Raw genomic sequence first — 72,089 nt, 5'->3', positions numbered from 1 at the left:
TGTGTGTGTGTGTGTGTTTGTCTGCAATTTCCCCCCCATCCTCCTTCGATAGTAATTCAATCTATTGTACTACTCCACATGATTACAGTAGCGAAGATGGTCCGTTTGGTCCTTACAGCTGCTGCCAATACAGACAGACGGTGGCTTCCTTGCATTGTCCTGCCCTGCAAGGACAGCCCCTTTCCAATACAACACAAACACAGAATGTCACCTACTTCACGTAAGCACAAGAACGCGAGCATGCGCGGGCACACACACGCCAAACCTCTGCACGAGAATATAAAGCGTGTCTCTATGACAAAAGCAGGTGTCATTGGGCGACGACAATTGATTTGATGAGTTATAAACAATCCGACTGATTCTCAGCCGCATAGCCAAGATTTGCACTATATGTACAAAATTATGTGGACACCCCTTCAAATGAGTGGATTCGGCTATTTCAGCCACACCCGTTGCCGATGGGTGTATAAAACCGAGCACACAGTCACGCGATCTCCATAGACAAACATTGGCAGTAGAATGGCTTTACTGAAGAGCTCAGTGACGTCTTTCCAACAAGTCAGTTTGTCAAATTTCTGCCCTGCTTGAGCAGCCCCGGTCAACTGTAAGTGCTGTTATTGTGAAGTCGAAACGTCCTGGAGCAACAATGGCTCAGCCGCGAAGTGGTAGACCACACAAACTCACAGAATGGGACCGGCGAGTCCTGAAGCGCGTAGCGCGTAAAAATCGTCTGTCCTCGGTTGCAACATTCACTACAGAGTTCCAAACTGCCTCTGGAAGCAATGTCAGCACAAGTGATTAATGAAATGGGTTTCCATGGCCGAGCAGCCGCACACAAGCCTAAGATCTCCATGCGCAATGCCAAGCGTTGGCTGGAGTGCTGTAAAGATCGCTGCCATTGGACTCTGGAGCAGTGGAAACGCGTTCTCTGGAGTGATGAATCACGCTTCACCATCTGGCAGTCCGTGACCGTGACCGCGACCGTGTCAGCATACCTGTGCCCGGCCCGCCACAGGAGTCACTAGTGCGTGATGGGACAAGGACATCCCGGCCGGCCAAACCCTCCCCTAACCCAGACGACGCTGGGCCAATTGTGCGCATGGGTTTCCCGAGTCGCAGCCGGCTAAGACACAGCCCGGGATCAAACCCGAGTCTGTAGTGACGCCTCAAGCACGGCGATGACGTGCTTTAGCCCGCTGCGCTACTCGGGAGGCCCTAGAAATCATGTTTTGTGTAAAAACACAGCCAATTAGACAATTGTCTTTGGGTAAAACTAAAACATTGCACAGACATTCAAACATAATTGTAGTGCAAGAACAATCCTATTTTTGACCTGGAAATCTAGAAGGCACAAAAAATTGCCAAAGACTCTCTAGCCACCCTAGTCATAGACTGTTCTCTCTGCTACCACACGCCAAGCGGTGCCGGAGCGCCAAGTCTAGGTCCAAAAGGCTTCATAACAGCTTCTACCCCCAGGCCATAAGGCTCCTGAACAGCTTATCAAATGGCTACCCGGACTATTTGCATTGTCCCCACCACACCCCCCATTTTTACACTGCTGCTACTCTCTGTTTATTATCCATGCATAGTCACTTTACCTCTACCTACATTTACATATTACCTCAATGACCTTGACTAACCGGTGCCCCTGCACATTGACTCTGTACTGGTACCCCCTGTATACAGCCTCACTATTGTTATTTTACTGCTGCTCTTCAGTTTCTATTTTTCTCATTCTTTTATATTATTTATTTTTTTACTTCAGTTTATTTGAGTAAATACTCATCACTTTTTTTCTTAAAATTGCACGGTTGGTTTAGGGGATTGTCAGCAAGCATTTCACTGTAAGGTCTACCTACAGCTGTTGCATTCGGCGCATGTGACAAATAACATTTGATTTGATTTGAAATGTGTTCACATCACGGTCCTGGTTGTGCTCAGAGTGTCCAAGTCAATGTGTGTTTTTATACAGGCTTTGACACAACATTTGGCACTACTGACCGCACTCTCCCTCCTTTATCCTTTCATCTCACCTCTCTCGCCAGTCTCCATGGCGATGCCAGGAGACACAAGCCAGCTCCTTAAACGGGCAAGTGGATTGGCAGAGTGAAACACGAACCCATCTGGCCAAAGAGAGAGAGCGCTTGTGTTAACCTGGAGCACAACCCCTTCATTAGCTCAAATTATGATTGAACAGAGAGCAGAGGCAGGGTAAACAGCACTGTTTCTATGTGCAGAGCAAAGCTGACCGGGGCACCACTCTGAAAATGGACTAGGGAATAACCCTTGTGCTTCACTTTCATATGTCCTCCTCCCTTACTTGACCTTTGAAAGCAGCATGGGTTTGCAAATGAGTATCATTTATTTGTTCTGTATATTTGCTGCTCATGCTGTGCCATCACACCATGTTATTACCAGAATTGCATGTAATTGCCTGGTTGTTGTGCTGCAGTGAGAGCAGTGATCTCTATTAGAGGGCTTTTTAGACATGTGGTTAGGGGCAATTTCTACCTCCAGCCAGTTGACGGCTCATTTACATTTGAGTCATTTAGCAGACACTCTTATCCAGACCGATTTACAGTAGTGGGCGGATACATTTTCATCCATTTTTTCATACCGGTCCCCCATGGGGATCAAACCCACAACCCATGGCGCTGCAAGCGCCATGCTCTACCAGCTGAGCTTCATGGGACTAACCTTCAATAAGAGGAGGTTACAATGCCAAGTTTGGGCCGAGATACAGTACCTGAGGCACATTGTGCAGTTCATCACCTTCCATCCACATTCATGTTATCGCTGCCTAATGGCGTCTTAATGATGTCTACAGTTTTTAGCAGTTGTAATAGTACTGCTTGTTTGTAATCCCTGCGGGACTAACCTGTGTTTAAGTCAGGGGTGAGTCTGAGGTGAGGTTCATAGTGCGTCTGTCCTGCCCTTCTCTTGTGCCAAAACACTGCACATCTGTCATCGGCCCAAGAGTCAGACAAAAGCCTCTGCCACCACTCTACCGTGCCCATCTACAGTAGCTGCACCTGTTCCCCTTCTACCACCTGTCCTCAATGGCATGCAAGGGAGATTGAGTGTATAGAGTATTGAAGCAGGTCCATACCAATCATCCACCCCACCCCACCCCTCCTCCAGGGTGAAAGGCCATCAGCATGTGTGGGTTGACCACAGTGGAGGCTGTTAAGGAGACGACGGCTCATAAAATTGCTAGGAACAGAGCGAATGGAATGGCATCATACTTTTACCCCTTTTTCTCCCTAATTTTGTGGTATCCAATTGGTAGTTACAGTCTTGTGTCATCGCTGCAACTCCCGTACGGACTCGGGAGAGGCGAAGGTCGAGAGCCGTGTGTCCTCCGAAACACAACTCAACCAAGCCGCACTGCTTCTTGACACAATGCCCACTTAACCCAGAAGCCAGCCGCACCAATGTGTCGGAGGAAACGCCATGCACCTGGGACCGTGTCAGCGCCCAGCCTGCCACAGGAGTCACTAGAACACGATGAGACAGGGACATCCCTGCCGGGCCAAACCCTCCCCTAACGATGCTGGGCCAATTGTCCACTGCCCCATTGGTCTCCCGGTCACGACAAATCCTGGACTTGAACCCAGAAACTCTATTGGCACAGCCAGCACTGCGATGCAATGCCTTAGATTACTGCGCCAGTCAGGTGGCTGAAACCATGTGTTTTTATTTGTTTCATTTTTGTTTGATGTATTTGATACCATTTCACTAATTCAGCTCCAGCCATTACCATGATTCCATCCTCTCCAAATAAGGTGCCACCAACCTCCTGTGGTTGACCACTGTTGACCTCTAGTTTTAGGGTTAGTAAACATACAACATTAATTATGTTCATGACTCTCACGTAGAAAGAACAAGTCATGAGTGGTGTGGTAGGTAGGTATGAGCTGGTAGTGCATGTGTTCACGTGATCTAAAGCCACCTTCCCTGTGCCCTAAAGCCAACTGTCGCTCAAAAAGTGATGAACAGGTATCTTGCTCTCTTGGCTAAGCAATTGGCTTTGAGTAGTGTGTTGTTGTGCAGAAGGTTGCTGGTTCGATTTCTGCTCGGGGCAGAACGGAATGCACCCTGTTATATGTACACATGTACTCGCACACCCCTATCCACCCACCATCACTGTGCGTGTTCTAAAGCATAAGTCAAATTGGACTGCTGAGCTGAACATCAACTGTCAATAAAACTCAATGGCGAGCACTGCTGAGTTCTCTTTTGAGTATGCCCTCCTATCCGAGGCCTTTCTCTAATTCAATCTGATTCCTTCAAACTATTTTGGGAAAGAGGAGTGGGGTGCTGATTGATTGATTGTGCCTCAAACGTTTTTGAAGACGGTCATTGTGACCCAATAACCAGAAACCCCCTTAGTTCTCCTTTAGCTGTCCTTAGCTGTCGCCCAACCTGCAGGCTGAATGTTCCCAATGGCACTGCATGTCCTTATTCGTTCAAATCAACTGGGGCTTGTTGCTTTGAGTCCTTTCAGGACATTGATGGTCCTAAATGGCATCCTATTCCCTATGGGCCCTGGTCAAAAGTAGTGTACTACACAGGGAATAGGGTGCCACTTGAAAAACACCCTGTAAGGCTTCAACTAATGCAGGATTAAGTAGTCCTTCATTTTCCTGAATGTGTGCCTGCGTTTTAACTTCCAGTACAATGCCCGGTACTGTGGTACAGATAATGAATAAACAAGCTGAAGCGATAGCTACTCAACCCTTAGTTCTAGTATTATCAACATCCACTATCTATGATGTCTGTTTGAATCCAGTCTGTGCTCAGCCATCAATAATACACTGCTCAAAAAAATAAAGGGAACACTAAAATAACACATCCTAGATCTGGATGAATGAAATATTCTTATTAAATACTTTTTTCTTTACATAGTTGAATGTGCTGACAACAAAATCACACCAAAATTATCAATGGAAATCACATTTATCAACCCATGGAAGTCTGGATTTGGAGTCACACTCAAAATTAAAGTGGAAAACCACACCACAGGCTGATCCAACTTTGATGTAATGTCCTTAAAACAAGTCAAAATGAGGCTCAGTAGTGTGTGGCCTCCACGTGCCTGTATGACCTCCCTACAACGCCTGGACATGCTCCTGATGAGGTGGCAGATGGTCTCCTGAGGGATCTCCTCCCAGACCTGGACTAAAGCATCCGCCAACTCCTGGACAGTCTGTGGTGCAACGTGGCGTTGGTGGATGGAGCGAGACATGATGTCTCAGATGCGCTCAATTGGATTCAGGTCTGGGGAAAGGGCGGCCAGTCCATAGCATCAATGCCTTCCTCTTGCAGGAACTGCTGAAACACTCCACCCACATGAGGTCTAGAATTCATTGTCTTGAATTAGGAGGAACACAGGGCCAACCACACCAGCATATGGTCTCACAAGGGGTCTGAGGATCTCATCTCGGTACCTAATGGCAGTCAGGCTACCTCTGGCGAGCACATGGAGGGCTGTGCGACCCCCCAAAGAAATGCCACCCCACACCATGACTGACCCACCGCCAAACCAGTCATGCTGGAGGATGTTGCAGGCAGCAGAACGTTCTCCACGGCGTCTCCAGACTGTCACGTCTGTCACATGTGCTCAGTGTGAACCTGCTTTCATCTGTGAAGAGCACAGGGCGCCAGTGGCGAATTTGCCAATCTTGGTGTTCTCTGGCAAATGCCAAACGTCCTGCACGGTGTTGGGCTGTAAGCACAACCCCCACCTGTGGACGTCGGACCCTCATACCACCCTCATGGAGTCTGTTTCTGACCGTTTGAGCAGACACATGCACATTTGTGGCCTGCTGGAGGTCATTTTGCAGGGCTCTGGCAGTGCTCCTCCTGCTCCTCCTTGCACAAAGGCGGAGGTAGCGGTCCTGCTGCTGGGTTGTTGCCCTCCTACGGCCTCCTCCACGTCTCCTGATGTACTGGCCTGTCTCCTGGTAGCGCCTCCATGCTCTGGACACTACGCTGACAGACACAGCAAACCTTCTTGCCACATCTCGCATTGATGTGCCATCCTGGATGAGCTGCACTACCTGAGCCACATGTGTGGGTTGTAGACTCAGTCTCATGCTACCACTAGAGTGAAAGCACCGCCAGCATTCAAAAGTGACCAAAACATCAGCCAGGAAGCATAGGAACTGAGAAGTGGTCTGTGGTCACCACCTGTAGAACCACTCCTTTATTGGGGGTGTCTTGCTAATTGCCTATAATTTCCACCTGTTGTCTATTCCATTGGCACAACAGCATGTGAAATGTATTGTCAATCAGTGTTGCTTTCTACGTGGACAGTTTGATTTCACAGAAGTGTGATTGACTTGGAGTTCCTTTGTGTTGTATAAGTGTTCCCTTTATTTTTTTGAGCAGTGTATGTTATAATAACACCTTTTGGAATAACATATTTATTGATTTTTAAAATGTTACTTTTGCTGTACAATGCTTATGCATACTTATTCTCAGTCAGCACATGAGATAACAAAAAACAACAACACTGGAACTGAACAACAGTTGAGACAAAGGCTTGAGATACAGACCGTCAGCTGTTCTCTCAGCTGTTCACTCTTTCCGTGGATTAATCTCATACCCGAACCAATATTGTCTCATGTCAACTTTTGATATGTGACTTTGAGGAGGGCGATTTGCATTGACACTGCGCCCCGGTCCGGTACATATTTGGAACAGGAGACAACAACCGAAATGATAAATCAATGTTCAGATTCGTTCTCATTGGTCGGGTGGGAATATGGATTTAACCAGATTTGGGTTCTAGGCGCCTTGCTGGCTCGTGCCGTCTCTCTTTCCAAATGCATTGTGCGTTTTTTAGTCTGGGTTTGCAGACAGTCGGAAGGCTTAATGTGGGTGTGTTTCCACAAACCCAGTGTCAAAAGGAACAGACGATGTCCGTGTTCTGGGTACATAACAGGTAGTTGCTTCCAATGGGCGCACAGAGACTGCCAAGCAGATCTGCACAGAAGAACTAATCAGACCACTGAGAGAAGCACGAGATTGAACTTCACTCAACTTTATAGAGTTTTCCCTGTTGGTTAACACTGTCAACGTTTTTCTTTACTCTGGCAAATGTGATCGAAATCAAAGCAATATTAAACACATTTCAATGCAACATACCGAAACAAAGCAAACTATGCAAGAGATTTTGTTGTAGGCAGAACGCATCAGAGTACGATTCTATTGTGCACAACTCAGCCCATACTCTACACAGACCTGTGCGCTTAACCAATCAGAGCTGCAGTAGGCCTATATGAAAATAGACCATTGCCATATATGGATCTGCGGCCTTTATTTTGTACTGGACTGTGTTTATAGCTGTGGTCTTGAGTAGATGTGTGCACATTTTGTTCATATCCTTTGCTAGTTAGTGAGTTATTAGCCCAGTTATAGATAATTTGTAGTCAACAATAGGGGACTGATTGCTTCCTAGACATCTTTGAAAAGTAAGTCAGGTAAAGAGCTTTTTTTTTGTCTTAAAGGGGCAGTGTTGTATTTTGAGACATGCTTGAATAAGCTGAGTAGCCAATAGGCAGAGGTTAGCATAATTTGTCTGACTCTGTGATAATGGTATGGGAATAATTGCATCAAACAACACAAAGACATTTTCAGTCCCCTCCTTGTCTGAAGGACAAGTGGATAAACAGGTTAATGTCAAGTCCTGCATGTTTTTTTCAAAAGTCTCATGGAATGTAGGCCAACATTGAACACCACACATTGGCTGCTACTGTAGGCTAAGTGATAGAAAAGCTTTTTCCATGTTAAAATGTTATGGGATGCATTTTATCCATTGTTTTTGATGGTAGTCCACTCTGGTATGCCTACATTATGAGCAAATAGCCACAGGAACCTACTTGGCCACTGTTAAAACTTTAACTTAAAGCAGGTACACCCTCACTGTTCACAATAAACGTGTGCTGGAAGTTGCACAGAATTTTCATGTTCAAGTTTGCGGTCAGCAGACCTGATTTGTTTTTTGAGGGTTCCAAATTAAAACACTCGCTGGAGAGTAGTATGCTCAACCAATCAAATGTATTTTATAAAGCCCTTTTTTACATTAGCAGTTGTCACAAAGTGCTATACAGATACCCAGTCTAATACTGTCGACTCTATTGTAGTACAGAAATAGACTAGTGACTATCAACACTTGATTAACATTGTAGCGGTATTTTGGAGAGCGGTAAAGACAAGGATTTTGTTCGGGCGCCAGGCAGATATTAACCCTGCCTAAAGGAAAAGAGTAGGATAGAGAGAGTACCACTACCAGACCCACACACATCAGCAGAAGAGACTGCCTAGAGTGTAGCCTGCCAGATAAGATAAGACACACCATATAAAACACACGTCATAGCAAAGGTGTAACTCAACCAATAGGTTATTCCCTCAAATGCTGCACCGACAACGTATGACATTTCATTACCATCTAATGCAGATCATTTCAATTCCAGCCTTGCTGTGTCCCCAGAGTTGCACCTTTTTAGTTACATTTACATTTTAGTAGACACTTATCCAGAGCGATTTACAGAAGCAATTAGGGTTAAGTGCTTTGCTCAGGGGCACATTGACAGATTTTTCACCAAGTCGGCTCAGGGATTCAACCAGCTACTCTTCGGTTACTGTCCCAACAGCTAAGCTACCGCCCAGTAATATCACGCCCGATTCTACTACTCAATTCATCTTCAAGCCTTTGATTAATTGAATCATATGCGTTGGTGCTGGGCTGGAACACTATTATGCAATCATTGGAGCACTCAGTGTTTGAGAACCCCCCCCCCCCATTTGCCCAGCAAGATAGAGGAGTCCATGCCTAATAAGGAGATGAATATGAGGGTAAACCCCCAAGAATCTCACCTCCTTCACACCCTTCCAATCCATTTCAGGGACTCTCTGCTCTTCAAAGGGGCCTCTCACTGTTTTTGTTTTTGCCCTACAGTAGTCCCAAACACCTCTCTCTCTCTCTCTCTCTCTCTCTCTCTCTCTCTCTCTCTCTCTCTCTCTCTCTCTCTCTCTCTCTCTCTCTCTCTCTCTCTCTCTCTCTCTCAGAATGTGAGGTTGGGGGAGGAGGGCTGGGTTGCCAGGCGTTACATAAACACAGCAACATAGGTTACTTAACCGCCTCCCCCTTTAACGAGGAGGAAATGGCCGAAGCAGTGGTGCATGGGAAAGGTGTGGGGGTCTTCCCTAATGAGATCCATCTGCAGGCCTATTATCTGTGTACTCTGTGTATACATTGACCACATGTCCCCATTCAAGCCAGCACCGGCAGGACTATTGACTCATCTGCCCACATGAGGACGGCGGTTGGGTCTTTAATTTGAAGGAGCAGAAAGCCACAGACATAAAGTGCCGTGTGAAAGTATTCGGCCCCCTTGAACTTTGCGACCTTTTGCCACATTTCAGGCTTCAAACATAAAGATATAAAACTGTATTTTTTTGTGAAGAATCAACAACAAGTGGGACACAATCATGAAGTGGAACGACATTTATTGGATATTTCAAACTTTTTTAACAAATCAAAACCTGAAAAATTCAGCATGCAAAATTATTCAGCCCCCTTAAGTTAATACTTTGTAGCGCCACCTTTTGCTGCGATTACAGCTGTAAGTCGCTTGGGGTATGTCTCTATCAGTTTTGCACATCGAGAGACTGAAATTGTTTCCCATTCCTCCTTGCAAAACAGCTCGAGCTCAGTGAGGTTGGATGGAGAGCATTTGTGACCAGCAGTTTTCAGTTCTTTCCACAGATTCTCGATTGGATTCAGGTCTGGACTTTGACTTGGCCATTCTAACACCTGGATATGTTTATTTTTTAACCATTCCATTGTAGATTTTGCTTTATGTTTTGGATCATTGTCTTGTTGGAAGACAAATCTCCGTCCCAGTCTCAGGTCTTTTGCAGACTCCATCAGGTTTTCTTCCAGAATGGTCCTGTATTTGGCTCCATCCATCTTCCCATCAATTTTAACCATCTTCCCTGTCCCTGCTGAAGAAAAGCAGGCCCAAACCATGATGCTGCCACCACCATGTTTGACAGTGGGGATGGTGTGTTCAGGGTGATGAGCTGTGTTGCTTTTACGCCAAACATAACGTTTTGTATTGTTGCCAAAAAGTTCAATTTTGGTTTCATCTGACCAGAGCACCTTCTTCCACATGTTTGGTGTGTCTCCCAGGTGGCTTGTGGCAAACTTTAAATGACACTTTTTATGGATATCTTTAAGAAATGGCTTTCTTCTTGCCACTCTTCCATAAAGGCCAGATTTGTGCAATATACGACTGATTGTTGTCCTATGGACAGAGTCTCCCACCTCAGCTGTAGATCTCTGCAGTTCATCCAGAGTGATCATGGGCCTCTTGGCTGCATCTCTGATCAGTCTTCTCCTTGTATGAGCTGAAAGTTTAGAGGGACGGCCAGGTCTTGGTAGATTTGCAGTGGTCTGATACTCCTTCCATTTCAATATTATCGCTTGCACAGTGCTCCTTGGGATGTTTAAAGCTTGGGAAATCTTTTTGTATCCAAATCCGGCTTTAAACTTCTTCACAACAGTATCTCGGACCTGCCTGGTGTGTTCCTTGTTCTTCATGATACTCTCTGCGCTTTTAACGGACCTCTGAGACTATCCCAGTGCAGGTGCATTTATACGGAGACTTGATTACACACAGGTGGATTGTATTTATCATCATTAGTCATTTAGGTCAACATTGGATCATTCAGAGATCCTCACTGAACTTCTGGAGAGAGTTTGCTGCACTGAAAGTAAAGGGGCTGAATAATTTTGCACGCCCAATTTTTCAGTTTTTATTTGTTAAAAAAGTTTGAAATATCCAATAAATGTCGTTCCACTTCATGATTGTGTCCCACTTGTTGTTGATTCTTCACAAAAAATACAGTTTTATATCTTTATGTTTGAAGCCTGAAATGTGGCAAAAGGTCGCAAAGTTCAAGGGGGCCGAATACTTTCGCAAGGCACTGTACATTACTGTAGATTCTTCATAGTTTGGCCAATTTTTCTTGGAACTAGGAATTGTTGGGGCAAGATGAATCTAGAAGTTTTGTAACCATGAGGCCTGCTGTTTATTGGTGCAATCGAGCAGGCCTCAGTCATTGCCATGTGCATTCTGCACAATCACGCAATAAGCTTCTTCATTATTTATATTAAATCACATACCTGTATCAGCGGAGGCTGCTGAGAGGAGAGCGGCCCATAATAATGGCCAGAACGAAGCAATTGGAAGGGCATAACAAAACCTGTAAACCATGTGTTTCATGTACAGTATGAGACCATTCCCCTGATTCTTCTCCAGTCATCACCACGAGCCAGTTCTCCCAAATGAAGGTGCCACCAACCTCCAGTGATCTGTATCGCATGGATCAAAACAGTTTGAGAGACAACAGAAAAGACAGAATCGTTCAGTGCATTAGCAGATGGAGGTACACGTGGAATGCTACAGCTGGACTTATCAACAGGGATTTGGATATGATTCTCTCATAGAAGGTTTGAGTACATGACAATTTGGTCCGTATCCAAGGACAACAGATGGAAATACTTTCATTTAAAAAAGCATATTTCCTTGCACAAGATATTGTAGTTTTTTTTCTTCCCCAATCTAAAAACGGATTTGAATGACGACTTGCTCCCATTTTCATATGTTTATGACCCGGAATTGCAGAGAGTCATACACACTGGACAGCTGTCAACCCATCCAATATCAACCCAGTAAACTGCAGTGGATTCTGTTCTTCTGTGTTCCAGTGTGTTACTGTGTAAGTAGGTTAGTGTAACTATTAGTGATGTTAGTGGTAGTGTCCGTGTGAACACTGTGTATACTGGTGTTGCCCTACTTGCACTCATGGGAGTGTTACTGTGTTGGTGTGCTTGTGTTATTGTGGACACAGTGTTTAGTCTACTTTGTCCGTGTTTTAGTGTGTGGACAGTGTGGACACTACTGGTGTTGGCCTACTGGCATGATGGGCATTTAACCTGAATTATGCCATGTGAGCCCAGCTGCTGCAGAAATGAATCATAACACGTTGCAAGGCAGGCACGCTGTGGTGTTGACATGTTAGTCACCGTAGATAAGAAACTCCAATATAATAACACAATCATAGAACTATACTAGAGCTAATGCACTATATTGTCACTAGTCAAACAATTGATTATCGTTATCTCAATTGCGTCAATCTTAAAGGGGCAATGCAGTTAAAACTGGATTTTTCTTGTTTGAAAAAAAAAAATATTTCCACACTATGAGGTCAAAATAACACTCGGAAATTGTGAAAATGATGATAATGCCCTTTTGTGTAAGAGCTGTGAGGTAAACCGTGGGGTGTTGGGTTGAGCGTGCGGAGATGAACACAGAAACAGGGAGGTTCTAGTCAACAAACACAACTTTACTAGGCAATAAAATAAACAGAACAACGAAATCACGTAGGTTTGGCTTTGGTCCTTCTTCTCAGCTTCTGCTCTGTATCGGTCTCTCGGTTCTCCCCCTCGGTGTGCCACAGTGCTCCTTTTATGTGGCCTCTCTGGTTGGTTGGCAAGTTACCCTAATTACCTCTAATTGGAGCCATCCATGTTGGGGTGCCCAGCCCGTGTACTCCCAGCAGAGGGAGTACCCCCCTCCCCCCTTAGCCCTACAGGAGGGAGGCGTGTTCAGGGCTAAGTTTGCATCCCTCCTGGAGAGGGCGTTCGCATTGCCATGCTGGAGCCTGGATCTGTGGATGACAGAGAAAGAGAATAGCTGTAAGGACAGGAATCAGCAGGTGACACGTTCATTTGTGTCATTACCTCTTGCCATCCACACAAGGGGGGCATGGTCAGTGATCAGGGTGAACTTCCTCCCGAGGAGGTAATACTTGACAGTGTCCAGTGCCCACTTCACATCGAGGCACTCCTTCTCGACAATCAAGTACTTCTTCTCCCTCGGGAGGAGCTTCCTGCTGACATACATGATTGGGTGCTCCTTGCCTTACTGCTCTTGGGACAAGACAGCCTCTACCCCTGTGTCAGACGCGTCTGTCCGGACCAGGAGGTGTTTTGAGAAGTCAGGGTTGACGAGTACCGGGTGCGAACATAGATGGACCTTCAGGGCCTGGAACGCCGCCTGTGTGTCCTCTGTCCATCACACCGTCTGGGGTAGTCGTGCCTTCGTTGGGTCTGTGAGGGGAGAAGCTATTGCAAGCTCGTTAGGTATAAATCAACTGTAGTAGCCTGCTAACTCCAGGAACGACTTCACTTGCCTCTTGGTTCGTGATTTTTATTCTTGAGGCTTCACATTTCCCGGCCCTATTTGATAGCCCAGGTACTCCTCCATTGGATTCCAAGATGGCGTAGCAGTGCAGACATGTTTTGTTCATCCTCTCGTGTACTTTTGTATTTTTTGTCTTTTTGTATATATTTCAATTTTATTTTCAATCTCATCTCCATTTTAGTTCAATTATACCTTTCGGTAACCTGCCTCACCCAATGTGATACGGAACCGCTATTATTTTTTATTATAGCAAGAACCACCTAGCCATCAGAAGCTAACCAGCTAATTAGCTACAAGCTATTTAGTCATTGTTAGCCACTGCTAGCAGCCTTTACCTTCTGCACAGCCATTTTTTTTTGACTGGATAATACTCGCCAGCCTACCAGTAACGGACTGTCTCCCCACTACAACGCAGGATTCCTGCCGTAATCCCTGTACCATTACTCCTGATCTTCATAGCTATCTAGCACCCACCGAGTTACCCAGTACTGAAGCTATCCCTGAGGCTCACCTCCCGGCCTACTCAGTTGTTCACCCGGACTCCACCCAAACAAGTCTAGAACACACTACTCCACTGGATTCTTGCTGTAAGCTCTGGACCTTGGCACCGGATCACCGCTGCTACCGAGTGGCTATAGTGGCTAACGCCCCTACCCCGAAGTTAGCACCAGTTAGCCGTGAGCCAGGTGCATCTCCCGGCTAGAAAACTAAATTACTACAACTACAATACCTCTTTTGCCATCTGACTTGGATCCTTTGTCGACACGGCGCCCCGCCGCAACTCCACGACACGACTCCATCCGCTGTGCCTTCAACCGGCCCTAGTCGCGAACTCAGGCTCTGTGTGTAGTTAACCGACCCTCTCCGCCCAGTCATCGCCATTTTACCTGTTGTTGTTTGTGCTGATTAGCTGTTGTTGTCTCACCCGTTGTTGCCTTAGCTAGCTCTCCCAATCAACACCTGTGATTACTTTATGCCTCGCTGTATGTCTCTCTCATATGTCAATATGCCTTGTATACTGTTGTTTAGGTTAGTTATCATTGTTTTAGTTCACAATGGAGCCCCTAGTTCCACTCATCATACCTCTGATACCTCCTTTGTCCCACCTCCTACACATGTGGTGACCTCACCTATTATAACCAGCTTATCCATTTACATTTACATTTACATTTAAGTCATTTAGCAGACGCTCTTATCCAGAGCGACTTACAAATTGGTGCATTCACCTTATGACCTCCAGTGGAACAGTAGTGCATCTAAATCTTTTCAGGGGGAGGGGGGGTGAGAGGGATTACTTTATCCTATCCTAGGTATTCCTTAAAGAGGTGGGGTTTCAGGTGTCTCCGGAAGGTGGTGATTGACTCCGCTGTCCTGGCGTTGTGAGGGAGTTTGTTCCACCATTGGGGGGCCAGAGCAGCGAACAGTTTTGACTGGGCTGAGCGGGAACTGTACTTCCTCAGTGGTAGGGAGGCGAGCAGGCCAGAGGTGGATGAACGCAGTGCCCTTGTTTGGGTGTAGGGCCTGATCAGAGCCTGGAGGTACTGAGGTGCCGTTCCCCTCACAGCTCCGTAGGCAAGCACCATGGTCTTGTAGCGGATGCGAGCTTCAACTGGAAGCCAGTGGAGGGAGCGGAGGAGCGGGGTGACGTGGGAGAACTTGGGAAGGTTGAACACCAGACGGGCTGCGGCGTTCTGGATGAGTTGTAGGGGTTTAATGGCACAGGCAGGGAGCCCAGCCAACAGCGAGTTGCAGTAATCCAGACGGGAGATGACAAGTGCCTGGATTAGGACCTGCGCCGCTTCCTGTGTGAGGCAGGGTCGTACTCTGCGGATGTTGTAGAGCATGAACCTACAGGAACGGGCCACCGCCTTGATGTTAGTTGAGAACGACAGGGTGTTGTCCAGGATCACGCCAAGGTTCTTAGCGCTCTGGGAGGAGGACACAATGGAGTTGTCAACCGTGATGGCGAGATCATGGAACGGGCAGTCCTTCCCGGGAGGAAGAGCAGCTCCGTCTTGCCGAGGTTCAGCTTGAGGTGGTGATCCGTCATCCACACGGATATGTCTGCCAGACATGCAGAGATGCGATTCGCCACCTGGTCATCAGAAGGGGAAAGGAGAAGATTAATTGTGTGTCGTCTGCATAGCAATGATAGGAGAGACCATGTGAGGTTATGACAGAGCCAAGTGACTTGGTGTATAGCGAGAATAGGAGAGGGCCTAGAACAGAGCCCTGGGGGACACCAGTGGTGAGAGCACGTGGTGTGGAGACGGATTCTCGCCACGCCACCTGGTAGGAGCGACCTGTCAGGTAGGACGCAATCCAAGCGTGGGCCGCGCCGGAGATGCCCAACTCGGAGAGGGTGGAGAGGAGGATCTGATGGTTCACAGTATCGAAGGCAGCCGATAGGTCTAGAAGGATGAGAGCAGAGGAGAGAGAGTTAGCTTTAGCAGTGCGGAGCGCCTCCGTGATACAGAGAAGAGCAGTCTCAGTTGAATGACTAGTCTTGAAACCTGACTGATTTGGATCAAGAAGGTCATTCTGAGAGAGATAGCGGGAGAGCTGGCCAAGGACGGCACGTTCAAGAGTTTTGGAGAGAAAAGAAAGAAGGGATACTGGTCTGTAGTTGTTGACATCGGAGGGATCGAGTGTAGGTTTTTTCAGAAGGGGTGCAACTCTCGCTCTCTTGAAGACGGAAGGGACGTAGCCAGCGGTCAGGGATGAGTTGATGAGCGAGGTGAGGTAAGGGAGGAGGTCTCCGGAAATGGTCTGGAGAAGAGAGGAGGGGATAGGGTCAAGCGGGCAGGTTGTAGGGCGGCCGGCCGTCACAAGACGCGAGATTTCATCTGGAGAGAGAGGGAGAAAGAGGTCAGAGCACAGGGTAGGGCAGTGTGAGCAGAACCAGCGGTGTCGTTTGACTTAGCAAACGAGGATCGGATGTCGTCGACCTTCTTTTCAAAATGGTTGACGAAGTCATCTGCAGAGAGGGAGGAGGGGGGGAGGGGGAGGAGGATTCAGGAGGGAGGAGAAGGTTGCAAAGAGCTTCCTAGGGTTAGAGGCAGATGCTTGGAATTTAGTGTGGTAGAAAGTGGCTTTAGCAGCAGAGAGAGAAGAGGAAAATGTAGAGAGGAGGGAGTGAAAGGATGTCAGGTCCGCAGGGAGGCGAGTTTTCCTCCATTTCCGCTCGGCTGCCCGGAGCCCTGTTCTGTGAGCTCGCAATGAGTCGTCGAGCCACGGAGCGGGAGGGGAGGACCGAGCCGGCCTGGAGGATAGGGGACATAGAGAGTCAAAGGATGCAGAAAGGGAGGAGAGGAGGGTTGAGGAGGCAGAATCAGGAGATAGGTTGGAGAAGGTTTGAGCAGAGGGAAGAGATGATAGGATGGAAGAGGAGAGAGTAGCGGGGGGAGAGAGAGCGAAGGTTGGGACGGCGCGATACCATCCGAGTAGGGGCAGTGTGGGAAGTGTTGGATGAGAGCGAGAGGGAAAAGGATACAAGGTAGTGGTCGGAGACTTGGAGGGGAGTTGCAACGAGGTTAGTGGAAGAACAGCATCTAGTAAAGATGAGGTCGAGCGTATTTCCTGCCTTGTGAGTAGGGGGAAGGTGAGAGGGTGAGGTCAAAAGAGGAGAGGAGTGGAAAGAAGGAGGCAGAGAGGAATGAGTCAAAGGTAGGCGTGGGGAGGTTAAAGTCGCCCAGAACTGTGAGAGGTGAGCCGTCCTCAGGAAAGGAGCTTATCAAGGCATCAAGCTCATTGATGAACTCTCCGAGGGAACCTGGAGGGCGATAAATGATAAGGATGTTAAGCTTGAAAGGGCTGGTAACTGTGACAGCATGGAATTCAAAGGAGGCGATAGACAGATGGGTAAGGGGAGAAAGAGAGAATGACCACTTGGGAGAGATGAGGATCCCGGTGCCACCACCCCGCTGACCAGAAGCTCTCGGGGTGTGCGAGAACACGTGGGCAGACGAAGAGAGAGCAGTAGGAGTAGCAGTGTTGTCTGTGGTGATCCATGTTTCCGTCAGTGCCAAGAAGTCGAGGGACTGGAGGGAGACATAGGCGGAGATGAACTCTGCCTTGTTGGCCGCAGATCGGCAGTTCCAGAGGCTACCGGAGACCTGGAACTCCACGTGGGTCGTGCGCGCTGGGACCACCAGATTAGGGTGGCCGCGGCCACGCGGTGTGGAGCGTTTGTATGGTCTGTGCAGAGAGGAGAGAACAGGGATAGACAGACACATAGTTGACAGGCTACACAAGAGGCTACGCTAATGCAAAGGAGATTGGAATGACAAGTGGACTACACGTCACGAGTGTTCAGAGAGTTAAGCTTACGTAGCAAGAATCTTATTGACTAAAATGATTAAAATGATACAGTACTGCTGAAGTAGGCTAGCTGGCAGAGGCTGCGTTGTTGACTAAGTAGGCTAGTTGGCATTGGCTGCGTTGTTGACACTACACTAATCAAGTCGTTCCGTTGAGTGTAATAGTTTCTACTGTGCTGCTATTCGGGGCTAGCTGGCTAGCTAGCAGTGATGATTACGTTACGTTGCGTTGAAAGAACGACAATAGCTGGCTAGTTAACCTAGGAAATCGCTCTAGACTACACACGCTCTATAGAACCTCTCTTATCATCACTCAGTGCCTGGACTTACCTCCACTGTACCCGCATTCGCCATACCCCTGTCTGCACATTATGCCCTGAATCTATTCTACCACGCACAGAAATCGGCTCCTTTTATTCTTTGTCCCCAACGCTCTAGACGACCAGTTTTGATAGCCTTTAGCCGTACCCTCATCCTACTCCTCCTCTGTTCCTCGGGTGATGTGGAGGTAAACCCAGGCCCTGCGTGTCCCCAGGCACCCTCATTTGTTGACTTCTGTGATCGAAAAAGCCTTGGTTTCATGCATGTCAACATCAGAAGCCTCTTCCCTAAGTTTGTTTTACTCACTGCTTTAGCATACTCCGCCAACCCTGATGTCCTTGCCGTGTCTGAATCCTGGCTCAGGAAGGCCACCAACAATTCTGAGATTTCCATACCCACCTACAACATTTTCAGTCAAGATAGAACTGACAAAGGGGGAGGAGTTGCAATCTACTGCAGAGATAGCCTGCAAAGTTCTGTCATAGTTTCCAGGTCTATAGCCAAACAGTTTGAACTTCTAATTTAAAAAATTAACCTCTCCAGAAATAAGTCTCTCACTGTTGCCGCCTGCTATCGACCCCCCTCCGCTCTCAGCTGTGCCCTGTGAGTTGATCGCCCCCCATCTAGCTTTAGAGTTCGCTCTGTTAGGTGACCTAAACTGGGATATGCTTAACACCCGGCAGTCCTACAATCTAAGCTAGATGCCCTCAATCTCACACAAATCATCAAGGAACCCACCAGGTACAATCCTAAATGCGTAAACATGGGCACCCTCATATACATTATCCTGACCAACTTGCCCTCCAAATACACCTCTGCTGTTTTCAATCAGGATCTCAGCAATCACTGCCTCATTGCCTGTTTCTGCTATGGGTCTGTTGACCACCCCTCATCACTGTCAAACGCTCCCTAAAACATTTCTGCGAGCAGGCCTTTCTAATAGACCTGGCCCGGGTACCCTGGAAGGATATTGACCTCATCCCGTCAGTAGAGGATGGATGCCTGGTCATTCTTTAAGAGTAATTTCCTCACCACCTTGATAAGCATGCCCCGTTCAAAAAAAATGCAAAAATAAGAACAGATATAGCCCTTGGTTCACTCCAGACCTGACTGCCCTTGACCAGCACAAAAACATCCTGTGGCGGACTGCAATAGCATCGAATAGTCCCCGCAATATGCAATTGTTCAGAGAAGTCAGGAACCAATACATGCAGTCAGTCAGGAAAGCAAAGGCTAGCTTTTTCAAGCAGAAATTCACATCCTGTAGCTCTAACTCCAAAACGTTTTGGGACACTGTAAAGTTCATGGAGAACAAGAGCACCTCCTCCCAGCAGCCCACTGCACTGAGGCTAGGTAACACGGTCACCACTGATAAATCCATGATAATCGAAGATTTCAATAAGCATTTTTCAGCGGCTGGCCATGCCTTCCTCCTGGCTACTCCAACCCCGGGCCAACAGCTCCGCCCCCCCCCGCAGCTACTCGCCCAAGCCTCCCCAGCTTCTCCTTCACCCAAATCCAAACAGCAGATGTTCTGAAAGAGCTGCAAAACCTGGACCCGTACAAATCAGCTGGGCTAGACAATCTGGACCCTCTCTTTCTAAAACTATCCGCCGCCATTGTTGCAACTCCTATTACCAGCCTGTTCAACCTCTCTTTCGTATCGTCCGAGCTCCCTAAAGATTGGAAAGCTGCCACGATCATCCCCCTCTTCAAAGGGGTGATACCCTAGACCCAAACTGTAACAGACCTATATCCACCCTGCCCTGTCTATCTAAAGTCTTCGAAAGCCAAGTTAATAAATAGATCACTGACCATTTCGAATCCCACCGTACCTTCTCCGCTGTGCAATCCGGTTTCCGAGCCGGTCACGGGTGCACCTCAGCCACGCTCAAGGTACTAAACGATATCATAACCGCCATCGATAAAAGACAGTACTGTGCAGCCGTCTTCATCGACCTGGCCGAGGCTTTCGACTCTGTCAATCACCGTATTCTTATCGGCAGACTCAATAGCCTTGTTTTTTCTAATGATTGCCTCGCCTGGTTCACTAACTACTTTGCAGACAGAGTTCAGTGTGTCAAATCGGAGGGCATGAGGTCCGGACCTCTGGAAGTCTCTATGGGGTTACCACAGGGTTAAATTCTCGGGCCGACTCTTTTCTCTGTATATAACAATGATGTCGCTCTTGCTGCGGGCGATTCCCTGATCCACCTCTACGCAGACGACACCATTCTGTAAACTTCTGGCCCTTCCTTGGACACTGTGCTAACTAGACTCCAAACGAGCTTCAATGCCATACAACACTCCTTCTGTGGCCTCCAACTGCTCTTAAACGCTAGTAAAACCAAATGCTTGCTTTTCAACCATTCGTTGCCCGCTCTCGCCCGACTAGCATCACCACCCTGGACGGTTCCGACCTAGAATATGTGGACAACTATACATACCTAGGTGTCTGGTTAGACTGTAAACTCTCATTCCAGACTCATTAAACATCTCCAATCTAAAATCAAATCTAGATTCAGCTTTCTATTTCGCAACAAAGCCTCCTTCACTCACGCCGCCAAACTTACCCTCGTAAAACTGACTATCCTACCGATTCTCGACTTTGGTGATGTCATCTACAAAATAGCTTCCAATACTCTACTCAGCAAACTGTATGCAGTCTATTACAGTGCCATCCGTTTTGTTACCAAATCACCTTATACCACCCACCACTGCGACCTGTATGCTCTAGTCGGCTGGCCATCGCTACTTATTCGTCGCCAGACCCACTGGCTCCAGGTCATCTATAAGTCTATGCTAGGTACAGCTCCGCCTTATCTCAGTTCTCTGGTCACGATAACAACACCCACCTGTAGCACAGAGCTCCCGTGCGATACCTTTCGCTACCGCCGTGTGTAATGGGATCATCTCAGGATACCGGATGGCATAAACCACGGTTACCATGATGTATTGGTGTCCCCTCGCGGTCTTCACCAATGGACCCACCAGATCTACCGCCACACGCTCAAACAGCACCCCTATAATGGGCAAGGGAAACAAAGGCTTTCTATAATGTGCCCTTGGAGCTGTGATCTGGCACTCCAGGCAGGTATGGCAGTAGTTCTCCACTGCGTGCTTGACTCCGGGCCAGTGGAACCGATTCCCAATCTGCTCTCTGGTTTTCTCGTGCGCCTGAAATTAACACAGTGATTTATTAGACATACAATGATTTAAAAATATAATTACAAAGACTGCAGGGGGGGCTTTAAACCGTCACATGACAAAAACTACTTATAGAAGGATATGCATGTTACATTTTAGATGAAAAATGCAGACAGAGCATTATCCATCAACCCCGCATTACAGTTTGGCCAACCGTGTGTGGTCTCCCGTGGCAACAAAGCTGTGCTGTGCATGTACTGTACTACTTGACAGCTCACTCACACCACTGAACTCTAGCTCTAATTCGATCACCTAACACTCTGATCCAAATGATGTAGATGGGTTAAAATGGGCGTGGCAACCAGACTAGGACAAAGATCTCTGTTCCAATGAGGGAACGAGAACATGGACAATCTCAGACAGCTTGGTGTGAATGGGGGGTTGAGGTATGACTTGGTGCCCTGACACATCCACTTGGGTGTTGATTTGAAGTGACATTCAGGATGTTAAACAGCTTTTGCCAAACATTGTCGACAGTCCCTCTGGGTGGTATTCATTAGGCACCAAACGGAAGGATACAGACAACAGGGAGGGACTACTTGGACATGATCCGATTAAAAAAAATGCTCATTTTGGTTTCCCGTATTTGAATGTTTTCTGTTGCATGTCCTAACTAACGCGACCCAGGTCTCCTGTTTCTGGCCCTATGGTTCCCCTCTTTCCACTGGGATTCTCTGCCTCTAACCCTATTACAGGGGCTGAGTCACTGGCTTACTGGGGCTCTCTCATACCGTCCCTGGGAGGGGTGCGTCACCTGAGTGGGTTGAGTCACTGATGTGGTCGTCCTGTCTGGGTTGGCCCCCCCTCCTGTCTCAGCCTCCAGTATTTATGCTGCCGTAGTTTATGTGTCAGGGGGGCTAGGGTCAGTTTGTTATATCTGGAGTACTTCTCCTGTCCTATTCGGTGTCCTGTGTGAATTTAAGTGTGCTCTCTCTAATTCTCTCGTTCTCTCTTTCTTTCTCTCTCTCGGAGGACCTGAGACCTAGGACCATGCCTCAGGACTACCTGACATGATGACTCCTTGCTGTCCCCAGTCCACCTGGCCGTGCTGCTGCTCCAGTTTCAACTGTTCTGCCTTATTATTATTGGACCATGCTGGTCATTTATGAACATTTGAACATCTTGGCCATGTTCTGTTATAATCTCCACCCGGCACAGCCAGAAGAGAACTGGCCACCCCACATAGCCTGGTTCCTCTCTAGGTTTCTTCCTAGGTTTTGGCCTTTCTAGGGAGTTTTTCCTAGCCACCGTGCTTCTACACCTGCATCGCTTGCTGTTTGGGGTTTTAGGCTGGGTTTCTGTACAGCACTTTGAGATATCAGCTGATGTACGAAGGGCTATATAAATACATTTGATTTGATTTGATTTGGTACAGCTACATGATGCTCGGACATTGTCGTGCCTGATGGGTAAAATGAACCACTGTCCCATCGGAAATGAGAATTGGAAAGAGAATTGCATGCGTGTACTGCTCGTGGGGATTCTAGAACAGAGCACGCTTCTCCTCTGGCCTCGATCTGGATGCGAGGTAGCTCCGCTTGTTGTGAGGAGATGTCGCCATCTGTGCCAGTTCAACAAGTCTTATGTTTTGGTCTCGCGTCTTTATCTTCAAAAAGACTTTGCCTCTGCAATCTTGATAGTCCTCGACTATATCAAACGATACGAAGGAGAATGTTGTCAAAAGAGCAGGGTTCAGTACAATGAAGCTTTTCGCTTTGATGGAAGATTTTCTTCCCTATTCTTACACTGCAACCTCTGGTGCCAAGCAGAGCTAGAGTCTCAACACCTTGCTGTTTACATCAAAGTAGCTCGAGCACGACTCCGTTCTGCGATGTTTTCACTTTATTGATTTCCAGAGCAATAGCGTTATATAAGCACAGAATATCTAATTCTCCTTCTGTCTGTACACACAAGTCTATCTATCCCTATGAGATTCACAACAGAAAACATTCCCCATTTCCATTATGCCCTTTCATTGAACTTTGACTCCTTTTTCTTTGCCCTTTGAAGGCCAAAATAATCTGGAGAGAAACTGTGTTATGATAATTGTAGGCCCATTTATAATAACAAATCAATGCCTCTTCTCCCTTTTATTTACTCCCAAGGCTATTAGTCCCAAAGCCAACTGCCATTTTAGCGTTACCTGTTCGTACACTTACCTGTTCTTTATGTAAATCCCAGGCCTGTGTTGACAGAATGGCCCTCGTCACCATGTTGATATGGCCAGCTGTGGATAGGATAGCTCACCTGACCATCGACCAGCAGGCTGTAATGTAAACCACTCTGAGAGGAGTAAACAGTGGCTGGCTAATTGGACAGGGAGAGGAACACACGGCCCCTCTCTGTGTGCGTGCACGTGGCAGAGAGGCATCGGAGGGCTTCTGGTCCCCATGGCACCGGGGCTGCATTCCCCACTGTGTTCCCTGGGTTGGGTGTGTGTGTGACGGAGAAAAAGTGTGTGTGTGTGTGTGTGTGTGTGTTTAGAGACAGAGATCAGAGTTGCTATGGCTAACCACTTCACTTCTGAACTCTTTCACTCCTCCAAATTCTTTCTGCTGTCTTGGGTATGTAGTGTTTTCAAGAGAAGGATCCGGTACATCTTCAAACAAACACTAGTGTGGTGATGTAACAAGACAAGCAAAACATTTCAGATAGTGAGGAAGGGGGTTATCTAGTGTCAAATCACAGTGGGTGGTTTTTCATGGTAACGTAGGATGACATGCATCCACAGGTGCTCTTTTCAATCAAAGGGGTTCTCATGCACTCAAGAAAACATTTCTTTAAATTGAATAGGCCGCCCATGGTACTGTGGGGATCAGTGGAGACTGGTGGGAGGAGCTATAGGAGGACATGCTCATTGTAATTGATGGAATGGAATGAATGGAACGGAGTCAAACGTGGTTTCCATACGTTTTATGTGTTTGATACTATTCCATTTATGTCCTTCCAATGAGCCTGTCCTCCTATAGCTCCTCCCACCAGCCACCACTGGTGGGGAGCTACTATGTGGGTGTGTGACACGCTGCCTGAAGTTATTCCTCTGCGGTATGTTAGTCTCCATCTCTCCTGAGGCCTTTTCTAATCACTGCTAAGAGATGATATGTTGAATATTCACAAGTGCCCCTTAAAAGAGAATAGGATGCCATTTGGTAAGCACCCTATATGTACGAGGATTGCAGTCCTGATAGTGTGTATGGTTGAATTTACTCAGGCAAACCGATACTCACGATCTCTCATAGTTAGTGTGTCACTCTCCCCCTCTTCTGGTGGAAAGGGGAAATGGTTGAAATGCTGCTCTTACTCTGAACAGAAATGAACCACAAAGAAACATTTTAGTAGTAGTGGACTAAACTCCACTCTATGGTGAAGGAAGTTTATGATGATCTTCACCAACTGTGTGGAGTCGAGATCAGGCTTTGTGGAATCTAGCTCTGACTACATCTATTCGCCCAAGGTAAATTCTTCAAATCATTTAAATTATGAAACTCCCACCTTGTACCAATGTTTTATCTCTGCGGTTGCATGCCTTTCTTAGTTAGCTGAATTCCAAACTTTTTCAATAAACGTTAATCATATACAGCTACTGACTGTTGGCGCACAACTCAGTGCAAATGCTCATCCCCATTGAATCTCAACAAGGAACCAGTTGGTGGTTTTTGGTATTTGAACATTTCTTGAAAAAGTATTGTTTTCAGCAACCAAAGATGACAAATATAGGTACGAGGTTGGCGTTTCATAATGAAATGAAGTATTGACCTTTGGGCAAATCGATGTAATCGGAGCTGGATTTGACAAAGCCTGGTCTCGGCTCCACGTCGTTGCTGAAGTTCATCAGAAACTTCCTTCATCGTGGAGTTTAGTCAGCAGTGTAAATCATCATTGATCATGATGACGATTTGTGATGATGACAGTGTCTTTATTTGAATATCTTATCGTTTTATTGCATGTGGAACATTGAATTCGGGTAGCTACCAAATCTATATCCGACAGTTGAGAATGAAAACACAGACAGCTCTTAATATACATTCATAGCATCTGTTACTAATGGGATTGGATGATGATTAGTGTTATTTCACTGTACATTTTTAAATCCGGTGGACTTTCAAATGTTAACCACATGCAGGAACCCCTGACACCTTTAGCATGCAGTGTTATGTCTATATGGGAATCACACTGATAGCTGACATGTGAAATCAGTCTAAAGTACATGTTTTCACTCAACTGCTTACCCTGTTCACATTATATGAACCATCCGGCACATAGATATAGAGTTGTGGCCAAACCTACAGACCGGGAGGCGTGTTCATTATGCCGATCCTGTTGCAAATCTTTTATTGAACAGAAGCAAACAGAACGAAACGGGGACAGAACTACCTGAGTTTCTCCAATAGAAACGTTGGTTGTAGTTGCAAAATGTTCCTTTTTGCAACTGTTTGGACTGACGATTATAACCGAGTACACATTGCATCTCTCATGAGGAACTATTAGGTTCCTCAGTGACAATAAAGTGTGTGTGTGTGTGTGTTAACAGGACATTGACAAAACTTTCCCAGTACAGCATGACCCTAATATTCCAGTCTTGACAGAGGGCATTTTTAACCTGTCTCACTAAAAGCACAGCCAGACCCCGTCTAGCGTTGACTTTAACTGGACCATTTGAGCAAAGCGGGCAGACTTGAAAAGCCTCCCAAAAACCTTGTTTAAATGGATGAAGAAGTGTTTTGCCCCAAAGGTTATGAAAAACAATGCACTTAGCCCAAGAGGGTGAGATGGGTCACTGTGTGTAGATAACCTTTGGACCCCATACTAATGGCGCGTTCAAGGACATTGTATAAATACAACCCGTTAGCAATCTGACATTTTTTTTGTTTCCTAGTTCCGACTAGCACATGAACGTGGCACAGGGGCCAGAGGAGATATGAGTAGAGGTTCTTATTTAGGGGTATATCCCAAAGCATCTATTTCCCTTCTTACAGTAAACTCATATTTAGTCCGTGTATTTTGATCACTCATACTGAATGTGAAGTTGGCCACAATTGCTGCAGCATAGACTCCAGCAGAGAGCAGCATTTGGCAACAAGAGACAGATTCAACACAGTGGTCCAGTTTGCCCACTGGTAGTCCCTGTATTTCTTTGTCCAGTTGAAGTAATTGATTATAAAATATTTTACATTCTATATCTACTAAACATCTATTGTTTTAGATCCAAGATGCAAACAAGGTCATTTATGGTATGCACACAGCCAGCTCAGCTCAGAAATCACTTGTGTGGTATACTGTGTACAAAACATCAGGAACAGCTTCCTACTATTGAGTGGCACTCCCTTTTTGCCCTCAGAACAGACTCAATTCATCATGGCATGGACTCAAATCAAATTTTATTTGTCACATACACATGGTTAGCAGATGTTAATGCGAGTGTAGCGAAATGCTTGTGCTTCTAGTTCCGACAATGCAGTAATAACCAACAAGTAATCTAACTAACAATTCCAAAACTACTGTCTTATACACACAAGTGTAAGGGGATAAAGAATATGTACATAAAGATATATAAATGAGTGATGGTACAGAGCGGCATAGGCAAGATACAGTAGATGGTATCGAGTACAGTATATACATATGAGATGAGTATGTACACAAAGTGGCATAGTTAGTGTGGCTAGTGATACATGTATTACATAAAGATGCAGTAGATGATATAGAGTACAGAGTACAGTACAGTATATACATATGAGATGAATAATGTAGGGTATGTAAACATTATATTAGGTAGCATTGTTTAAAGTGGCTAGTGATATATTTGACATAATTTCCCATCAATTCCCATTATTAAAGTGGCTGGAGTTGAGTCAGTGTGTTGGCAGCAGCCACTCAATGTTAGTGGTGGCTGTTTAACAGTCTGATGGCCTTGAGATAGAAGCTGATTTTCAGTCTCTCGGTCCCAGCTTTGATGCACCTGTACTGACCTCGCCTTCTGGATGATAGCGGGATGAACAGGCAGTGGCTCGGGTGGTTGTTGTCCTTGATGATCTTTATGGCCTTCCTGTAACATCGGGTGGTGTAGGTGTCCTGGAGGGCAGGTAGTTTGCCCCCGGTGATGAGCCTTACGGTTGTGGGCGGAGCAGTTGCCGTACCAGGCGGTGATACAGCCCGCCAGCATGCTCTCGATTGTGCATCTGTAGAAGTTTGTGAGTGCTTTTGGTGACAAGCCGAATTTCTTCAGCCTCCTGAGGTTGAAGAGGCGCTGCTGCGCCTTCTTCACGATGCTATCTGTGTGGGTGGACCAATTCAGTTTGTCTGTGATGTGTATGCCGAGGAACTTAAAACTTGCTACCCTCTCCACTACTATTCCATCGATGTGGATAGGGGGGTGTTCCCTCTGCTGTTTCCTGAAGTTCACAATCATCTCCTTAGTTTTGTTGACGTTGAGTGTGAGGTTATTTTCCTGACACCACACTCCGAGGGCCCTCACCTCCTCCCTGTAGGCCGTCTCGTCGTTGTTGGTAATCAAGCCTACCACTTGTGTCGTCCGCAAACTTGATGATTGAGTTGGAGGCGTGCGTGGCCACGCAGTCGTGGGTGAACAGGGAGTACAGGAGAGGGCTCAGAACGCACCCTTGTGGGGCCCCAGTGTTGAGGATCAGCGGGGTGGAGATATTGTTACCTACCCTCACCACCTGGGGGCGGCCCGTCAGGAAGTCCAGTACCCAGTTGCACAGGGCGGGGTCGAGACCCAGGGTGTTGATGACGAGCTTGGAGGGTACTATGGTGTTAAATGCCGAGCTGTAGTCGATGAACAGCATTCTCACATAGGTATTCCTCTTGTCCAGATGGGTTAGGGCAGTGTGCAGTGTGCAGTGTGGTTGAGATTGCATCGTCTGTGGACCATTTTGGGCGGTAAGCAAATTGGAGTGGGTCTAGGGTGTCAGGTAGGGTGGAGGTGATATGGTCCTTGACTAGTCTCTCAAAGCACTTCATGATGACGGAAGTGAGTAGTCGTTTAGCTCAGTTACCTTAGCTTTCTTGGGAACAGGAACAATGGTGGCCCTCTTGAAGCATGTGGGAACAGCAGACTGGGATAGGGATTGATTGAATATGTCCGTAAACACACCAGCCAGCTGGTCTGCGCATGCCCTGAGGGCGCGGCTGGGGATGCCGTCTGGGCCTGCAGCCTTGCGAGGGTTAACGCGTTTAAATGTTTTACTCACCTTGGCTGCAATGAAGGAGAGGCCACATGTTTTGGTTGCAGGCCGTGTCAGTGGCACTGTATTGTCCTTAAAGCGGGCAAAAAAGTTAGTTAGTCTGCCTGGGAGCAAGACATCCTGGTCCGTGACGGGGCTGGTTTTCTTTTTGTAATCCGTGATTGACTGTAGACCCTGCCACATACCTCTTGTGTCTGAGCCGTTGAATTGAGATTCTACTTTGTCTCTATACTGACGCTTAGCTTGTTTGATTGCCTTGCGGAGGGAATAGCTACACTGTTTGTATTCGATCATGTTTCCGGTCACCTTGCCCTGATTAAAAGCAGTGGTTCGGCTTTCAGTTTCACTCGAATGCTGCCATCAAACCGCGGTTTCTGGTTAGGGAATGTTTTAATCGTTGCTATGGGAACGACATCTTCAACGCACGTTCTAATGAACTCGCACACCGAATCAGCGTATTCGTCAATGTTGTTGTCTGACGCAATACGAAACATATCCCAGTCCCCGTGATGGAAGCAGTCTTGGAGTGTGGAATCAGATTGGTCAGACCAGCGTTGAACAGACCTCAGCGTGGGAGCTTCTTGTTTTAGTCTGTCTGTAGGCAGGGATCAACAAAATGGAGTCGTGGTCAGCTTTTCCGAAAGGAGGGCGGGGCAGGACCTTATATGCGTCGCGGAAGTTAGAATAGCAGTGATCCAAGGTTTTGCCAGCCCTGGTTGCGCAATCGATATGCTGATACAATTTAGGGAGTCTTGTTTTCAGATTAGCCTTGTTAAAATCCCCAGCTACAATGTATGCAGCCTCAGGATGTATGGATTCCAGCTTGCAAAGAGTCAAATAAAGTTCGTTCAGAGCCATCGATGTGTCTGCTTGGGGGGGAATATATACGGCTGTGATTATAATCGAAGAGAATTCTCTTGGTAGATAATGCGGTCGACAGTTTATTGTGAGGAATTCTAAATCAGGTGAACAGAAGGACTTGAGTTCCTGTATGCTTTTGTGACCACACCACGTCTCGTTAGCCATAAGGCATACGCCCCCGCCCCTCTTCTTACCAGAAAGATGTTTGTTTCTGTCGGCGCGATGCGTGGAGAAACCAACAAGGTGTCAAAAGCATTCCACCGTCGTGTCAAGTTGGCTGGATGTCCTTTGGGTTGGTGGACCATTCTTGATGCACACGGGAAACTTGAGCGTGAAAATCCCCAGCAGCGTTGCATTTCTAGATACAAACCGGTGTGCCTGGCACCTACTACCATACCCTGTTCAAAAGCACCTAAATGTTGTGTCTTGCCCGGTCCCCCTCTGAAGGGCACACATACACCACCCACGTGTCAAAGCTTCAAAACCCTCTAACCCGTCTCCTCCCCTTCATCTACACGGATTGAAGTGGATGTAACAAGGGACATCGATAAGTGTGTACAGCTTTCACCTTTTCAGTCCATGGCATGGAAAGAGCAGATGTTCCTAATGTTTAGTACACCCAGTGTATATTGAACACTTGCTGACTAGGGACACCTAAAACGGCACAATTACCAGACTACTAAAAGTTCCTGTTAATAAGGGGGAACACCTCAATTAGTCTAAGATATTAGTAGAAGTAGTATAAGATATATTTGTGACAGGCCACCTATTGAGGAATGGAATGGACCAGACAACATGATAAAATAATTATATATATATATATATTTTTATCATGTTGTCTGGTCCATTGGTCCATTCCTCAATATATATATATATATATATATGTTATTTAAAGAAAAGCACATTTTTTGTCCATTAAAATAACATACAATTGATCAGAAATACAGTGTAGACATACAGTGTAGACATTGTTAATGTTGTAAATTACTATTGTAGCTGGAAACGGCAGATTTTTTATGGAATATCTACATAGGCGTAGAGGCCCATTATCAGCAACCATCACTCCTGTGTTCCAATGGCACGTTGTGTTAGCTAATCCAAGTGTATCATTTTAAAAGGATAATTGATAATTAGAAAACCCTTTTGCAATTATGTTAGCACAGCTGAAAATTCTAATGAAACTCGTCAGTCTATTCGTGTTCTGAGAAATGAAGGCTATTCCATGCGAGAAATTGCCAAGAAACTGAAGATCTCGTACAACGCTGTGTACTACTCCCTTCACAGAACAGCGCAAACTGACTCTAGAATAGAAAGAGGAGTGGGAGGCCCCGGTGCACAACTGAGCAAGAGGACAAGTACATTAGAGTGTCTAGTTTGAGAAACAGACGCCTCACAAGTCCTCAACTGGCAGCTTCAATAAATAGCACCTGCAATACACCAGTCTCAACGTCAACAGTGAAGAGGCGACTCCGGGATGCTGGCCTTCTAGGCAGAGTTGCAGAGAAAAAGCCATATCTCAGACTGGTCAATAAAAAGAAAAGATGAAGATGGGCAAAATAACAGACACTGGACAAAGGAGGTCTGCCTGAAGGCCAGCATCCCGGAGTCGCCTCATCACTGTTGACTGGTGTTTTGCGGGTCCATGCATCCAAAGCTCTCTCTATGAATTTGAAATGGTTACATTTCTCCAGCCCCATCCATCAGCTTTTTACCGAAATGGGGGTGAAGTAAGCTTTGTTATTGTTTCTACTGCTGCTTGCCGTTTTAATTAACAATCACATACACCTGGCACTGGCAGACCAACAAGGGTGCGTTCACAATAGGTTGACAGTTCTACCTGTTTTCCACCAGGTTATCAGCCTCTCTCATCTGGACATCATTTCCTTGTTCTACGCAGCCAAGGAAACTTTTGGACCATGAAAGGAACCTCACACAATGGCTCTTCCATAATTTTATTAATTGATCCTGGCGCTTCCTGGTCCATTTGCTAATGTTCGTTTTCAGACATCACACCAGGAAGAGAGTATTCAGGAGGACTAGAAAGGTTTTCCACACAGGACTAATGGCCCCTGCCCCGTTGGCATTGGGCTCCTCAACCCTGGCTTCACCATGCTCTGGTACCAAGCTGCTGGTCAGGTAGGCTCCGGTACTGGGGATCCACAGGGAGCAGTTGTAGGCCCCTTCCCCAGAGATGGTCTTTCTATTCATAGAACTAGTTATTGTCAAAAATGTTCCATCCTTCACTTGTTTAGTTTTGATTTTAGGGTCCCCAGTCACATTGTTGTGTCCCTGGAACCAGTGCACCTCTCCGTCAGGGTAGACCTCAGTGAAGGTGCAGGTTGGGCCCTCATCACTGACGCTGGACTGGGCCTCCCTGTAGCACTCTGAATGGAAACAGAGCAAGTTTTTTTTAAACACAAAGAATATGGCTGAGGTGGGGGGTTCTTGAGAAATGGTGCAATGCGCTTCCGTAAGCCCCCTGACACCATTAGTCATACATTTTGCTCAGTGGAGGCACTATAAAGTGCCTTGTACTTCCTGGTGGTTAGGCAATGTCCATTTGCTACCACTGACCTATATGCAATATTGACAAACAGTGCAAAATACCAATTGCAGAGGAGGCTGGTGGGAGGCGCTATAGGAGGACTGGCTCATTGTAATGGCTTGAATGGAATTAATGGAACAGTCAAACATGACTACTATTCCATTTAACCCATTCCAGCCATTACAATGAGCCAGTCCTCCTATAGCTCCTCCCACCAGCCTCTTGTCAAAGTCTTTGGGAATACATGCTTGACAGATGTCTAGGTTATGACAGTATTACATGAGTGAGAATGGGCTAGGACACTCGCCTTGCAGCTTCACCGTTGTGGTGACCTCCTTTACTCCTTGATTGGAGCGCAGCTTGCACAAGTACTTTCCCTGCTCCAGTGGCTGTACCTGCAGCAGAGTCAGGGTCAGCTGTGTCTGTGGGGTATAACTACACTCCATGGCACTAGGTGTGTTCCCTGGGTGGGTCCCCATCACTCCAGTCGCGTTAACATCACACAGGCACTTCCCGTCCTGCCCGACCCAGGCCAGATGATTGATTGACAGCCCCTCCTGGAAGGTGGAGATTCTGCATTGGAGGGTAACACTCTGGTGACATGGCACAATCAGAGAGTCAACAGTGCTTAGCTTCACCAGCTCTGTGGATTAAGGAGATATTGGAGTTAGTTTCTTCACTTAGCTCTCTTGGAATGGTTGTGCTCTACTAATGCTTGTTCCTGACTTATACCATTCCATTTAATGTTATGAAGTGTTTCAACTTGATTTGCTTACCTGTCGTGAGCGTGACAGCAACACAGAGCCAAAGTATCACAGTTTGCTGGGTGAATAGGTTCATCTGGTGTCTCCTGACTTGTTCTCCTATAGAGAGACATAAGTTACACATTGGTCATGTTAAACTAGTACAGTATGTCCCTCTCACTCAGTCTACCGGATATTCACCTTCACCTGTTGCAAACACAGTGCACTTATTCATGCAACTGATTGATCCTTACAAGAAAAGTACATATCTGATGCAACACTACATCACTCTCCTACATCGTCAAATAGTCCTTACAGAGCCTGGAGGTGTGTTTTGGGTCATTGTCCTGTTGAAAAACAAATGATAGTCCCTCTAAGCGCAAACCTGATGGGATGGCATATTGCTGCAGAATGCCGTGGTAGCCATGCTGGTTAAGTGTGCCATGAATTATAAATAAATCACTGACAGTGTTACCAGAAAAGCACCCCCACACCATCACACCTCCTCCTCCATGCTTCCCGGTGGGTACCACACATGCAGAGATCATTCGTTCACCTACTCTGCGTCTCACAAAGACATGGCAAATGGAACCAAAAATATAACATTTGGACTCATCATACCAAAGAACACATTTCCACCAGTCTAATGTCCATTAATCGTGTTTCTTGGCTCAAGCAAGTCTCTTCTTCTCATTGGTGTACTTTAGTAGTGTTTTTTTGTTGTTGCAGCAATTCGACCATTAAGGCCTGATTCATGCAGTCTCCTCTAAACAGTTGATTTTGAGATGGGTCTTACTTGAACTCCGTGAAGCATTTATTTGTGCTGCAATCTGAGACTGGTAACTCTAATGAACTTATCCTCTGTAGCAGAGGTAACTCTGCATCTTCCTTTCCTATGGCGGACCTCATGAGAGCTGGTTTCATCATAGTGCTTGATGGTTTTTGTGACTGCACTTGAGGAAGCTTTCAAAGTTATTGAAATGTTTCGTATTGACTGACCTTCATGTCTTAAAGTAATTGACTGTCATTTCCCTTTGCTTATTTGAGCTGTTCTTGCCATAATATGGACTTGATCTTTTACCAAATAGGGCTATCTTCTGTATACACCCCTACCTTGTCACAATAAAAAATGATTGGCTCAAACGCATTAAGAAGGAAATAAATTCCACAAATGAACTTAAGGCACACCTGTTAATTCAAATGCATTCCAGGTGACAACCTCATGAAGATGGTTGAGAGAATGCCAAGAGTGTGCAAAGCTTTCATCAAGGCTAAGGGTGGCTATTTGAAGAATCTCAAATATAAAATATATTTAGATTTATTTAACACTTTATTGGTTAATACATGATTCCATATGTATTATTTCATCGTTTTGATGTATTATTCTTGTCACGCTCGCTATCCTCAAACTCCCTGTCATAAATCGACCAAGGCGCAGCCATGCATGTAGTTCCACATCAGTTAATGAAAGTGAAACAATCAAAAAAACAGCAACAGGTAAACAGCAAAGACCGTGACGCAACCGAGGTGCACACAAACTGAAAAATAATTACCCACAACACACAGGTGGGAAAAGGCTAACTAAGTATGGTTCTCAATCAGAGACAATGATAGACAGCTGCCTCTGATTGAGAACCACACCCAGCCAAACACATAGAAATAGAAAATCATAGAACATGGAACATAGACTGCCCACCCAACTCACCCAAATCTGACCAAACCAAAATAGAGACATAAACTCTCTACGGTCAGGGCGTGACAATTGTACAACGTAGAAAATGGTAAAATAAAGAAAAAGCTTTGAATGAGTAGGTGTGTCCAAACTTTTGACTGGTACTGTACATTACATATGTGGTGTTTGGGTCGACTGGACCCGGGGGTAATACACGCGTGGAAAAGTGTGTGTGTAGGTGAAAACATATATTTTTTTTTAAATGGAACAAAAAGGTTTGCTATGTGCCTTCACTCGGTCTTCCTCTTCAGCATAGCATCAATACCCTGTCTGTCTCTTTGCCTGTCTGCCTGTCTCCCGCTTTTCTCGCACTCTTTACCCTTTGCAGTGTGTGAAACTACACACTATCTAGTAGGAATCTGCAGAATGTTATTACATTCAGGAGAAGAATGGTGGTGCCCCATCCACCCGACCCACAGAACCCAACAACTCCAATACCAGAAGTAAGTGTGAGTGATGTTGTTATATGTGTGTGTGTCTGACTCTCCTACCTTGGCCTACTGTAACTATATGTTAGTGATATGTTAAGTAAAATTCCTGAACTAAATGTTTTAATCATTCTAGATTGCAACCGGTGGCAACAAGAAGAAGCGCTGCGATGTGTGTGGACCCAAGAAGGACAGGAAGACAGTACACATCAAGAGCAAGAAACACACAGTAAAACTCTGTCCCTCATGTGGTGTGTAGACCGGGCTTAATTTGGTTCAATTGGGCTCATTTCCATATAATTCTGTATGTAGAATTAGTCTTTCCAATTTGTTCAGGTCAACCAAACATAAATCGTAATGAAAACCTTGTTTCATTTATATTTGTTCAAGATAAACATGATTTATTCCACCCATGTCTCGATTATAATAGATTTTTGTTGACAAAAATCTAATTTCATTTAAAAAACGAATAGCGGTTTTATTGATAAATGTGATGTCACCATGGAAAGGCCAAAACTCCATCCCACCCCATAGTTTTGACAAGTTGGCTGGATGTCCTTTGGGTGGTAGACTGGGAAACTGTTGAGTGTGAAAAACCCAGCAGCGTTGCCGTTCTTGACACAAACCGGTGTGCTTGGCACCTACTACCATACCCTGTTCAAAGGCATTTAAAATCTTTGTCTTGCCCATTCACACTCTTAATGGCACACATACACAATCCATGTCTCAATTTTCTCGAGGCTTAAAAATCCTTATTTAACCTGTCTCCTCCCCTTCATCTACACTGATTGAAGTGGATTTAACAAGTAACATCAATATCGGATCATAGCTTTCACCTGGATTCACCTGGTCAATTTGTCATGGAAAGAGTGTTTTGTACACAGAAAAATCACTTTGACTGCACTAGGCCTTTAAAAGTACAGCTAGATAAGTTATATTGCGATAGGTCTGACGGATACAGAAGCAAACTTGACTCACCCCAATGTGAAGTAGTGCTTGTCCCTTGCTTCTTTGAGTAACTGTTTCTGAGTCCTTCTGAGCTCCTTCTCAAATAAATCCTCCCATTTCCTTGTAGGTTCCTTTAGCAAGGTAAGGAGGCTTTGTGGGGCTGCTGTACTTATCTCTGAGAAGGGTATGTCTCATAACTACCTCTTGCTGCTGTTCTGAAAGAGAGTGAGAGAAAGTGTGTGTGACAGAGAGAGTGATGGGTTAATGATAAGTCAAGGGAAACTGTCATATAATAGGAGATGTTGCTCTGATTGGGTGCCAACATCAATGGGTGAGAGTGTTGTTGCAGAAATCACTCCCACTCACGTGATTGGCTCATTCATAAGAAGGAAGTGCTTTCACTTGATATAGGTTTCAGTGTTAACTTTTTCAACGTCATTGCTTAGACATGGTCAAATGGATAGAATGTGTCTTTACATTTGGTAGTATACGTTTATGACGGTGTTTTGACTGACATCTCAATCTCACAGACAGCATATTCAAGTAACTCATCAATGTATTCATGTTGTAGAACAAGGGTGAAAACACAGATGTTCTGCAAATGATCCTGCAGTAACAGGATCTCTGAGAGTGTGTTATAAAGTTTTTGGAAGTTTTGCGAAGTTCAAAAACATTTGAACCCTTTTTTGCTCGAGTCATCTATCATCATCACACAGTCAGACAGATAAGACTTCATTAGTGAGTGTTCATGTCACTTTGTTTCCTGAGTTAAAAAAAAAAAAACGATCACCCTCTGCGCTAGCGTGACACACACCTACACTCATCACTCCGAAGTGCCCTTTAGATTGTCCATGGGCGTTTTGTAAACTGACTAAGTAAATCACTAACCACTGTACCCGACAAGCCTTTCTCCTGCGCCGAGCTTGTATGTAAGCTGTGACAGTTCTACTCTGAGGGAACAGGTCAGGTCCCCCAAACTGTCCCTTGAGTGTTGTGGGTGTGAGGCAACTCAATATGCATGTAGAATTCTGACTATACCTTGACCCCTCAGTGGTGGATGACCTCTAGTGGAACACCCCAGGGTGGGAGACAACAGCAAAGAGAGAGGAGCCTGGCAGGGTTTCACTGATGGCTGACCTCTCTGTTGGACCTATGTGGTCTGCTGTGTGGAAGTGGTGTGTGCGTGTAGGTGTGTGTGTGTGTGTGTGCTGCAGTTCTTCTGTCTGTGTATGTACTGCATATGGTGTACTCTCGTCTCTGTGTGTGTGTGTGTGTGTGTGTGTGTGTGTGTGTGTGTGTGTTCAGGCTGACTGTCTCAGCTCCAGGGGCATCAGTTCTCCTCCCACATCAGCACTGCAGTAGCTGCCAACAACAAAGATATAGGAGACGCTGCAGGCTCCAGTAACATGAAGGCTACATCTCCACTAAAACAATACACCGCTATAGAACAGAGAGCCTCTGCCAGCTTCATCACCAGCCCACTACCAGTGCTTACGTTTGAGATTGAACATGGTGGTAGCGTGAGACGAAGAGATTTTCTGCCGTGTTCTGACCTTTTGTGCTGTACCCCACACTAGGCCGTGTTGATATAGCAACGTGCTGCTTGGATGCCTCTCCTCTGATAGGTGTGTATATTCCTCAGTGCATCTGCATTTTAATGCTCAATTGTTTGGTCTGCCACCAGCACAGCAACCTTATGTGATGGGAAACAAGCCATGTGCTAAGAGCAACTTTGAATAAAACATGAAGTCTAATAATAACTGTGTTGTCGCCACCGACAACAGGAAATCTTTGCCAACAACGCCACGCTGCATTTCACACTTTCAGCCAACCGTTTCCCTGCAAATGACAGAATGTGGTGACTCTTTCTATCTCTGTCTCTCTCGCCCTGGCACGACACACTGCGTTACAGTTTATTTTCACAGCCTGTCGACACTCATCCAATACTTAATTGCTGTTGGGCCAGATTATCCCAAAATGCTGAGTTTTTGTCCCCGTAATGGTGTCTAAAATGATCCGGCTCTAATGCAAGTGACTCATGCGACTTTGCCGAGGTAGTTCGTAAAGTCGTTAAGTTAACATTTTCAAAAGTTGACACTAATTCCACACTGGGAGCGAGGCTGTGGCATGACTTCCTGCACTCTGGGCAGTTGTCATGGTTATTAGTCAGGTGGATTTACGATCGCATTTCTGTGGTAATCCTAGACCAGAGGTGACAGCGGCCTATCGGTACCAAGCACATACTTTATGCCCTTCCGCCTCATCCTTCTCCCCTTTTGGCATTTTGGAGATATCCTTGCCTGGCTGTTTTAAGCTTGTACTAGGTCAGCTTACTGTATGAATCACACTTCTCCCATATATCATGAGCCAGAGTCCTAAGGGACAAAGTCAAAAGTACGATCCAAAGTACCAATTGTTATTCAACTCCTTAGGCCCTGACTATTATGACTAAAGCCAAAGCTATACAAATCTTCTGCAAAGTTCAGCTAACTTGGTTTGAGATGTACAATTCTGATGGGCACCAAGTTGGCACCAATAGTTTGGAGGACAGTTTTCCAAACTCTACAGTTTTGCGCTTAAACCAGACCAGCTCAGCTCCTCTGAGCAGTGACAGGTCAATGAATGATCTTTTCGTCATACTCTCTGGCTGAATTTCTTAAGTGGTCTTCTAATGTCTGTCCCTTTTCTCTCTCTCTCTCCCTCTCTCTCTTAGGACTGGACAAAGCAAGAATAAAAGGGGATGGTTAGCTTACACCGACAGAGCTGTTACATGGGACCTGCAGAGCTGCCAGACCTCTTTACTCGGTCTGCCTCTGAGAAGTTGAAAGGAGAAGGAGCTTTTAGGCCTAGTCCATTAACTAAAGGGCAAGCGAGTAACTGTTCTACCTCTCCATTCCATCCCCATCTCTCCATGGAGCTTTTCTCAGTGCTTTGTCCACTTCAGGGGCACAGGGGCATCTTCGAAATGAGATGGAATGTTGACCAACTCCCACCACATTCCCTACCCACTCAAGCCTGGAAGGCTACAAGAAAATAAATGGGTCTTTTTTTGATGTTTCATGGAGAAGTATTGGAGTGAGTGGTAAGCCAAGAAAGAGTTGGTTGTACCTATCACCATTTCTCATTTATATGTGTTGTATGCCCCTTTCTAAGGTAGTTCCTCAGCAGGTTACTGTACTCAGGGGTGTTTTTAGACCTTTTTATCACGAAAGAGTTGATTTCAAACATCCAAGAACTCAAACAATAGTGTGAAAACAACTCTTCAAAGAGGAACGCTAATTTAAAGGAAATGGGTTGTACTATATTTCAATGAAAGCATATGGGAACATTTGGGACTTTCCCCTTTTTCCCATCAATAGGCCGTTTATTCTATGGCGTGCAGCAGCTCGTCAGAACATTTCTGTTGCATGTGTCAAGGTTTGGCACAGCCTTATAAACTTTGACCCAAGGAATGAATTCTCATTTTTTTATTTCAACTTCTACATAACAGTCACAGCCATCTTAATAAAGGGGGACTGCCCCCTAGAACCAACTTCTCTGGTTATAAACGGCCTATGTGGCATCGATATGAGTCAGAAACATTAATTACAGTGTCAAAATTGACTACAAAATGTAAATAAGACCAATAAAGTCAGTCTCGTCCAAAAACGAGATTTGGATGTGAGTGCGTCATGACGAGTATGGGTTGGGTATGGATTACTTACATATAGAAACGAAATCAATGGCTACAGAGGGACTTAATAACCAATGCTGAAGGTATCTCTAGACTAACATATGGTGCTCTATCTTTATATCTTGACAGTAAAATAAGCAAGGAGAGAGACCAGATGCTTTTAAACTTTCTTTGGAGAAACCGTACCCATTACATTAGGAAAACTGTTGTAATGAACACTTATGAGAATGGCTGACTGAATTTTCTGGACTTTACTACTTTAGATAATACTTTTAAGATCAATTGGATAAAACAATTCCTAAGAAGACCCACTTCTATCTGGAATTGTATTCCTCATCATGTCTTCTGTCTTCTCAACTTTTGGTGGCCTTAACTTCATGTTGTTTTGCAATTATAATATTGACAAAGTTCCAGTGAAACTTTCTGCTTTTCATCTGCAGGTTTTCTTGTCATGGTCCTTAATTTATAAACAATTTTTCTCCACACAGATATTATATATGGAATAATCGGGATATATTGTATAAAAATACCTCTTTGTTTTTAGAATATTGGTTCCGAAATAATATCCTATTGGTGAGCCAACTGGTAAATGCAGAGGGTCTTTTAAATCAAATCAAATTTATTTATATAGCCCTTCGTACATCAGCTGATATCTCAAAGTGCTGTACAGAAACCCAGCCTAAAACCCCAAACAGCAAGCAATGCAGGTGTAGAAGCTCAGTTATAAAGAATTCTTATCACTTTACAAGGTCCCTGTAACACCTAAAGATTTTGCAATTGTTTTAGATGCCATTCCCTCAGGTGTTGCTATGTTATTCAGGAACGTGTCAAGACCTGACCCTCAGAGCCTACCTTCTGTTGACCCTGTTGACTCATCAGTAGGAAAGATTTGTTTCTCTTTTGGTCCATTCAACAACAGAGCAATACGATCCTTGTTTCAGCAGGATGTTGTATCTATACCTTATGTCATGCCTTATTGGAATGGATTTATTGATAATATCTGTTGGAAAAAAGTTTGGATGTTGCCACAAACATACCTACTTGTTAACAAAATTAAGGAAGTTTCCTTTAAAATTATTCATAAATATTATCCTGCCAACCACTATATGAAGAAGTTTAAGGAAAACATAAACTCAAATTGCTCCTTTTGTAATGACCACCCAGAAACAGTGTTGCATCTTTTTTGGCATTATATGCATGTAAGAAAACTGTGGCAAGACATCAGTAGGTTTATAATTGAACACATTTATGAAGATTTGACACTATTGTGGAGAGATGTACTGTTTGGATTCTTTACATACAATAGAAATAAGCTGAAACATTTTTATGTAATTAATTTCATTATTCTTTTGGCCAAATTTCATATACACAAATGTACATTTACAAACAGAAAACCACATTTTCGTACCCTACAAAAATAAATTGAACTGTTTTTTAAGACGGTTAAATGCTCTACTAACAAAAAAGCTGTTAGAATTGTAAGTATATGCATGTCCCTTAAGGTCCTTGTGTAATTGTAATGTGATATCGTACCCCCTAGCTCGATTGTCCATTGTTTGTCATCTATGTATGCTTGTGTTCCCTCATGTGCTTTATGTATTGATTTGTTGTTAATAAAATAAAATAAATTACTTACATATACATGCCCACTTTTGCTAATGATGTCCAATTTGCAAAAAGACAACAAGGTGGGATCCGCCCCCAGATGCCATGTGTTGTGGACATGTTGTCAAGTCTGCAACGCATGGACACTTGCTCAGCATAGTGAAAATTGGCTTCCATTAAAATTGGTGCAAACTTCTAATACATTCAACAATGTTGCGCAAGATGGCAAAGAATGTATTACATACAACGAACGTACGACACGACAGCTGTGACTGGTGTGTGGTGAGTAACTAGCTAGATAGCTATGATACTGGGATCTAGCTAAATAAATAGCCTCTCCCTAAGGGTGGGTATATGGAATGTTCCAACAGGAATCTGTTCCAAAAACTTTGTAAAGTACAAGGTTGCCAACAAACAACGCAGACAAAGTAGCACAATCAATTAATCTTGCTTACTGCCAAATAGGCATAAACTCACCACATAGCTTATTCTTAATGTTTGTCCATAGGCTACCAGAGTGAGGACAGACATTTTTTTGAATAAATTATTCGACAGCTATACAGCTTTGTACACGTTATTTGTTGGCAACCTTTTTGGAACAGATTCCTGTTGGAACGTTAAACAAATTATACCCACCCTCTCCCTAATGTGTAATTTGATGTATTGTCATAGAGAGGAAGATTTGCATAGCTAACGTTGCACCTGACGATAAGGTTTGATAGGATGTAATGTTAACCAGCTTGCTATCAATAATGTTTCAACTCGAACAAGCTAGCTAAGAAGATCCCTGCTAGCTAACGTTATCTAGCTAGCCAATTCATTTAAACTCGGACAAAGATATTGATAACTAACCTGATTTTGATAAATAACCTAAACTGATTTGCAAGTTAGGTAGCGAGCTACTTTTATGGGTTAGCACTCGTTCTCGATAACCCAGACCCTGTCGGCATTCTGCCTTTACTGTAATGGAACTGGGAGTCATGATCAAGGGCTAGGTTAGAACCAGCGAACGTTAGCTAGCATTCAGGGGCTTCTTTGATTCTAGTGCTAAAACAACATGCCTGTTATCATGAAAGTCTATTGTGTATTGTCTAGCGCAAAGATAAAGGATGGTACCTGTCTAGCCTGAGTACCAGTCTTTTTAGCTAACATGCTATAAATATGTGTCAGCAAGTATACAGCAAAGGAACAATACACATCTGGTTGCATAGTAACAATGTCAGGGCCACTGGCCTGAATCTCAAACACGAGACCTATGTGGCAGGGTCTACAGAGAATGACAGATTACAAGGCTTTGAGGACAATACAGTGACGCGGCCCGCTACCAAAGACTGTGGGCTCTGCTTCTCCGTAGCCAACGTGAGGAATACCTATGCAAGAATGCTGTTCATTGACTAGAGCTCAGCGTTCAACACCATAGACCCATCCAAACCATCACCGACAAACATCACCGACAAACTGAAATGTTCCAACTACACAGACAGTGACATCTACAAAACTCAATGTCACAGGAAGGCAAAAAAGATAATCAAGGACAATAACCACCCGAGCCACTGCCTGTTCACCCCGCTTCCATCCATAAGCCAAGGTCAGTACAGGTGCATCAAAGCTGGAACAGAGAGATTGAAAAACAGCTTGTGTCTCAAGGCTGTTAGATTGTTGGAATAATTATATTTATTTTAATTCACAGGCTATACATAACCTGGTGGATTTGTTGTTCAGCAGTGTCGTGGGAACCCCCCACCACATCAGGAGCAGAAGGCTGAGGCAGTACGTGGCCATGCACCAGTCTCACATCAGGTTGGTCACATTGGATCTGGCTATACGTCTGATAAAGGAATTTAAATGTTTAAAGTAATGACTAAAGAATTCCACCCTGAAACGTAATTAACGATGTGAAATGTATTAGAATTATTAGACTATTATCCAATAATGTATGGTTGAGACAAGTTAAGGGTGAGAAATGTGTGGTTGAGAAAACACAGAGGACAATTGAACTACACATGACCTGGTTGTAACTCTAAAAAACTTACGACAGAAAAGAGGACCTGCCAAGGCCCCTCTAATCTAGGGAGGAAAGGAACGGAGAGGAACTGCCAGGCTGGTAGAATAGTGATAAACGAGGAATGTGAACTGTGGAAAAAGATACAGCCCACCTACTGTTTGTGTGTGTGTGTATGGGGGGTTATAAAGACTGTTCACATTTTGGTTGACTTTGGAGCTCTCTGAATAAAGAACAACAAACCTTGTGCAGAATCTGAGTCTTTGCCTAATTATTATTAAACCAAGGGTCTTACAAACCTCTGGGATTGGTCAAAGCTTAAATTATTTTTTAGTTATCATTGGGATTGAAAATTCTCGTGACAACGTCACAATACAATCACTCGTCTGTCTTGGAATTCACCTAACAACAATTGATAATATAGTGCTGTGTGTATCAACTTTACCTAGCTTTTCTACCGATGAAAGACAAGAGAGATGGTTTGTCATGGAGTCCCCTGACTAAAAGACAGATTGATACACTCAGCATTACAATTATAGAAGAGCCATCTATCACTTTATTGTATTTTGTTGTTTTTGAATTGAATGGGGTCGGGGGAACTGTCTTATGAGACACTATACGGAGGGATGATGACTAACATGTTCCACCAAACAAGGTACAGTATCTGTATCGGCCGTGAATGATGATAGAAGACAAGTGTAATATTTGCACATTGTTATATTAGCAGGACACCACTTCTACAGTATTACGTGAAGGATTGTTTATTCTACATGGAACTATTACACTTGAAAGTCATCAGAACACTTTGTTTAGAATATCTACACAGGTTCAGCAATTACACACTTCTCATATTACTCTATAGGCTACTGTCCGAGTCAAAGCTTCCTCCTGCAGAAAGCTAGGCCAGTACATACAGGGTGCAATGATAAGATCCTCTTCCTGCATCTCACATCTGCCTGTATTCATTGAACTCCTGCTGGACCCATGGGTTAAGGCAAACTGTCATATCCCGGATGTAATGTCAGAAACTCCACCCCTCCTGCCACCTCTCTGCACCTGTCTGTAACCTGTAATAAATCACATAGATGAAGGGGACTTCCTCACTCGCTGGAGACTTGAAGACAAAACCTCACCCAGAGAGCTGTGCATGTCAGTGTGTGGTTAGACAGCCAAATCCTTCGAATAGACATCGTGTAGAATGCCATGCTAGTTCTGGGACAGCTGAAGTTGTACCAACGATTTTTATGCTCCTTGTTCTGTGGTTGTACTCTATGCACAACTTATTTTCACTTGCTAGGTAGTGTAGGCATACTGTCTTTACAAGCAAATTACTATGATAGCCTGTTTACAGCAGAAAATGTTTTGTCTTTGTAACACAAACATACCCATCGATTTTGTTTGTTGTTGATAAATGTAGCTACTTTCAAGATAGCCATGTTTGTGCAATGTCCACATGTAGCCTACACCTGTTGGAATACTAGTTCTGGGATTTGTCCTAACAGTGGACATAAGGAGAGATGAGACGAGACAAAACTAGCTAGTTATATGTTGAAAGCTGAGTTGACTGAAGACCGGTCATTCAACTTGCAGTTGTTGATATCATTTTCACGGTAACATGCCTTTTACATGACCATAATACAACTTAAAGTTGCAAGCTACTTTCGTAGTAAGGTGTTGTATAACGAGTGTCTCATGAAACACATTCCAAACACTTGTACTGTTTGCTATCTTGGCATAACTGTGATTTGACAGAAATATCAGCTAGCTAGCTAGGCTATACCCAAGCTATGCTAGCTAGCTAGCTGTCAGGTTGGCTAAACACAAGGTTTGCGAAGGCTTTAGCCGACATACTGTATAGAACTGAATTAGCAGATCATTAGCAGGAACACGTCCTCAACTTCAAAAATTTTTTTTTTTTTTTTTTACCTTTATTTTACTAGGCAAGTCAGTTAAGAACAAATTCTTATTTTCAATGACGGCCTAGGAACAGTGGGTTAACTGCCTGTTCAGGGGAAGAACGACAGATTTGTACCTTGTCAGCTCGGGGTTTTCGAACTTGCCACCTTTCGGTTACTAGTCCAACGCTCTAACCACTAGGCTACCCTGCCGCCCCAACTTCTCTCCATAGCAAAGCTAGCCTAGCCTACCTTGCTGTCACTACGTTACTCACTACTGCCCTTGTTTGTTTGTTGTGATAGAATGGCAAAGACACACCCAATAAACACCCAATAAACACCCACATTAAACCACACCCTAAAGGTGTGGTTTGGGCTTCAGTAATGGCCGCTGCATTTCGTAATGAGCACCGTAAGAAACACGTTCATAATAGGTGAGTGGAGTTCACCTTTAACCGACTTCATTTGGCTTCAATGTGCTATTGAATCTTCACATATGAATGGTGTCACTTGATTGATGGCTTTGTCCATTCATATACAGTGCCTTCAGAAAGTATTCATACCCCTTGACTTATTCCAAATGTTCAAGTCTTGCCATAGATTTTCAAGACGATTTATTCCAAATCAGTAACTAGGCCACTCAGGTGATTGGTCTTGGTAAGTAACCCAGTGTCTGTTGGAAAACAGACTGAGCCAGGTTTTTCTCTAAGATTCATTTCTTTTTCCCCTAAAAAAACTCCATAGTCCTTGCCGATGACAAACATACTCATAACATGATGCAGCCACCACCATGCTTGAAGATATGAAGAGTGGTACTCGGTGATGTGTTGGATTTGCCCCAAACATACACTACTGGTCAAAAGTTTTAGAACACCTACTCATTCAAGGGTTTTTCTTAATATTTACCATTTTCTACATTGTAGAACAATAGTGAATACATCAAAACTATGAAAGAACACATACGGAATCATGTAGTAACAAAAAAAATCTAAATGTATTTACATTTGAGATTCTTCAAAGTAGCCACCCTTTGCCTTGATGACAGATTTGCACAATCTGGGCACTCTCAACCAGCTTCATGAGGTACAGTAGTCACCTGGAATGCATTTCAATTAACAGGTGTGCCTTGTTAAAAGTTCATTTGTGGAAGTTCTTTCCTTCTTAATGTGTTTGAGCCAATCAGTTGTGTTGTGACAAGGTAGGGGTGGTATTAAAAAGAGATCCCTATTTGGTAAAAAACCAAGTCCATATTATGGCAAGAACAGCTCAAATAAGCAAAGAGAAACGACAGTCCATCATTACTTTGTCATGAAGGCCAGTCAATCCGGAAAAATTGAAGAACTTTGAAAGTTTCTTCAAGTGCAGTCACAAAAACCATCTAGTGCTATGATGAAACTTCCTCTCATGAGGACCGCCACAGGAAAGGAAGACCCAGAGTTACCTCTGCTGCAGAGGGTCAGTTAATTAGAGTTAGCAGCACCAGAAGTTTCAGCCCAAATAAATGCTTCAGAGTTCAAGTAACAGACACATCTCAACATCAACTGTTCACATGAGACTGTGTGAATCAGGCCTTCATGGTTGATTGCTGCAAAGAAACCTCTACTAAAGGACAACAATAATAAGAAGAGACTTGCTTGGGCCAAGAAACATGAGCAATGGACATTAGAACAGTGGAAATATGTCCTTTGGTCTGATGAGTCCAAATGTGAGATTTATGGTTCCAAACGCTGATTCTTTTTGAGACGTGGAGATCATCCGTTCACCTAATCCACATGTGTGGTTCCCACCGTGAAACATGGAGGAGGAGGTGTGATGGTGTGGGGGTGCTTTGCTGGTAACGCTGTCAGTGATTTATTTAGAATTCAAGGCACACTTAGCCATCAAGGCTACCACAACATTCTGCTGCGATATGCCATCCCATCTGGTTTGCAGTTAGTGAGACTATCATTTGTTTTTCAATAGGACAATGACCCAAAACACACCTCCAGGCTGTGTAAGGACTATTTGACCAAGAAGGAGAGTGATGGAGTGCTGCATCAGATGACCTGGTTTCCACAATCACCCAACCTCAACCCAATTGAGATGGTTTGGGATGAGTTGGACCACAGAGTGAAGGAAAAGCAGCCAACAAGTGCTCAGCATATGTGGGAACTCCTTTAAGACTGTTGGAAAAGCATTCCAGGTGATGCTAGTTGAGAGAATGACAAGAGTGTGCAAAGCTGTCATCAAGGCAAAGGGTGGCTATTTGAAGAATCTGAAATATAACATATTTTAACACTTTTTTGGTTACTACATGATTCTATGTGTTATTTCATAGTTTTGATGTCTTCACTATTATTCCATAATGTAGAAAATAAAGAAAAACCCTTGAATGAGTAAGTGTTCTAAAACTTTTGACCAGTAGTGTAACACTTTGTATTCAGGGCATAAAGTACATTTCTTTGCCACATTCTATGCAGTTTTACTTTAATGCCTTATTGCATACAGGATGCATATTTTGGAATATGTTTTATTCTGTACAAGCTTCCTTCTTTCTACTCTGTCATTTAGGATAGTATTGTGGAGTAACTACAATGTTGTTGATCAATCCTCAGTTTACTCCCATCACAGCCATTGGACTCTGTAACGGTTTTGAATTCAGGCTGTAACACAACAAAATGTAGAATAAGTCAAAGGGTGTGAATACTTCCTGATAGCACAGTATGCTTCATTGAGAGGATAATAATCTCTGAAGTAAACCTGATCAATAATGTAAATCCACTGATGCCATGGTCCATATCTTATTCACTGGAGAGTAGGGACTGTGGTTGTGGAGACGTGTGTGTGTGTGTGTGTGTGTGTGTGTGTGTGTGTGTGTGTGTGTGTGTGTGTGTGTACACATGCATGCAAACACAGACACACTGTACGTAGAAGCACATACTGTACATTTTGTGCATGCATGCACGCTTCACTGAGAAATGACAGATTTGGCATTTGTTTACTCCAGCTAGGGACGCAAATACATTAGCGACACAGGTCTAATGGACTAGGCCTCTAGGGCTCGTACGGACCACTAATGCACTTGTCAACCACATATAATCCCAAGGGCCAATTGGCCCTAACTTTAGGCCTCTCCGTCTCTAAACCCCTAAACTTTGAGGACACCTTAACCTCTGATTGCGACGGTCATTTATCTGCTTTACGAGCCATCCGCCTCTACACCGCTACTTATCGTAAAGGCAGCCCAGCGCCTGTACCACAGTGCATAAAGACAGATCGCACTGAGACTGCGGACAGGCGCCTGCAATCAGATCAGACATAGAGGGGGGGTTGAGTAGATGAGGAAATACTGTGTTTTAGCCCGAGCTCCCTCTCATTTGATCGTCACTTGATGGCCATGCTTGAATGGACATAATCTCAGTAAAGTTTAGGACTTTTGTTATTTCTGTCATGTCAGATAGTGGCATTTCTATCATTCTGTGCTGTTATACAGCTCTATCTTTCTCCTGTTATTAAAGTGGGGTGGTGAAATGGTAGTATGGGTCGATGTACTTCTGCATTATGCAGTCTTTGTCAGAACTTGTTAAGGCAAAAGCTCTTGCATGTTGGTATTGATTGACTTTGCTAGGTTGTTTGGACCATAAACCCTCTCTTGATATTGTTTCTATCTTGATGTCACTGCCTAATGCACATAGGTTAATATTGGGCTCTTTGTTTTGATCTGTTTTCAAGATATATTCTTATTTTCATCTAAAATGCCGTCTACTCAACTTTCCATCAAGTAGTCTGTCACTTTTTTTCGAGGGGACCTGAATCCCTGAAAGTGTATAAGAGATATTTATGAATATTTCTGAATCAGACTTTCCTGTCTTTTCCTGACAGGGGAGAAGGGGACATGTCCCACTAAGGGTTGGTGTTAAACTGAACAGTGAAGACATTTAGACGGAGAGGCCAACTGGCAAACAGGGGGCATCCTTCAAATGTTCTATCCATGTCACTTGCTATTGAACTTACACTTACATCCTTCTTTTGATATATGAATTAATATCATAAATCATGGCTATCCATGTAACGTACAGTTGACCTTAGACTTCATTAAATATTATACTGAACAAAAATATAAAAGCAACATGTAAAGTGTTGGTCGCATGTTTCAGGAACTGAAATAAACGATCCCAGAAATGTTCCATACACACAAAAATATTATTTCTCTAAAATGTTGTGCACTAATTTGTTTATATCCCTGTTAGTGAACATTTCTCATTTGCCAAGATAATCCTTCCACCTGACAGGTGTGGCATATCAAGAAGCTGATTAAACAGCATGATCATTACACAGGTGCACCTTGTGCTGGCGGCAATAGAAGGCCACTCTAAAATGTGCAGTTGTCATACAACACAATGCCATAGATGTCTCAGGTTTTGAGAGAGCATTCAATTGACATGCTGACTGCAGGAATTTCCACCAGAGCTGTTGCCAGAGAATTGAATGTTCATTTCTCTACCATAAGCCGCCTCCAACGTCGTTTTAGAGAATTTGGCAGTACGTCCAACCGGCCTCACAACCGCAGACCATGTGTAACCACGCCAGTCCAGGACCTCCACATCCTTCTTTTTTCACCTGCAGGATCGACTTAAACCAGCCACCCGGACAGCGGATGAAATTGAGTATTTCTGTCTCTAATAAAGCCCTTTTTGGGGGAAAAACTCATACTGATTGGCTGAGCCTGGCTCTCAAGGCCCACCAATGGCTGTGCCCCTGCCCAGTCATGTGAAATCCATAGATTAGGGCCTAAGGAATTTGTCAATTAACTGATTTCCTTATATGAAATGTAACTCAGTAAAATCGTTGCGTTTCCATTTTTGTTCAGTATACATTCGATTCTTCTGTGGATATGCAATGCATAGAGTTTCATAATCAATGTAAAATTCCTGATGTTATCTGTCCATGGGACTATTGATCCATTCTCAGTCTCTAGCTGTCATTGAAGGTCATATCGCTCCACTTAACAAATTTCCGATTGGAATAAACACCGTTGTCAGAAACTGGATGGGGATATATCGATTGATATTAAAGCAGCATCGTCACAGCAGTTAGCCTAGGGCCGATAGCGACGCTACAGATGCTGTACGACCATAAAGGGACTGAAAGACGCTCGATTAAGTTAACCCCGCCATCTGTGGCCTCATTATAATAGTTTCATCAATGGTTATCAACGAACCATTTACAGCTGACCATCACTAGAATAACAAAACCCTCAGTCTCTCAAAATGATGATTAGCTGGACAATAGCCATAGCCAACACAGCAGCCAAGAGACTTATCTGCCTATACAGATTGCCTATATACTTGTAGTAATAGAGAGCTTTGGAATGATTGTTGACAAGAAAAATGGTCTAATAAATGTCGCTAGGGCAAAGTGACAGGCTCAAATTGCTGTCTCTCTTTCACCAGCTGACTAATTGCTAAGGGCATTTGGCCTCGTGTTTGAAATGCCACTGTATTGATTTTCTAATCATGACAGTTCATGGAAGTCTAGATAGCTCTCACCGAGAGGTGGCTGGCATTTTGTGCCTTTGATGCACTGACGTGTCGCTCTGCACAATTCTGTCCGTATGGAGAGGGTGACCACATGTTAAACGTGGATAGTTCACTCCAAAATCCAACGTTGATATTGGTGCACATCCCCTGTCATCTGGTGTGTAGAACCAGCTACATGCCTTAACTTTCATATGATTAAGGCAAATTCGATCTTTCCCTCTCATCTGGAATTGAAAAACGTAGCTGGACCAAAACAGAATGGTCCGCGACGTGGACTCGGCATTTGACCACGTTTTGAGGGTGTACATTGGAGTGAACTGTCACTTCAACGTTTTGCCACTAGACTTGAGAAATCCAAGAGCGATATTATTAGCGTCATCGTGACCACTTCACTTAGTCTCTCCAGCCTTGACGTGATATGAGGAGGACTCATCGACTCTAACCAGGCTGTACTCATCCCACTGAAGTCACCCCCCCATCCCTCTTTCTCTCTAATCAGAATTAGCTATGTTGTTGTACTCCCCTTCTAACCTATGGAGGAGTGGCCATCTCAGAGATGCTTGTTGTCCTTTGTCTCCTCTCTAGATTGTAAATGGCTTCCATGTTTGCCCACAGAATATCACAGACGCATGCATCCATACACGGATGCAAGCACACACACACACACACACACACACACACACCATAATCCCCATAGTGAAGCGTTGATGAAGGATATCAGTGTTAAACTCGTGTTTGAAGGAGGGTTATCCCTCGGAAAATGAGCTCGCAGGAGATCAGGGACACATTGTGTTGGGATCAGGGATGCTAATCTGGCTCAAAAACAACGTTAGCTACCTGCTAAGATGCACAGCCATACCCAAACCCAGGGCCAGTGTTTGCTGAGATAGAGGATTATAGCCCATAGTGTTTGCCTGCACTTTGTTTTATCTACCTGCTGGCTTGGTATGTTTGTCCCTCTGGTCTGCGTCAAACATAGGTGTGTCGGAAATAGCACCCAATTCCCTATTTGACCATTGGGCTCTCAAAAGTAATGCACTATTTTACATTTTTGTCATTTAGCAGACACTCTTATCCAGAGTGACTTAAAATAGTGAGTTTATACATTTTCATATTTTTTTTCGTACTGGTCCCTGTGGAAATCAAACCCACAACCCTGATGTTGCAATATCCATATTGGTCATAGCCCTAGTTCTGGCTTCGTTCCTGGATATAAATGCTGTTCAGATGACGGTTGGAGGTGGTTTTATGATTTATTGCAGAGCAAACTCCCACGGCTAAAAGACTGACCCGGGGGCGATGAGCAACACTCAATGTCCACTTCACATATTCAGAGCTAATAGGAGAAAGTGGAGCATTTTTTTTATTGCCCAAGCTCTAAAGTGGATATTTCTCCTCAATTATAAGATTTTGATAATTATAACAATTCGGCAAGAGTATCCTTGGCCATGAAAGGTCTTTTCCTCTAAAATGCTTTAGTTTACACCCCCTCATCAGCTGTTTAGCGCTACATAAAACTTTAGTCACAGCTTGGAGACATCTCTATAGTCAAAACAAAAGCCAATTTCAAAACTGCTGTTTTCTAATTGATCATTTTATTACTTTGTATACAGTATGTTGTGAAGGATCATGGACTCTAATTGCTTCCAATTACCCCAGGCCACGCACCTTTCCTCCACACCTGTTCCCAATCCCTTAATCACCTCTCCTCTACCCTTTTCACTCATCTGACCCCCCCATATTAGCTTCTACCTGAGCACCAGTAATGGGTCATGCCTGGTGATGCCATGGGGCGGCCATTTTAAGTGACTAGTTATTACGTTGTTGGAGATACTATGTGCATATGCTGCCTTTGCGCTATGTTATCTCTTTTGTATATCCATGTGCTTAGTTTGATACTGCTAATGCCCTTTTTACATTTTGTCCTGGCAGCCTCCTTAGTTTGTCCCATTTCCTGTAATAGTCACCTGGCACTACTTTGTCATGCCTGCACCTTTTATGTTGTGTTCCTAATGTTTCCAGACCACCACATCCTTGTTATCTATATCCAATCTCCAAGGCCTTACAAGCCATAACTCCTAACCCATCCATCCTACCTGCATACCTACAAGCCCTGTGTGTATGTGTGTGTGAGACCTCTAAACCTGGATTCCTTCTCCATCCACTTAATTTGCATTCTGACAGATGTGCCATGGTAGCAGCAACAGTCCTGAATCTTATAGTCCGTCCTAGTCAGTATATATATATATATATGACGTACCCTCTCGGATTCATAAGCCATCTTCTTATGGTACCGTGACAATTTGGCAGGAAGGAGAGCTATTGATGTAAACCTTACTCCCAATTACAAATATCATTTCGCAATTCATTTGAATCAGTGCCCGCAATCTGTGTCGATGCTTGTTTGCTGGCATCACACACAATCTACAAATTACTAACCTGGGAAGATGACTGCCATTTCAGACGCAAGCCATGATCTCACCCATAAAATATGGCCAAATGGTGCAGTAAAGAGAACACTCCTCCATGATACTCCTCGAGGCGTTCTGTTCGCAACACTCTGATTTCACCCCTGCGGATGTGTCGTTAGGGAGGAGAAAGGGCGCTTCAGAGGGAACGTGAAGGTGTGCAGACCTGGAGGAGTCGACAGTTCATTCAGCTTTAGTATTCTGATCATGTCATTCCCCGAACGCATCATGCGTCTACATCTAAATCTGTCTACCGTGTCTGGATTCCCTGCTCCTGCACTATATTCAAATGCCAGTATGCATTCTACAAACTGGAATAGGCTAAATATGATAACACAACTGATGGCAGTAGCTTACTACTGTAGCTAACTAGCCAGCTAACCTCTGTATCAAGCTAGCAAGCAACGCTAAAGGGATTGCAAACGGGTTTGCATTTCAGGCCAGCAAACATGTTCCTCACAGGCTAAGAATGTATTTCCTCCAACGTTATGATGAAAAGGAGCCTCTCGGGCCCAAAAACTCATTTCCTGAGAATTGTGGGAGGGGTGCTGATGACGTTGCCCACTGTATGCGCTTTTAGTAGCGTGACTGCATCCAGACAGAGGAGAAATCTCTACCCAATGCATTCCAGATCTGATCACAATCAGACAACAAAGCGACTTTTGTGCTTCTAGACCAGACTTTTCAATGTGACCTTTGATTCTGATAGCAGAAGTCACATGTAAGTGTCAAGTGTAGACATGACCGAGGACTAGTGAGACAGACAGTTCCTCTATTGATTACAGCAGACAGGAGCAGATATGCCTCTCTTCTTCTCTGTATCAAAGTACTGTAGACAACACAGACAACACAGATTTGTTTTCTTTGCCAAGAAAAGCAAACAGTCCGATTAGGTGTTGGGTCAATGTTTGTGTCTGGAGTGGGGTCTACACTGTCTTATTTCTTTGATATAGAGTTGAGTCTAATTTTGTTAAAGAACAATGGTTGACTTTTTCTGGAAACCTGGATTCCAACTGTGATTGAATAGCGACCACGTGTCGCCTCTCTCAAAGACTCCCCAAGCCAGCCACCCGCAAATGACTTTCACCACTACTCACTCCACCAACACGCCGCTCTGATCATCTCCACCAGTCACCACTGCAAAGTAGCTTGTTACGGCGGTGAGGCAAGGTGACAATGTCACCTCGCACACAAGATTCCTTTTAACAAAGTGCCGGGCAGCTCGTTAGCCCATTTCATAGCACCTAATAAAACTATTACCCTTCAGGATTGATGAACTTGTCCATTAGAGAGAACATCACATTAGGATAAGCTGTTTCCTCCCAGGGATACTGCTGATGAGAAAATGGTCTCCCTGCTCCATCAATGTTCCCACACCATTTGTGAACCTGAGACTGAAGCCATCTCCCAGGAGAGCGGCTGGCTGCTTTCATCAGCAGTGTTGTTTATTATCTATGAATATCTCCCTGGTGTAGGCAACCAAAACAAATACGCCAGGACAAACATATTACACCCTAATCGATGACAACAACACTCTACTGGGGTTTAAAAGTGTGTCGTTCTTGTTTTGAGCTCAGATCGGTTCCTGAAGGGGGAAAGTAAAACGCGTGACACGTTGATGCATCTGGTTGGCTGCAGTCTGCAGGGGTGGCAGGTAGCCTAGTGGTTAGAGCTTTGGACTACTAACCGAAAGGTTGCGAGGTCAAATCCCTGAGCTGACAAGTTAAAAATATGTTGCTCTGCCCCTGAACAAGGCAGTTAACCCAATGTTCCTAAGCTGTCATTGAAAATAAGAATGTGTTCTTAACTGACTTGCCTAGTTAAAAAACAAACATATTTACCCTTCAACAAAGTGTGTACTCGTTCACTCTAATGGATTGGACAGTTCAGACAGACTGTTGAAAAGCCATCATCTGCCCGGTACTCAGCCCTGCACCTTTAGACTACTGCCCCAAGTATATATTCATTGAACACTGGTCACCTCACATTCTGTTTATATACTGTTGTTCACTCACTGTGTATGTACTATATTCTTGGCATAGTTCATCCTAATATATCTACTACTGTACATAGGGGAGAGTGGGGTAAGTTGAACCAATTTTACATTCAGCATCATTCCATCAAGGTAAATATAGTATTTTTTCTAACAGATATCTACATATATTTCAAGGTGTTGTGTATCCATGGAAATAACAAGAATTCATATAAACATTTGTTTTGAAAACAAAAAAGAAGTGGTCTCTTGGCACAACTTCTCCAGGGTATGGTGATAAGTAAAAAAAAAAAAATGTATGTACTGAATTAAATATTACCACACCTTTTTCAAACCATGTCTATCTTAATTTCCCAAACACAATTCAAAACAATCACAATTGCTTTTTTTTGTCTTTTAAGCATCTTTTACAGAGGCTTAACACCTGCAGTAACAAAAACGTTGTACTTTTTTGAACACAACATAGGCCAGGCCCTGTTGTTACGTCATATCCCAGTGATAATGTCTTGCATTACACCTGGGAAGGAAACACTTTTTACTCAACTTGTTGTTGGCTCAACCAATGGCTCAACTTACCAAGGAAAACATTCTGCTACATTACGCACACAGTTACAAGGGTGCCCTTTCATGATAAGCTTCAATATGAAATTGTAAGCCTATCTATAAAATGATCTACTTTGGTTTAGATACTAGCATCGTGAAACGTCTTGGCCTAGATCGTGAAATGTAAGTGGCCTAGAGGAAGTTTTCCCTGAATTCCTAGACACAACCCAAAGCACACACTCTTTATCTGGTAACTGTTCTATTGTCTTAGATGTAGTTCTTAGGAAGTAGGTGGAGTAAATTAAACATCCTTTTCAATAGGTATCGAAAATTAAACCTGAAACATTCTGGCACACGCTCAATTTATCTTTCCGGACGGTGCTGCTTTGAACAACCTCAAAGTGTCTCTGTCTGAAAAGTAAACTAATTGACTTTCACAACCTGTCAGAAACGGGCTTCAACTAGTTCAACAGCAGCCAGTGGGGTTTGTCTCCCTGTCAGAATGAGGTTTGTTGCTGAGCAAAGCTTGAGGTGACTGTCGGAGGAACACACATCAACAGAGCTTTGCGTTGGGCGGCTGCCAAGGCCATCCACTGAGCTATTCACACGGCTGTGGTGAGATAAACACCAACAGGCTGCTGCTGGGTTGATATTAGAAATACCACAAACCTCTGCAAACTGTAGGTTTATGTTTAGAGAGGCTTGAACGTAGATATCATCAGAGAATGAGAGACAGACATACAGATCTATGTAACCTATCCCAGAGAGTCTCAACACTCGCATGCTGTGCTCAAACAAATGGAACATATCCATTTACCAAGGTCCCAGCCTGCACTGCACTTCAGGTCATTTTATATGGGAACTGAGTGTGTGTACGTGTGTATTTCACCATGTGCATACTTCTACAATATAAACTCAGCAAAAAAAGAAAACGGCCCTTTTTCAGGACCCTGTCTTTCAAAGATAATTCGTAAACATCCAAATAATTTCACAGATTGTAATGGGGCGCGTGCTGGTGGCAGGGAAGTCAGGCGCAGGAGAAGGAAATTAGTATAAACGGAGTTATTTAATAAATGCTTACAAACTCCGAAAACCAACATACAAAATAAAGAAAGTGGGTAAAAACCCGTCGCATACCATAACATACTTGGCACCAATACATACAACAAACAATTCCCGACAAGGGCATGGGGGAAAACAGAGGGAAAATATAGAACATGTAATTTAGGGAATTGAAACCTGGTGAGTGTGAAAACAAATGGAATATGAAAAATGGATCGGCGATGGCTAGAAGACCGGTGACGTCGACCGCCCGAACAAGGAGATGAACAGACTTCGGCAGAAGTCGTGACACAGATCTTCATTGTAAAGGGTTTAAACACTGTTTCCCATGCTTGTTCAATGGACCATAAACAATTAATGAACATGCACCTGTGGAACGGTCATTAAGACACTAACAGCTTACAGGCAGTAGGCAATTAAGGTCACAGTTAAGAAAACTTAGGACACTAAAGAGGACTTTCTACTGACTCTGAAAAACACCAAAAGAAAGATGCCCAGGGTCGCTGCTCATCGTGAACGTGCCTTAGGCATGCTGCAAGGAGGCATGAGGACTGCAGATGTGGCCAGGGCAATAAATTGCAATGTCCGTATTGTGAGACACCTAACACAGCATTACAGGGAGACAGGACGGACAGCTGATCATCCTCGCAGTGGCAGACCACATGTAACAACACCTGCACCAGATCAGTACATCCAAACATCACACATGCGGGACAGGTACAGGATGGCAACAACAACTGCCCGAGTTACACCAGGAACGCACAATCCCTCCATCAGTGCTCAGACTGTCCGCAATAGGATGGGAGAGGCTGGACTGAGGGCTTGTAGACCTGTTGTAAGGCAGGCTCTCACCAGATATCACCGGCAACAACGTTGCCTATGGGAACAAACCCACTGTCGCTGGACCAGACAGGACTGGCAAAAAGTGCTCTTCACTGACGAGACAAGGTTTTGTCTCACCTGGGGTGATGGTCGGATTCACGTTTATCGTCGAAGGACTGAGCGATACACCGAGGCCTGTACTCTGGAGCGGGATCGATTTCGAGGTGGAGGGTCCATCATGGTCTGTGGCGGTGTGTCACAGCATCATCGGACTGAGCCTGTTGTCATTGCAAACAATCTAAACTCTGCATTACAGGGAAGACATCCTCTTTCCTCATGTGGTACCCTTCCTGCAGGCTCATCCTGACATGACCCTCCAGCATGATAATGCCACCAGCCATACTGCCCGTTGTGTGTGATTTCCTGCAAGACAGGAATGTCAGTGTTCTGCCATGGCCAGCGAATAACCTGTTGGATCAGAGGGTGAGGGCAAGGGCCATTCCCCCCAGAAATGTCTGGGAACTTGCAGGTGCCTTGGTGGTAGAGTGGGGTAACATCTCACAGTAAGAACTGGCAAATCTGGTGCAGTCCATGAGGAGGAGATGCACTGCAGTACTTAATGCAGCTGGTGGCCACACCAGATAATAACTGTTACTTTTTTTTATTTTGACACCCGCTTTGTTCAGGGACACATTATTCCATTTATGTTAGTAACATGTCTGTGGAACTTGTTCAGTTTATGTCTCAGTTGTTGAATCTTATGTTCATACAAATATTTGCTGAAAAGAAACACAATTGACAGTGAGAGGATGTTTCTTTTGTGGATATATTGAAGAAACATCAAGATCGGTCAGGAAGTTCAAGCTTGGTCGCAAATGGGTCTTCCAAATGGACAATGCATACTTAAAGTTGTGGCAAAATGGCTTAAGGACAACAAAGTCAAGGTAGTGGAGTGGCCATCACAAAGCCCTGACCTCAATCCCATAGAAGATTTGTGGGCAGAACTGAGTGTGTGCGAGCAAGGCCTACAAACCTGACTCAGTTACACCAGCTCTGTCAGGAGGAATGGGCCAAAATTCACCCAACTTATTGTGGGAAGCTTGTGGAAGGCTACCCGAAATGTTTGACCCAAGTTAAACCATTTAAAGGCAATGTTACCAAATACTAGTCGAGTGTATTTAAACTTCTGACCCACTCGGAATGTGATGAAAGAAATAAAAGCTGAAATAAATTATCTACTATTATTCTGACATTTCACATTCTTAAAATAAAGTGGTGATCCTGACTGACCTAAGGCAGGGACATTTTACTAGGATTAAATGTCAGGAATTGTTAAAAACTGAGTTTAAATGTATTTGGCTAAGGTGTAAGTAAACTTCCGACTTCAACTGTATATCCAGTATCAGTCAAAAGTTGACACACCTACTCATTCCAGGATATATTTTCTACATTTGGAATAATAGTGAAGATTAGTACTGCCAGATTAGCTGCAGGGAACTAGATTGGAGACAATAAAAGCGCAGCATTAGCAGGACAGAAATATCTTCCTATGTGTAAAGTATTAATGGCTAACTATTAATATCAAACAAATCCGGTAAATACGTAATTTTACCATCCCAGTTCATTAGAGTTAACTGCACCTCAGATTGGAGCCCAAATAAATACTTCAGAGTTCAAGTAACAGACACATCTCAACATCAACTGTTCAGAGGAACCTGCATGAATCAGGCCTTCATGGTCAAATTGGTGCAAAGAAACCACTACTAAAGGACACCAATAATAAGAATAGACTTGCTTTGGCCAAGAAAGACGAGAAATACACATTAGACCCGGTGGAAAGCTCTCCTTTGGTCTGATGAGTATACATTTGAGATTTTTTGTTCCAATCGCAGTGTCTTTGAGAGATGCAGAGTAGGTGAATGGATGATCTCTGTATGTGTTGTTCCCACGGTGAAACGTGGAGGAGGATGTGTGATGGTGTGGGGGTGTTTTGCTGGTGACACTGTCAGTGATTTATTTAGAATTCAAGGCACACTTAACCAGCATGGCTACCACAGCATTTTGCTGAGATATTCCATCCCATCTGGTTTGCATTAGTGGGACTATAATTTGTTTTTCAACAGGACAATGACCCAAAACACACCTCCAGGCTGTGTAAGGGCTATTTGACCAAGAATGAGAGTGATGGAGTGCTGCATCAGATAAACCTGACCTCCACAATCACCTATCCTCAGGTGCCCAGCATCTGTGGGAACTCCTTCAAGACTGTTAGAAAGCATTCCAGGTGAAGCTGGTTGAGAGAATGGCAAGAGCGTGCAAAGCTGTCAAGGCAAAGGGTGAGTACTTTTAAGAATCTAGAATCTAAAATATTTGGATTTGTTTAACACTTTTTTGGGTTACTACATGATTCCATATGTTTTGATATCCTCTATATTATTCTACAATAAAGAATAACCCTTCAATGAGTAGGTGCGTCCAACCTTCCCTTCCCCTCCCCTTTCCTTTCCTTTCCTGTCCTTTCCTGTTTCCCTTATAGAATAGTGCCTGGAAGGATGCAGCTGCAGGGAGTCTCTTGTACATTCCAAGAAGATCTACTACCTACTTCACAGTACTTTCCAGAGAACAAACGGAGGATTGGCTAATTCAACAATAATACCGGTTTCCCTTTACCCTGTTTCAACCTGCCTAATCTGTCTATTTACCGACAATGACAGATAAAGGGTGCCAACTTTTTGAATTCTCCTCTCGATTCCTCTTTTTTACAACTTTGGCACAGTGTGAGATACCAAATTCATGTATGAACTTGGAAACTGTGTACTGTCCCAGAAAACATGACACTATTGACCCCATGTGGGTATTCGGTGGGCAAGGCATAGCCCACACCAAGCCCATGCCTGCCCAACACAGACTAGCCCACAGAAATCCCACATAACGCCAACACGGGCTAGCCTGCCAGCCCAGCTCCGGATAGGCCACACCAAGCCCAGCTAGAGGCAGGGCCTCATTATAATATTTGGAGGCGTGGTTTGTACACATTACTTTTGTGCAACCATTACTGTGTGTCATTCCAGTTTAAGTTCTCTGTTGTGCGATGCCCAATTTTTCTGTACAATGCCGATGATGAAGTCTTTAAAAGGTGTGTGTGAAATTTCTATAAACTAGTGTACCTGTGAGGATTTTCTACACTGGACAACTTGTTACAGCTGTAATAATGCCAAAGTCATTATTAAGATAGAAGGGGGTATTATAGATGTTATGACGTTGGCCTGTGGGTAAGGTTTATGACCCCCCCCCATAAATACCTTTCTCTCTTCCCTCTCTCTTGACTCTACAGAGGGACTCTTGAATAGCCTTTGTTAAACAGAGATTCTGGGAACATCAAAAGGTGGGGGGGAAATGAACCATATTTTGGTAATACAACCAGTTGAACATATGCGTTGGTACTTAATGAATATGATGTCAGTCCGGTTGTCATCTGAGACATTCTCATCAGTGATAGGATGACATAAACGGTACAGTGGAAAGTCTACACATGAAAGTCTAGAATCACATGGAATTGATGTGCAATTTAAATGTTTGAATATGAAATTATTTGGGAGGGGATAAAATGTGATTTTAGCTTCTAAAATGTGATAATTGGGTTTTCATGAGTGAATTAGGCCCGACTCAGTGGCCCGCCCACGTGAAGAGACATTGGTTATAAACTATGAAACACGCCCTCCTCTCCCTTCCTATATAAAGCCTTGACGACAATATAACTTTCTGTTCCGGGTACATTAGGATGACGATCCGATGTCAGAAGGGTTCAGATAATAACTACAGAATGAAGCCAACCTCAGCGTGAGCTTTGATTGTGAATGGTATGAACTTTGCACTCTTATTCGCTACAGAAGTGATACCTCCTAGCCGTTGAGTTAGCAGAGGCCACTGTAAATGTGGGCTAGGAAAGGACGAACAGAGTATCCCGTCTACTACACAACATAGCCAATTTACCACCAGAGACATTCTTCCGAGGACAGGAATATCTCTGTTGGCCAACACGACCAGCATCTACGACCAACCTACCGAAGCGCAGCTCAGAGTAAATATTTATTGCATTTTCCTTTTCCAAATGGGCGGTAATTCAGAATGCATAAGATTCTGTATTTACGATAGAGTATCTGCCTATGGCCCGATAGAGACATCGCTTCTCCCTTTTTTCCATCTGTCTTCCCGCTCTTTCACTCAAACCCAACCCACTTTCTTTGGGTAACCAGCTGTTATATCTGTTCCGTCCGCTAGAGACGTTTTCCTTTATGACATAATTTGTAATCAATGTATGGTTCATTCTGTGTATATGTAATTCTGTGTGATTAGTTAGGTATTTAGTAAATAAACAATTTAACCCAATTTTGTATTGCTGATTCAACTTGTTAGCCAGGGTTCGTGAAGATAACCAAGAATTTACAACTTTCAGATGAGACTGAAATAAGGTGATGATTAATATTGACTGCTATTGATGTAAAATATTACTAGGTCTTTAAGAGTTTATTCGGAAGATAACTGCTCTATCAATATTATTTTGTGGGGCCCCGACTATCTAGTTAATTACATTTACATGATTAGCTCAATCAGGTAATATTAATTACAGAGAAAGGATTTTATAGAACAGCATGTCATATCACTTAATCCAAAGACACGACATAGCCAAAGACACGACATAGCCAAAGACACGACATAGCCAAAGACACGACATAGCTAAGCTCACAAGTTAGTTTAAAACCCTTTATCATGGTTGGGGTTTTGACGAATTTGTCCAAAATCGTGTGACATAAAACATGACTTTTCAGTCCTTGCATTTATGGCAGTGTAAATTGTTGTTATATCATATATTTAGCATTAATCAGTTAAATTAGACATTGAACCTTGTAAGAATCCTGGATCTAGCTGTCAGACAGTTTTTTGTATAGAGATCTTCAAAATGCAGTGTAACTATGTAACATTTCGTTTTCTGCACGAAATGCACTGTTGGGGCTAGGAACGCAAGCATTTCGCTACACTGGCAATAACATCTGCTAAAAAGGTTGTATCCCAATGAGCAGAGTTGGGATACAGCCTTTATAGACTAAGCACATCCTTCTGAGTACATGGCAAACTACAGATGTGTGGAATGGGTCAAAGGTGAAGTTTTGTATGTGAGAAAGGAATATCTCCCAGCCAGGAAAGCATTTGCTGTGAAAACTGTTCTAATTGTATATAAACCAGAGTTTGGCCCCTAAGACAAGGTTCTTCTTATCAGCTTCCCATACCAGAGCCATCTCCTCCCTGGTACCTCACAGTACACTAACACCAATTCAATCTATGGAATCAGTTGCTAGCCTAAATCCCAGAACCCAGCTCAGTTCACACAGACACAGATGAGGGAGTACTGAGAAACCTTATTCGATGCATAAACAGTATTAAAACATGATCTTGTCATTTTCTACCATAAAGGCAACTCTAAAATGTGCAGTTTGTCACACAACACAATGCCACAGCAGTTTTGAGGGAGCATGCAATTGGCATGCTGACTGCAGCAATGTCCACCAGAGTTGTTACCAGAGAATTTAATGTGAATTTCTCTACTATAAGCCGCCTCCAACATAGTTTTAGAGAATTTGGCAGTATGTCCAACCGGCCTCACAACCGCAGACCACGTGTATGGGCAGGCATACACTACGGACAACGAAAACAAATACAGATGCACATCTGTATTCCCAGTCATGTGAAATCCATAGATTAGGGCCTACGGAATTGATTTCAACTGACTGATTTCCTCAGATGAACTATAACTCAGTAAAATATTTTAAATTGTTCTAGAGATTCTGAGTCAGAGTCCAGGCTCTGTTGCAGCCGGCCAATACCGGAAGACCCATGGGGCGGTGCACAATTGGCCCAGCACCGTCCGGGTTAGGGGAGGGTTTGGCCGGCAGGGATGTCCTTGTCCCATCACGCACTAGTGACTCCTGTGGGGGGCGGGAGCAGTGCACGCTGACACGGTCGCCAGGCGTACGGTGTTTCCTCTGACACATTGGTGTGGCTGGCTTCCAGGTTAAGTGGGCATTGTGTCAAAAGCTGCAAAGCTGTCATCAAGGCAAACGGTGGCTACTTTGAATAATCTAAAATATATTTTGATTTGTGTAACACTTTTTTGGTTACTACATGATTCCATATGTGTTATTTCATAGTTTTGATGTCTTCACTATTATTCTACAATGTAGAAAATAGTAAAAATAAAAGACAAACCCTTAAATGAGTAGGTTTGTCCAAACATTTGACTGGTACTGTATGTGGAACTGCATAAAAATAATAATTTGGGGGGGGTTGAAACCATTTTGAATTGTTGATCTGAATGTTGCATATTGGCCCCATTATTTATAAAGACCCGTATGAAAAACTGAACAGTTTCTCTTTTAAAAACATATGTATGATAGCAACAACTTGGTTGTGTTTCTGATACAGACGTTTAATTCAATTGTAATTAATAACTCAAATACATTTCTATTAAATGTGGCCAATATTTTAGCCCGCATTAGGCCAATGTGGACATGTTTTCTGGGGTGCCCAGGCGGTCGTTTTGTAATGGCATTACTCACATGGCCTGAGGGCTCAATCACTGTTGGGCAACCAGGGTACATTATTATAGGGAAGGTTTACCACAGAAGATGAAGGCAACAAAGTAACACATCCATCTTTGACAATTTTGCTCAGTATGATGGCCTGAAGCTACACAACATGTAAACATACACCACCAACACAGGAAAGGCAAAGACGCAGCAAAGACATAACTTGAAGCTTGCAGGAGATGGAGTGGGATTTTTTTACATGGTGGTTAGCAGTGGCAATTTTAGCATGTACATCTTGGTGGGGCAAACAAAAACAAAATGTGGGATGCATGCCAGGAAGCCACAACACAAGATTAAACAATACATGAATTGCACTATAACGGTGACAAACGGTGCCCACAAACTATTAGGGCCTACATAAAGCTGTCCCAACAGCAGTCCCAACACCTTACCACTGCTACACCTGGCTATCAGCGGAGCCTTGTCTGGCAGCGAAACAGTTATTTCAGCCTCATTTACTTTCTTTACAGAAAAAACATAGCTGATATGGCTGACTTGTTTAAGCAAATGTGGTTTCTACTGACAATTGAGATGTACAAACTATGGCATAAGAGGCAATCCGTAATTTCGATTAAGACATTAATGAGCGAGCGACGACAGACGTAGTCGATATAACTAGTTGTTCACACCTTTGAAATGTACAGCGACAGAATTCAGAACAGGGGCCATTTTTACAGTGTACTCTCTGTACACCAGGTTAGAACTATAGGATCAATAAATGGGGCATATAAACACACAATGAAAGCTCTTACAATATTCACTGACATTTCTCTAAAACAGGTTATAGGCTACATGTGCACCACCAAGTTAGAATAGTATGTGAAATTAAGAGGTGAAAATGGACCAAATTATTAAGGTGAGGCACATTGAACGCTGTTTGGGTCTTTGCTTGTCAAGAATTATACATATATCACTATTTGACGCTTAAATAAGCTTTTAACTTGACACGCCAAGTAACACAATTCTATTATAGAATGTTGTCTGTGCTGAATTTGCACGTGCAAGCCAAGCGCCACAACTACTATCATTTGCACTGTCAAAGCTGTACGAAACAAGCACACACCGGCCACAAACGGTGTGCGTACAATACCGCGTTGGTGAAAATAGACCAAATCCTACCTCATGATGCCATCTATTTTGTGAAGTGCACCAGTCCCTCCTGCAACAAAACACCCCCACAACAAGATGCTGCCACCCCCGTGCTTCATGGTTGGGATGGTGTTCTTCGGCTTGCAAGCCTCTCCCTTTTTCCTCCAAACATAAGGATGGACATTATGGCCAAACAGTTCTATTTTTGTTTCATCAGACCAGAGGACATTTCTCCAAAAAGTACAATCTTTGTCCCCATGTGCAGTTGCAAACCGTAGTCTGGCATTTTTATGGCGGTTTTGGAGCAGGTTATTTCAGGTTATGTCAATATAGGTCTCGTTTTACTGTGGATATTGATACTTTTGTACCTGTTTCCTCCAGCATCTTCACAAGGTCCTTTGCTGTTGTTCTGGGATTGATTTGCACTTTTCGCACCAAACTTTTCATCTCCTTCCTAAGCGGTATGATGGCTGCGTGGTACCATGGTGTTTATACTTGCGTACTATTGTTTGTACAGATGAACGTGGTACCTTCAAGCGTTTGGAAATTGCTCCCAAGGATGGACCAGACTTGTGGAGGTCTCCACATTTTTTTCTGAGGTCTTGGCTGATTTCTTTAGATTTTCCCATGATGTCAAGCAAAGAGGCACTGAGTTTGAAGGTAGGCCTTGAAATACATCCACAGGTACACCTCCAATTGACTCAAATTATGTCAATTAGCCTATCAGAAGCTTCTAAAGCCATGACATCCTTTTCTGGAATCCAAGCTGTTTAAAGGCACAGTCAACTTGGTGTATGTAAACTTCTGACCCACTGGAATTGTGATAAAGTGAGTTATAAGTGAAATAATCTGTCTGTAAACAATTGTTGGAAAAATGACTTGTGTCCTGCACAAAGTAGGTGTCGTAACCGACTTGCCAAAACTATAGTTTGTTCACAAGAAATTTGTGGAGTGGTTGAAAAACGAGTTTTAATGACTCCAACCTAAGTCTATCTAAACTTCTGACTTCAACTGTATATATGTATATATTTTTTGTTCCTACAAATGTGGGGCTCAAAAAGCAGGTCGCCACTGGTGGTTTAGGGTTGAATAGGGGGTTGAATTAGGGTTTGCAACATTTTTGTAGCTTTCCCAAAAGTATTTCTGGAAAACCTCTGAATTTTGGGAAAGTGGAGTTTTGCAACCATACTCTTGCTCTCTCTTTGCTACACAGTGCAGACATAGAAGTATCTATAACTGCAGGGAAACAGTATCCTAACAATGCATATTCTCATAATTGCAACAGAGCACTCACCCCAGCAATGAAACATGAATCTACAGATGATTATCAGTTCTTACTAGCAATCAGACATTCAGCTATTGTTAAGACCATACAGCACACTACACCAAGTACAGCAACTATAAAAGTCATCTTACTGTTGCTCTACTGTACAGTTAGAACCGTTCGTTAATATTGAAAGTAGCATTCCACGTACATACCTTGTCTTGCCTGGCTGCTTGTGAAATGTGAACGGATTGCTTCTCAGTTTTGCTTTCCTTATTTAACAAACTGCTATTTCAGTAGGGTATTTCCTGTCACCCTTTCCATGGGGCCTGTTTCCCTTTCATATACAGGAAGTTGCCTAACACCTACCACTTCTTAACACGAAGTCACTTCTCTATTGGAAAGTGGACTGTTGGTTACGTCACCCTCCTTGTGATTATACCCTGTATATAAATATATACATATTTGTGCTGCATAGTGTTGACAAAAAAAACATTTGAGATCTAGGACCAGGCAATAATGCCTAAGGAGAAGAGTTTCCACTTCTCACATTACCCCAAGAAATCACTACACCCTAGAGAGAGGACGGCAGAGGATAAGTAGAGAATAGTTGTATGTCTGTGTACTAATTCCCTCTCATAGCAACTCAGCGAGCTGAAGTAAGCTTCTGTTATTGCCAGGAGCATTATGGGTCCCTAAATATTTTAAATAAACTATCGATCTGCTTCACTGAGGGCCACATAGACGCTTTTCTTTCAGTGGTCTAGTAAAAACATGGACTGCATCCCAAATGGTCCTCAATCCCTATATAGTAAGGATCTGAAAAAGTAGTGCACTACACAGTGAACAGGGTGCCATTTGGGGCACAGACATGCTTTAGTGGCATACTTGTTATAGAGTGTTGTGCAACTGCTTGAAAATATGAGAAACCTTATAACCCCGGTGTAAAGAATACAGTAGTGTGTCATGCTTCAACAAGAACAATTTATTGATGCCAAAATCCGGCTCAAATCAGACAGTCAGTCATACAGCATTTCTATAGAGCTGAATTTCTATAATGCTTTACAAAGCTATTAGTCATTGATGAATGCTCAGTATTCAACACTGAAGAAAATATATTATTAATCCCTCCCTCCCTTTCTCCTCGGTGGCCCGCGTTTTGTTATCAATCCTTTTAGCCATGCTCCTCTGTCCCTGTCTGTTTCACTCCCTTTCCACTTCCCTCTCTCTCTCCCCCTCCCTCTCTCTCTCACTCTCTTCCCTCTCTCTCTCTCTGACTCTCTCTCTCTCACTCTTTTCCCCTCTTTCTCTCTTTCACTCTCACTCTCTTCCTCTCTCTCTCTCTCTCTCTCTCTCTATCTCTTCCCCTCTCTCTCTCTCTCTGACTCTCTCTCTCTCCTCTTTCCCTTTCTTCTCTCTTTCACTCTCACTCTTTTCCTCTCTCTCTCTCTCTCTCTCCCCCACTCTCTCTCTCTCTCTCTCTCTCTCTCTGCATGCTGGGAACTGTATGACCTCTTTCTCTTTCTATTTCTTCCTCTCTCTCTTTTGGTTTTCTTCTGTGCCCCACTTATTATCTTTGTTGTCTAGAATCTCTCTCTCTCAGGGATCTCTGAATGGGGATGCCGTCCCCCACTCATGGCTCTCTCTACTGTCTCTCTCTCTCTCTCTGCATGCTGGGAACTGTCTTGTTGATCGGATGGTTGATGAGCAAAAGGAGTACTGGTTGAGCACGTGTGTTGTGGATGGTTGAGTTAGATATTCCCAACTTTCTATTTCTTGGTTGAGCATGTGAAGCTTTTTTTGGTTTTCTTCTCTTGTTGATCATGATTAAGAGTGCCTTCTGGAGGTTATTATTATCTTTGTTGTGGTAGAATTAAGTATTTGTGGTGTATTGTCTGGTTGATCGGATGGTTGAGCATGGCGTATCTTAAAGAAGAGTGTCTGGTTGACGGATGGTTGATTTTGGCAGGGATGGCAGCCTGAATGGTTGCTGGGATGCCGTCCCTGTCACTTCGGCATGGCTTTAGGTGTGTTACTGAAGCTACTGTCACGGTGGAGGTGTTTCTGGTCGTATGGTTGAGCATGGCGTAGAAGAGAGAAGGTAGGCTATTAGAATGTTCTGGATCGTATGGTTGAGCATGGTGTACTTCTTAAGCTTGTTGAGATGAATAAAGAAGAGTGCCTTCTGGTTGGTGAGTTTTTCTTAAAGAAGAGTGTCTGGTTGATCGGATGGTTGAGCATGGCGTACTTCTTAAAGAAGAGAGTCTTGTTGATCGGATGGTTGAGCATGGCGTATCTTGGTTGAGCTTAAAGAAGAGTGTCTTGTTGATCGGATGGTTGAGCATGGCGTACTTCTTAAAGAAGAGTGTCTTGTTGATCGGATGGTTGAGCATGGCGTACTTCTTAAAGAAGAGTGTCTTGTTGATCGGATGGTTGAGCATGGCGTACTTCTTAAAGAAGAGAGTCTTGTTGATCGGATGGTTGAGCATGGCGTACTTCTTAAAGAAGAATATTTATTCAAGAAGAGTGTCTTGTTGATCGGATGGTTGAGCATGGCGCTTTTTGTCTCCATGGCGTCAACTTGTTGAATGGTTGAGCATGGCGTACTTCTTAAAGGAATATTTATTCAAGTTATGCCGCTTTTTTCTCCGTCAACAAGGGGAACGATTTCAAATGTACCACCGTTTATTCCCAATGAGCTATTGGAGCGTGAGTTATTGCGCTTTGGGAAGTTCGCCAGTTCAATTAAGGTTGTCCCGTTGGGTTGCAAACACCCGGCATTGAAACAGGTTATGTCGTTTCGGCGACAGGTGTTTATGTTTTTGGACTCACCGGAGCAGACTTTAGAGTTATCGTTTAAAATCAAGTATGACAATAGAATGTATATGGCTTATGCTAATACGGGTAGTCAACGGTGTTTTTTGAGTGTGGGGATATTGGTCATAAGTGACATGCTTGCCCGAAAAGGGAGAAGGCCGAGGGAGGGGCGCAGGTGGTCCTCTTAACGCCTTGGCCCACTGATGTAGGGAGAGGTGGACCGACAGCGGTAGAGCAGCCACAAGCACCTGTTGCTGAGGAACAAGTTATCCGTGTTGAGGGCACGGAGTTGCAACTTGTATTAGAGGGAAATGTTATGCAGCAGAAAAGTATTGTTGTAGAAGGTAGGGATGTATCTGAAGAGCCAGTTCCTCAGACTGGTGAGCACGTGCCCAGTACGAGTGCTGGGGTAAAGGAGGGGGTTCATGTGGAGCTAGGCTCCCAGGTAGTGGAGGAGGTGCCCAGTACGAGTGCTGGGGTAGAGGAGGGGGTTCATGTGGAGCTAGGCTCTCAGGTAGTGGAGGAGATGCCCACTACGAGTAACGGGGTACAGGAGGGTTTTCATGTGGAGCTAGGCTCCCAGGTAGTGGAGGAGGTGCCCACTACGTGTGCTGGGGTTCATGTGGAGCTAGGCTCCCAGGTAGTGGAGGAGATGCCCACTACGTGTGCTGGGGTTCATGTGGAGCTAGGCTCCCAGGTAGTGGAGGAGATGCCCACTATGAGTAGTGATGTTCAGGTGGGGCTAGTCTCCCAGGTAGTGGAGGAGATGCCTGGTACGAGTGATGAGGTGCAAGTGGGGAGTGTTGAAAGGGATGTGGTAGAGGGGAGTCAGTTGTCTGTGGCCTTAGCTGAGGAGGATCAGGAGAAGGATATGGATATCTCTTTAGATATGATAGCTGCTGGTGAGGACTCAATTTACGATCTAGAGGAGGTAAATGAGTTTCTGGATCAGACTTTTGGGAAATCTGTCAAGTTGGCAGATTATTTTGATGTTGATAAGTTTGTGAGGTCAGCTGTGATGTTACAGAAGACGGTGGGGTTAGACCAATTGAGTGAGAAGAAGCGGTTTCGCTTGAGGAAATGTATTACTGCTGTTGCAGCAGCAAAAGGTGGTGGGAAACGTGGTCAGGTTAAGAGAAGATGAAAGTAATGATGATGATCATGCTTCATAGGGTGTCTTTTTTCTCCTTGGTTTTTCTGTGGTTTCTTCTGCTTTCTTTTCTTTTTTCTATATGGAGGTACTAAGGGTAGGTTCTCTCAATATTAATGGGGGGACAGGAATAAGAGGGTTTGGGTATTAGAAGTAATAAAACAGAAAAGGCTTAATGTAGTTTTCCTACAGGAGACACATAGTGATGAGGAAAATGAGGTTGACTGGGGTATGTGGTGGGAGGGGCAGCATGTACTCAGTCATGGTGCTAATTTCAGTGCTGGGGTGGCAATCTTGTTTTCCTCAGGTTTAGGGGTGATTGTGGTATCTACAACAGATATTGTCAAGGGTCAGGTTTTATTGGTCAAGGTGGATGTTATGTTTTAAAAAAAAATGTTTATGCTCCTAATGAGGGTACAGAGCGTAATGCTATATTTGATCAAATAAAGGAAACCTTAACAGTGTGATCAAGAGGGGTGTATGGTTTTAGGGGGTGACTGGAACTGTACAGTGGATTTTACTGTTGATCGCGCCTCTGAAGAACCACTCCTGCGGTCAGCCACTTGCCTGTCTGGTCTATTAACTGAGTTTGAGCTTTCTGATGTGTGGAGAGTAAGGAATGCAAAAGTTAGGCAGTACACATGGCTAAAAATTAATGAAGGTCGTGTCAGTGCAGCAAGGTTAGACAGGTTGTATGTATCTGAGCAATACTGTAGTAGGGTTGGAAAGTGTGCCATTACTCCTGTGGGTTTCTCTGATCATCATATTGTTACTGTTGATATTCACTTGTTCTGTCCACGAAGGTCATCATCTTACTGGTATTTTAATGTTAAATTGTTACATGATGTCATGTTTTGTGACAGGTGTTTGTTGTTTTGGGAACAATGGAGGGTTACAAAAGGGAATTTTGAGTCCTTGAGACAATGGTGGGAGGTTGGGAAGGCGCAAATTCAAGTATTTTGTCAACAGTATACTGCTCTGTCTCAAATTGATAAAGAGACTATCAAGGCCCTTGAACAGGACATCAAGTCTATTGAATTGAAGCTGCTCACTCAGAACGACCCTGGACTAGTCATGAACTTACAGCACAAGAGACATGAACTGAGGTCGTTTCTGCATGAAAGAGTGAAGGGTGCCTTGATTAGGTCTCGTTTCGCTTCCCTCGAGGATATGGATGCTCCTAGCGCTTTAAAAAAAAACTAGGACAGTCGACATTGCAACGTAAACAGATGGTCTGCCTGACCACGGATGACATTGAAATGCGTCAACACTCGGCCCTCTATAAGGCGGAGGATTGTGACTCTCTGTGTACTGAACAGTTGTTACACGGTCTTCCTCAATTGGGACCTGAGCAGAGAGTCGCATTGGACTCTGACATTACACTGCAAGAGCTGTCCACAGCAGTTATGCAGCTCTCAACAGGCCGAGCCCCTGGCATCGATGGTTTACCATCTCAGTTTTATAAGCACTTTTGGGGTTCTTTTCATGAGGGTTCTCTTCCTGTATTCTGTCAACGTGAGGTGCTTTCACTTTTGCCAAAAAAGGGTGATTTGGCTCTCATAAAAAATTGGAGACCTGTTGCTTTGCTGTGCGCTGAATACAAAATTGTTTCTAAATGTCTCTCAAACAGGTTGAAAGAGTATCTAGGATTGTTGATCCACAAGGACCAGTCATTTACATTTACATTACATTTAAGTCATTTAGCAGACGCTCTTATCCAGAGCGACTTACAAATTGGTGCTTTCACCTTATGACATCCAGTGGAACAGCCACTTTACAATAGTGCATCTAGGTCTTTAAAGGGGGGTGAGAAGGATTACTTTATCCTATCCTAGGTATTCCTTAAAGAGGTGGGGTTTCAGGTGTCTCCGGAAGGTGGTGATTGACTCCGCTGTCCTGGCGTCGTGAGGGAGTTTGTTCCACCATTGGGGGCCAGAGCAGCGAACAGTTTTGACTG

General features: G+C 44.1%; 1 protein-coding gene across 2 annotated transcripts; it reads right to left on the bottom strand.

Moving 5' to 3' along the window:
* Positions 1-26,488: 26,488 nt before the first annotated feature.
* Positions 26,489-66,465, bottom strand: LOC115142588 (uncharacterized). 2 transcript variants are annotated; one of them, XM_029682157.2, is made up of 5 exons: positions 66,381-66,465; positions 35,617-35,801; positions 32,512-32,598; positions 32,043-32,378; positions 26,489-31,574 (listed from the first exon to the last, which is right to left on the bottom strand). In XM_029682157.2, exons 3-5 carry the CDS (start codon positions 32,573-32,575, stop codon positions 31,198-31,200), a joined length of 777 nt encoding a protein of 258 aa, XP_029538017.1. In that variant the 5' UTR covers positions 32,576-32,598; positions 35,617-35,801; positions 66,381-66,465; the 3' UTR covers positions 26,489-31,197. The 2 variants fall into 2 exon arrangements, with proteins under 2 accessions (XP_029538017.1, XP_029538018.1); XM_029682158.2 differs by having other exon boundaries at positions 35,617-35,796; positions 66,381-66,454.
* Between the last annotated feature and the right edge of the window lie 5,624 nt (positions 66,466-72,089).

This window comes from Oncorhynchus nerka, linkage group LG15, assembly GCF_034236695.1.
Source record: "Oncorhynchus nerka isolate Pitt River linkage group LG15, Oner_Uvic_2.0, whole genome shotgun sequence".
Lineage (NCBI taxonomy): Eukaryota > Metazoa > Chordata > Actinopteri > Salmoniformes > Salmonidae > Oncorhynchus > Oncorhynchus nerka.
The sequence above is the reverse complement of the archived record's forward strand: the minus strand, read 5'-3'. Positions and strand labels throughout refer to the sequence as shown.

Bases quoted from the DNA above. Each gene is read 5' to 3' on its own strand.
- LOC115142588 (XM_029682157.2), bottom strand. From the start codon at position 32,575: ATGAACCTATTCACCCAGCAAACTGTGATACTTTGGCTCTGTGTTGCT. The intron at 32,379-32,511 runs GTAAGCAAATCA...CTTAATCCACAG, and splicing joins TGCTGTCACGCTCACGACAG to AGCTGGTGAAGCTAAGCACT. The intron at 31,575-32,042 runs GCGAGTGTCCTA...GTTTCCATTCAG, and splicing joins CACAACGGTGAAGCTGCAAG to AGTGCTACAGGGAGGCCCAG.